The sequence below is a fragment of the Centrocercus urophasianus genome, unplaced genomic scaffold, assembly GCF_019232065.1.
Source record: "Centrocercus urophasianus isolate 14NV4802_14NV808 unplaced genomic scaffold, USGS_Curo_1.0 seq_24, whole genome shotgun sequence".
Classification (NCBI taxonomy): Eukaryota; Metazoa; Chordata; class Aves; order Galliformes; family Phasianidae; genus Centrocercus; species Centrocercus urophasianus.
Genome location: NW_024884800.1, coordinates 5145078 through 5216687, shown reverse-complemented (window position 1 = coordinate 5216687; position 71610 = coordinate 5145078). Strand labels below are relative to the sequence as shown.

Genomic DNA, 71610 nt, shown 5'->3' with positions numbered 1-71610 from the left:
CTGGGCTGGTAGTGGCACAGCCCTGGGAGTGAGCTGGGGCAGTGTGGGCTGGGGATGCCATCCCCTCTGCAGGGCTTGGCATGGCTCAGAGGCAGAGTCCAGCCTCCCAAATCCAAGATGGAAAACTAGCAGCACTAGGAAAAAGAAGTACTTAAAACAACCCAGCTCCTGAGAGCCGGCCAGCAGGAGCAGCAAGGGGCTTGCTAAGGCACAAGCTACGGTAAGTTCTGATGCTAAAAGGAAAAAGAATTAAAGGTATAATTTTACACAGCACTTAAAAAAAAATCTATTTTCATTTTCAAAGATTGGATTTGCTCCTTGTCCTTCTCCCAGGTCGTTTTCTCTTACCCTGGTGATTTCTCATTGCACTTCCAGCAAGTGTGAATGGTGTGCTGCTTTGCAAACTCTGTTCCCCCTAGACTTAGATTATTATTCGCTATTGATTCATTGCATCCAACCACAGAGATGCATGTTGCAAAATATCCAGGAGCAGTACAAGAAAAACAATACAAAATACCATTAAAAATGTAAAGAGCCAGTCATCCAGACAGGAGACAAGAGATGAGCAATGGCAGGCTCACCAGGCTGAGGCCCCAGCTCCCTTCGACAAACCCTACGGAGTTGGAGGCAAAAGAAGACAAAAACAAGCTGTCTAATCCTGGCATTATTCACCAGTTTCGCACAGCAGCAGCCCTGGTAGGAAGGAGGAGGCAGAGGCAGAGCAATCAGAAGGGGACACGGTGGCATACTGCTGCCATTTCATTCACTGTGGGCATTCATCCCATGCAACCCACACTCCATGGCTGCCCACAGCAGCAGACGATGTAAGTTCCTCCCAAGTGATTGCATTTCCCACCTCCTTCCCCATGCTGCTCCCTGCACTGCTGCTCCTCCTCTTAGCCTAGGCACACACAGAACGAAGGAGAACGGAAGGGGAAAAATATATTGCTCGCTGTATTCTCCAAGCAGAGAAAGCTATGTACACAGAGCACACAAATCATCTAATTCAGGGCTTTGTTTGCAAGAATTTAATATTCATAATGCACCTATTTTTATTTAATGCTACCCATGAATATAACTGAATAATTGCAGCTGATTAAAGACAAAAAAAGAGAAGAAATGTTAACACTGAGACAAACAAACACTGGCTGTGTGGTAAATAGAAACACTCAAGGATTTAATTCCCCAAATAAAGGAAGGGAGGGGGGCAGTGCAAGTCGGGAGCTCCTGCCATTGCATGCTTCAGAATTGTCAGAAGCTAGTGTTTCTGGTTGTAGTTTCCTGCAAATAATTTACAGTGCTAATGTAGTTTCTGCTGTACAAACGGTTGTAGTGCCAGTGTAATACTGGAAGCTTTTCTTTTCCTATCAAATGCAAGACTGAATTCATGCCTTCCCTCCCACATGGGCATCACTGCCTCATGCTCATGCTCAGCTGTTCCCAGCAGGATGGGAGCTCTGCAATGGGGCAAGGGCAAAGCCCTGCAGGGGAAAACAGCACCAGGGAAGATCCCTCTCCCCACCTTCCATGCCTTTGTCTCCACCCTTGTGCCATTGGCACTTTGGTTCCCAGCACCAGGAGGTGCGCGGTGCTGCGCTGCACCCCTCATCCTGCACCAGGAGCATCCTTGGGTCCTGCTTCACTGTGCCACTGAAATAAAGGCGTCCTCATCAGGCACAAATCTTAAAAAAAAAATAATAATAAAGCAATTGATTTTCAGAAGAGCTATTCACCTGGTAACTTCCTCGAGACACTCCTGGTCAGATTTTCCACCAAATTTAACACCCTTTATGTCATACTGGAAATACAGGCTCTAAGAGCGTCAGGCATTTATTGTTAAGGTTTATTTTATTATACAATATTACAGCCATTCGAGATAGATTGTATCCCCTGGCAGTTTCAGGGAAGTTTTTTCCTTGTACTCATTAGAAGGAAAATAAAGTGCTTGCAAAAACTGGGAAATCCCCAATTTCAGTTAAATTGAGAGCATTTCAGGGACTTCACCTTCAAGAAGGCAGCAAGATAATTTACATTCTGACCTAGATTTCTAACCCAAATGTATTTGCCTGAATGTGAAATGACATTTCATTTGCTCAGGGGTTCTATTTATTTATTTAATAATCGGGGGAAAGGAGGGGAAAGATCCTACCAAAAGAATCAGGAAGAAAAGAGTAATTCTCTGCTCACGCATAAGTAAGGGATGAGCAGTCCCTGGGAGGTCACTGTGCCTCTGAAAATCTGCTCCGTGTGCTTTGCACGTACAAAAGTATAACTTCAAGAGGTTCATTTGCCCTGTGGGACCTCAGGCCATGGTCACCTCTGTGCCAGTACCAGTTCATGTGGCATCAGGAGCTAAGCTAACAGTGGAAGAGCCCATAGATATTTGGGATCATACAAGACACTTCCTAATGTTTCTGGAAAGCTGGTGTCCCAAACAACACGAAATTAAGATTTACACATGGAGGAAAAATACTATCTCCATCTATGGGAGAGTCCATGAAATAACTCTTGCACCAAGGAACAGTCTGGAACATCAAACTCTGGAAGCTTCCAAGTTTCCTCCCCAGCAAATTCCACCCTGCTAGCTCAGCAGTCCGGCTCTGAAGGGGACCAACAGCTGCTGTTTTGCAGGACAGAAAGCACAGGCAGCAGATCGGCAGAGAGGAGATTCCTGTTGGCCTCATGGGCACCTCCACTTCTCCTTCTGAACTCAAAACTCCTCTAAATAAGGGCAGTGCATCACCCATAGAAATATCTCACCAAGGACAGCATTTCACATTATGTTTGTATCCCAGTTTCGTGCAATCCTTCCCTGCACCCCTTCTCTCCATAAATTTCTGATGGTTTCTCAGTGTACTGGATGGCTCTGGAAGAATAAGGACAACTGCAGATCTGTGCCAGGCAGTGGCAGGACCCTCCAGAAAGCCCTTCGCATCTCAGCACCTAACAGATTCTATGAAAGACGCATAAGGAGGAAGAAAGAGCCTTAATGGTGCACCGCAGAGCTAATCATCATAGCGAGAAGCCTTTGTGCATTGTGAAGTGCAGGTCAAAGCAGCTCAGCTCGAGTGCAGTCAACAACCCCTTGTTCTGACACAAACAGATGCTCATCACAGAGAGAAAGATGAAAGGAAAAAGCTGGAGAAAATGACATAATCACAGAGTAGCACCTTTGAATATGAGTGTGCTAAGATAAAACTTGCCCCTGCCCTCCATCCACTTACCAGCAGGTCTCTGGAATAGTTATGCCTAGTACATGACAAGAATTTAGTCATTAGCTCCATATTTGCTGGCAGCCAATGCCTGACCTGCTGAATTCATCTGGCTAAGAGGTTTATTTTCCTCTACTTTAGTCCTGACAGTCTCATCTTTCAAAAGGCACACACTTCTCTGTCCTAGAAGAAGCTTAACATGGTCTGTCTGAGGATGTGAGGAGCTCAGAAAGATTTCTAAGGCAAATGCCTGAAGTGCACCTCGACTCCTCCAGTTGGGACCCACACGTGGCTGCCAACACCAACCATTTCAGACCCATCACACTCTTCAGTGCTATGGGGTGGGCTGTACAGGTGGGCTGTAGCGAACATGGGACTATTCCCGTCCTTGCAGCCTTTCTTATAGCTTTCGTGGAGGTATCTCCAGTGCTCACTTGGCTGCTGTCACCAAAGCTGTGCTGTGTCCCTGCACAAATGCTTGGAGCCTGGCCAGGAGGGCCTTGTCCCTCTCACCAGCTGAATATCACCCCCAGTTTTCATGCTTCAGGTGCCAGGCAGACCTCACTACCTCGCTCTATAGCCCCAGTAATTAAGACTGTTTTGACTCTGGATATCCACAGCTCAATCCCCACATATGATTCATCTGAACTCTGGGTGGATAATGAGGAGCTCCCATTGTTCCCTGGCCCTTTGTGTCCCTGCCTGATGCTCCCAACCACCTGCCTCCCTCCCGGCTTCTGAAGAGCGATTCTCTGCTCCCTTTGTTGCTCTCCCTGTCCCAAGCTGCTCACACAACAGTGAGGCACATTTGGACCTCCAAAATCAGCCAACAAAGAGGCAGGAAAGGATGGGCAATATCAGCCGGTGGGCACGCAGCTACGGTGGGCACTGAGCTAAGTTCAGGATGGAAGACAAGTCTCTCCAAAACAGTGCACTGAAATAACAAGCCATCCATTCAAGTCTGCAGACTGTGAATATTGCTAAGGGAATAAATTGCCCCCAGCTACCTTACACCCTCCTGGTCCCAGCCCATTTACTTGTTCATGCCTGCAGGTCACAGGCTCATTCATTGTGTCTCACCTGATGCATCCAGAAATACCAACCCCCCCCCTGCAGGCTAAGATCTCAAGCCAAATTAACTATGTTAATCAGCAGCACACAGTTCTCCCACCAAGCTGGGCACAGGGCTGCTGCTCGCTGCTGTGCTCCTGCCCAGGTGCAGCTGCCTTCACAACATATCCCCTCCCCACTGCAGAATGCCTGTGTAGATGTAGCACTGCTGGAGGAGATAACTGCTGCTGGGAAGCTTTGCACTACAAGGAGCACTTGCATATACAAAAAGGCTTATAAAAAGCTGTGGTATGAGGAAGCTACTTATTGCTGTAGCTTCAACCAAGAACGACATGTACGGGTTTCACAGTGCAGATCTGGTAAGACCTGACAGTATAAGGTTATTTTTCAACTAGGTTATTTTTTTAGCTCCCTCTGGTGCTTCCTTTACACCGCATGGGAAGTTCACTGCACTATGAGGAGCCCTGGAGCCTGCAGAATGCTTTGAAGAGGAGTGCAAGAGAAGGGCAGGATGCTCAGCAAAGATGAGCACCCACCCAGACACCAGGAGTGGCTATTTCGAGGGCTGCATGCAACTTGTATGGAATGCAGGAAGGGCTGCGGGAGAGACCTGCAATGGGTTGCAGCTCATCCCTGGCCACGGTCAGGGCAGGCACTGATGGCCTTGGTTCCAGGAAAATGGGACCAGAGCTTTTGCAGACACTTCCCACGTGACACATCTGCAGTGGTGGGAATCTGCCTGCGGAAATTCCCCCGTGTCAGCAAGGCTGCACGCAGAGCAGGGCTTCCCCTCAGCCAAGCCCTCCACTGATCATATCCTTATTCTTCCCATTCCCACACTGCGCTCACATCGTTATCCCAGTGCCTCGTTAAGCAGCCGGCATTCGCCAGCACGCTAACCCCATTCAAACCAGCAAGCTGCTGCACAAAGAAACAAGAGCAGCATCCAACCCCCCCTTTCAGCATCCACCCAGACGCTTGGCTCTGCCTGATCAAAGCCTCCCAAGGAGCTGCTCACAGCACGGACGGGTGCAGACAGCTTATCTGGGAGGCCCGATGCAACAACCAACACACACGGCTTTAGCCCAGTTTCCTCAGGAAATGAGGCTGGTTGAGTCACAACTATTAGTCACAGTGCCTAATAGATGCAGAGCCCTTTGGCTGATTTCAGAGAAAACTGACAAAAGGGGAGTCCCTGAGGCACCGAGTTCTGGGTGATTTTGCAGCCAGCAGCACCCAGCTGTGGGTGTGGGAACCAGACAGTGCCCACTGACATGAGCTAAACTTTGAACCTCTGAGATTCACCTCAAATAGGTGACATTGGGATGGGACACGTCCCATGGAGGGGTGGCCAGCAGGAGCAGCCAGATGTCAGCTCGCTCTGCTGCAGCCCACAGTTTGCTGATTTATGTTTAAAACACAGACAATTAAATTACATGGGAGCTGATGCCACTTAATGCATAAAGGCACTGAAATGCCAGGCCTCATCGGGTTGCCATGTAAATCACCATGGTTAACAGGGGAAGTGGGCGCACAAAATAGCATGGGCTGAGCATGCATCGCCCAAAGCACTGCTGCTGCAGAGCTGGTGTGTTTCATAGGGATGAGCAGGGCTGCGGGGACAGCCATGTGTTTGAGGATTATGCCCCAACTCAAGCGGGCAAAACAGAGGGCAGAGCTGGAGTCCAGCAAACATCCTGCCAGGATGAGGCCTGCTGAGCTCCAGCTGAGGTAGGCATGGAGCAGAGGGTGCCATCCCACATCGCCCTGCCTATCCTCAGCTTGCTCCATGGGTGCTGGGGCAGGCAGCTAACAGACTAATTAACCCTTTCTCTCAACTAGTCTTTCCTGTCACGTGTCCCTGAGTGTGGGATGACATGGGGACCAGGGCAGTGACTGTTCTCACAAGGTTCTGGATGCGTGGACCTGGGGGATTTCACAGGAAACATTAGCGCTGTCAGAGGTCACCCGTTCCTGTGAGAGCTGTGCAGCTCCAACGAGCAGCCCTCACAAGCCAATTAGCAACAAATGTGACAGATCTGGATGCTATTTATTTAGCATTTAGCAAACAAAACCAGATTTCAGCTGTCTACACAAGACACAAAGGCTGGCAAGGTCCTCCTAGTCTGCCTGCACCAAGCTCACAGGGTGTCCCTGCAGAGGTGCAGATGGTGATGGGCAGGGGTGAAGGACACACCCCACAGCTACCACCATCACATTACCAGCCCATTCTCAGGGATACAAGATTATGGAACAGTAAATTGAAGCTAAAGAAAAGGAAACCCTTTTTCCCTCAGAATGCACTGTACAGCTTATTACCACCCGGTGTGGTAGCCAAGGGCATGAGGTGTTTCAAAAGAGGACAGACATATAAACAGGGAGCAGATCTGGCTATCAAGCATCCCCATGCTTCCTGCTGCTGGATAGTGGAAGCTTTGCCTTGGGACAGCTCACGGGGCACGTGTCTTATTTTTCAGAGTTGTCCTTAGCATTTGCTTCTGGCTGGTGTTGAAAGAAGAGCAGAGCGCAGAGGGCTGAGCCTTGAGCTGTGCTGACCCGGCACGGCCATGATTGCATTCTCCTCACACATGGGAAGAGTGCTAAGAAGCAAGCTGAGACTCAACAGTGCCCTGGGAGGAGCCTGCAAGCAAGCTGGCTGCATGCTGCAAGACAGGTGTGCCAATAAGCAGGGATTTAGATGCAGGTATCAGCCTCCACTGGGCACAGGGTTTTTTCTCTAATTAGTAACATGTGCAACAAGTCAGCCGATCCCTTGAAGAGCCCTTGCTCAGCTTTGGCACTGCAGCAGAGCCTGGGGGTGAATTTCCCAGCATGTGTCAGTGCTGGTACTGCTGGGCATTGAGGGCTTAAAGCTGAAACCTGTCTTGGCAAACAGCACGAGCCCCTCGCTGACAGCCCAGGTGGGCACCTCTCCTTGTAGCAGTGGGAAAAGCCTGCTGGAAGCGTGGGTCAGACCGTTCTCCTGCATGTCTAAGGGACAGGAAAATGTGAAATCCCCTTCGCCACCAAAATAAACCCAACGTGCTGCTGCTTTGTCCATATGGCAACACGTGGTGCAGCTGGATTAATCACTGCCACTCACTGGTGTGGTTCACACACACATCAGCCCAGCAGGAGTAGTACCAAGCTTTGTCATCGCAGAAGTACTTTTCAAATATACATAGAGCAAACCTAACTTCAAAGATCCTGAAAGAGAAACTTCTTTCACATGATATCCCAGGCTCAGCCTCTACAGAGCACAAACAGAAGGGATGAATGATGCTGGAAACAACAAAGAGAAGTAAATTGTCTCCTCTGGATGAACTCAAGCTTAAAATCTAAAAAAAGAACTTGTCTTGCTTTTGTCTCCACTGAAAATCCACCTCCTGCCTGGACAATACACCACTGTTCGGGAGGCCAGAGGCAGAGAGGGAGTTGGGCTGCAGCTCTATTGACAGCCCCAATCGCCAGGGAAACAACGCAAACCGAGCATTTGCTTTGATCGGCTCATTCAGATCTCCATCATATTAATGTGATATGTTAATTAATAGTAATAGCTTGCATCTCTGAGGTGCTCATTATTTATCCATCCCAAGACAGCTCTGCCAGCACTCACTCACAGCCCTGAGAAGTGAGGTGAGCAGGGGGCTTGTCTCTCCTTCCCAGGGGATGAAGCAGGGATGTGAGCCCCAGAGACAACAGGAAGTTCACGGGGCTGGGACAGGCTTGGCGTGCCCCGCTCAAACCCCACGAGATGCCCACCTCCTCTGGCTCACACAGACGTGAACACAAATGCTGAGCAGACAAAGCAGGCGGGGTTTGAAACACTCACTGCAAGCCTCTTGTCACAGCGTGGTGAGGGTGACACAGCCTCACCCAGAGGGGTCACATTCCCTCCATTCAGCACACTGGGGCAGGGGACATGGGCAGCAACTTCAGAAAGCAGTGGTGAGCTGCAGGAAGGTGGCACAGCACCCAGCAGCCGTGTGTCACTTAAGGAGAGGCATCCCCAGCCATTATATAAATTGCTGGTTCTCCATTTAACAAGTTAACATTAATATTTATTGCAGCATGTTCACAATTGTAAAGATCTTCATTTAAAATGTTTTGTGCCTCACACCCTGTCAGCAGGGAAAGCACTATAAGGCAGAAAGCAGGCTTGCAGGCTCTAATGCAAAGTGATGGCTCCAACTTCAGAAGGGAAGCCTATTTCCAGCAGGAACATCTGCTCTCGGCATGGTAACCCGGTACCTCATCGCAAAGGCTGGGAGCAGATGGAACAAGAAAGTTTCTTCTGCTCTTGCTGCAGAGCTGTGGCAAGAGAGGTTCACCACCTCAGCAGATTGCTTGCTGGGCGGTGCAGGCATCCCAGCCTAGATCTCTGCAGTGTCTTATGCTCTCGTTGCAAAGCAAGCAGGGAGGAAAATGTGCTTTAATTGTTTCGTGCAGCAAGAGCAAACCCAATTTAGCTCCTGTGCCAGAAGACATGCTGCTGGTGGTGACGCAGGTTTCCATCTCTCAGAATCGCAGCTCGTCTGCTGCAAAGAGCTTTGCTTGGTCTGAGTCACAGACATTAGGCAGCAGGGAAGTGAGAAGTGCCTGCAAGTCGGGGAAGGCAGGAGAGGAGCCCGGGTGAGCAGAACCGGGCAAGGGGAAGGTGAGAGCGCTGTGAAGCGAAATAAAAATGAAGGTGGAAAAGTGAGAAGAACTTAATGCTAAGATCTGTTAAACCTCCCTCTTGCAAAGCCTTCTGCAGGTACTTAACTTTGCAGACTGTGAGTAATCCAATTAAAGTTGTTAAATCCCGCAGAGGCTTAAATTCAGGGGAATTAATGATATCTCAAGAAATAATCTTTCTCTGGCTTGGAAGAAGCGTTTGATGTGACCTAAAAGTCTCCTCCATCTCTGACTTCTATTAGTCCATGACAAGACTTAAAAGGTCATCTAGTCCACCCCTTTGCTAATGCAGGATTATTCCCAACAGCACACTGCCTGTTACTTTGTCCAGTCCAGTTTTAAATGAAAAGCCTTGCAAAATTTCCTCCTACCAAAGGACCATTATCCCTCCAATTCTAATGTGTTTCTTTTTGTCAATAGTTCTGTCAGTATAATGAAATCCTTACTGTGCTAAATTGCTAAAAAAGATCTAAAAGTCGAATCTTCTTCTAATATGACATGAAAGTGCTAGTATAAAAATAGGATTGTATTAGCGATTCTCCACTGTATTGTATTAACATCCTATTTCACTTAAGAGAGGCAGGACTGAATTATCTGCGGATTCTTCCAGCCACTACTTTTACAAAGCTGTGTATTTGGGGTTCAGAGCTGCATGACTTCCCATTACAGCGATACAATAAAACTTGATGAGGCATGCAAAACACTGAGGGAGGAGTTGAGGGCATGTGCCAAGCTGGGAGCCGGACCCCTTCTGCCTTGCACTCAGGCAGACACAACCTGGTCCTGGAGGCTCCCAGGATGCTTGGCCTGGGATGCATGGGGAAATGCAATATGGGTGATCTGTGCCCCCGGGTGATGGGCAGCCCATGGCTCTGGGGTGCTCCGTGCCTGGGTAATGGGCAGCCTACGGCATTTAGACTCTCTGTGCCCCTGGGTGGTGGATACTCTGCGGTTAAGCCATTGTATGGGAAGGTAGTGCTTCTGTCACAAGCGTCTGCGATCTTGTCCTGGCTATTTCTCCGTTTTATCCCTCTTGTTTTCCATCAGAAAAGGGACTAATCGTCCTTTGTTTGTCACAGGGTGTGTCCCTCCTGTCTGTCAAAGCCCTGATTTAGGGCAGACGCGGCACCTGTGCACAAAGGGCAGCACAGCTGGCTCCTTGCAGGCGTCAGGGCCCCAACTGAAAGCGCAAAGCCCACCCCGTGCCTTTCATCCTCCCTTTGTACCGCTGCATTCCTCCCCCCGCCGCCCCGCTCCTCTTCCCCCGGGGGGACAGAAGGATGGGGGCCACCGAGCAGGTAGAGGCCCCGGGGTACCAAACAGGATGGACCAGTCTGAGAAAAAAGAGATTTAAAAGCTCCTTTGTGGAAGAGCTGTGTGGAGGCTGAATGGGAAGAGGGGCTCCGTTTTTGCCGTTCCCAGCCAGGTGAGAAGCGTTTAAACGAGGGGCTGCACCACCACAATTCACACGAGTTTAATGCAACTTGCATTATATCGTAGTAGAACCCAGCACTAACGCAGTACCTTTTCTATTTTTTTTTTTTTTTTTAATCCTTTCAAAAACCAAGTCGGGATTCTTTGAAGATCCCCGAGCTCCACGGAAGCCATAGCATCACTTTTACCAGGAATCCAGAATAAAAACCAAGCAGTTTCATCTTGTTTCAGCCCTGTTCTCGTCGCCATTCCCAGCATATTCTGCCGCCGTACCCTCCCTGGGATTTACAGGGGCTTATTTTCCCAACACATGCTCCCTCGTTGCCATTCTTTTTCTTTCCCTTTTTTCTTTTTCTTTTTTTTCTTTTTTTTCTTTTTTTTTTTTTTTTTTTCCCCTGCATAGCAGAAAGCTATTGAGCAGAAAGCCAGTGGGAAGCCACAGCTATTGTATCTCAGGTTTAGTTCCTTATCTGCTGAGGGGTCCTTTTGTGATTGTGTGAGGAAGGACATGCAGACAGAGCCTTTTATCACCAGCACGGCATCTCCAGCATGAAAGGAGAGGCAGCGGGAATGCAGATGTGACGTTGGAGTATAAAAATCCACCATATGGTAAAGATTACTTCAGCTACGGTCTGGTCAAGATGTTGACACTTTGGTTATGAAAAGCAATATGTATCTCTCTCTTGGTGGTTTCTGTTCAAATTAAATGTTTTGTATCAGGCAGAGAACTAATAACGAGCCAGGTTTTCCCTTGACAGAGGAGTAGTAACAAATACGGAGTAATGTGAAAGCTGACTTGAAAATTACTATTCCCAAAGATGCAATAAATGTAGAGATAAGATTTGCTTAGAGGCCTTGAATGAGATAAATGCTAAAGGTGCTGCTGGTGGGAAGAGAATCCAAGGGGAACAGGCAAAAGCAGAAAAGTAGCACTTTGAAGACACAGGTTGACCTGCCAACATTGCTGCTAACAGAACGCCAGCGGGCACCGCTTTGTCCCCAGCAAACATCCCACCATGCCGATCTATTGCTGCCACATGGCCCAAGCGTTTGCCTCGCAAAAACCAGCCTCCAACCAATTACATTCCAGAGGCACAGCCTAAAATAAACTTTGTGCATGAAATATTTAAAGCCCCCAAGCCTCTCCCGGAGGCTGAGCCCTGCAGCAGGCTCCCCACCGCCCCGCTCCCGCATGGCACCGGGCTGCACGCACCCCGTGCTGCTTAATGCAAGTTAACAGCAGTCGCAATGACTTATTTAAGAGCAGATCAAGAAACATCTCGGATCTCTTTGGAGACTTCAAAAGCAGCTCAATGCTACCGGTAGCCTCCGATAAAGACACAGTTTTGCTGTGCTGCCTACCTCCAGGGACCAGGTGGAGGGATGGTGAGGATGGATGGAGCCCGCTGCCCCCCGACCCATCAGCAGCCACAAACACAACAGAGATGAGCAAGATGAGCCTTGGGGAGGTCGCCCATAGCTGTACCAAAGACCTTCAGCTGGGATTGCGAGCAGATGTCTGCCCTGCCTCAGTGCCAAACACAGCCAGGGCCGAGGCTGGGATGTCCTCCATCAACAGGTGACATACCCACTGGGAGCCAAAGGTCCATGGCCAAAATCTCCACCCCGGGCTGTTGTTGATAGGAGATTTGATATTGATTCACTGAGGCCCAGATTTCATCCTGTGATTTAAATCTAACTCCTCCAAAGAGAATAAGATCAATTTTACAGAGAATCAAATAGATAAAGAACAGCCTTTGAGCCTCTGCAGAACAGGCAGAGAGGAGACTTAAAAAAAAAAAAAAAAAAAAAAAAAAAAAAAAATTTTTTTCCTTTTTTGGAAAGTGAAAAAAAAAAAAAGAAAAAGGAGAGAAAGAAACCTGGAGAATGTTGTTTGCTCATTTTTTCCTTTTCCAGTCAAAACAACTCCGCCTCTGTCTGCTCTCTGCATGGGCACCAAGGGAGCAGAGCAGCAGAGGGCTTCTCTGCATTGCTCAGAGCATTGCCAAGGGATCCCTCTGCCACCTTTTGCCCCAGCCCCCACACGGGGCAGTCTCCATGCAGACAGGTAGCCCTCAGCGCTGCACTCATAGAGCAATGTTACTGTGCTTGCACAGCCTGGCACAGGTGGAAGCTGGAGTAATGCACTGGCATTACAGCACCAGTGGGTGTGGTGGGAGAGCAGCCGTGGCAGGGAAAGGCAGGGGTTTGGGATGGAAAGGGGGAATCATGGCACTGTGCTTCTCTTGCTGCCCCAGGCACCTTCACTCACCCTGTTGACCCCTGCTCGCATTCAGAAGAAGTCTAGAGACTATGAGGACTGCTCTGAAAGTAACGCCTCCTATTTTATTACGTTGGCATACAACATCAGAGGTGGTTGTTCGTGGTATGGCTATAGAGGTTGAACCTTCCCAACAATACCTCATTCCATTCCGTTGCCATGTGACAGATGGCAGCAGAGGGACAGTCTGACAAAGCAGGGTCAGACATGGAAGTGTGGATGAAGAAAAGGTGTGAAACTGAATTCTTCCATGCAAAAGAAATGGTGCCCATTGACATTCAGTGCTTGCTTCATGTTTATGGAGACCAAACAGTGGGATGTCAGCAAGTGAAATTTGGACTTCCTGGGCAGCATCTTCCTAGCAACAAAACCATCATAGCAGCTGTGAAAGAAACAATCACCTCTGCTGGTGCAGATTTTTATGAGTGTAGCATTCAGGCTCTCGTTCATTGCTGATGAAAACATATAGCTCATGATGGTGACTATGTTGAAAAGCAACGTTTTGTAACTGAGAATTTGCTCTATCAAATAGTGTCGTTGTGCCCTTCGGATCTGTTGTAGCTTCCATGACAATAGATAGGAGGTATTACTTTTGGAGCAACCTACTTATTTTTCTTGGGAAAAAACTCTAAGTTCAGTTCATGATGGGGTGAATATTGTTCACCACTCATCTCCATTTACTTTTTTATTCAGGATTGTCCACAACACTGCAGCACAGCCACGTGCACACAGCTTCCCAGTGATGCTGCCCACAGCCTGCCAGCTCTGTGATGTGTGCCCTAACGCACAGCACTCTTTGTTTCCAAAGAGCCTCCTTTCCTGCTCCAGCTCTTCCCCACCACCTGTGAGAGGGCAGGGAGCTGCTGACAGGTGAGCTCCATAATTGTGCACCTGCTGATGTTTGTTCTCCAGCGGCTCTTAAGGGACCAACAGGTTGCATCATCTTCAAAGGACAAGAAAACAGAACAAAACAAAAAAGAAACAGATGCAAGTTAAACAAGTGGATGGGTCCTTGGGACTGACAGCAAAAGTTATACTCCAGTTTCAGCCCAGGGTGAGCAGCAGCATCACCCTGCCTGCACAGGGCTGGGATCCAGCCCATGGAGCAGCAGGGACAGGGGGTGACCAAGGAGGGACAGCCAGCTCCCCATCCACATCCTGCTGCAGTGGGCACAGCTGCCCGCACTTCCTTTCCTGCAATGCCCTGTGTTTGTAGAGCCACGCTTCAAACAAATACATATATTCTTGCTCTGTGCTTTCAGAGCTTTGATTCCTCCAATTTATTTGTTCTTGTCTTTGTGGGCTTAATAGTCAAAGTGTATGATAATTCATTGCTTGTTAATCCAATTTGGCTCTCTTTAGATATTCCAGTTGAACATCAAATATAAAATAATGTCTAGAAGAAACAGAAATGAGATCTGTGTCTGTGAACCGGCTCTGAACCTGAGCCACGAGGGCCGCCAGCCCTGCACACTGATTTATTCCCTCTCCCATCTCACAGTCCCTGTGACCAAATCCCTGCAGCTCCGCTCCTCCACTGCAGGGTGCACAGCACCCATAGGGGACACATTCCTCCAGACCAGCACCACTGTTAAGAAAAATCTCTTTGTTTCCTCCTCTGCAGAGGGCTCTAAATCACCCCTTCCCTCCCACTGTCTACCTCAGCCCTTTCCTGGCACTGTTATTTATACAAACTCGGGCACAGGCGCTGTCGGCTGCTGTATCAGCAGAAGAGATGCTGCAGGTCTCAGAGGTGTGCCAGTGGGGACAGAGGAGAGGGACAGCTGGCCGGGGAGGACGGTGGGGACACGTCGCTGTGCTGACATCTCAGAGTCCCCAGCACGCCGCAAGCAGCAGCATGGCAGCTGGTACAGCGAGCTGCCCTCCATCAGGGGCTGATTAAATCACAGCCGCACCCGGTGCCCCCAGGGCCCTGCAGGTTGTGCCAGCGAGCAGGGAGTGCTCTAAGGGAACATCCCCAGCCTTTGTCTCTGCTCGAGGGCAGCTCCCCAGCGCTGTGCACTGGGAGCGTCAGCTCCTGTATCCAAAGTAAGCCCAGCCGCAGGGATACTACGGTGCCACATCCCATTGCAGGAGCCTTCCTCCACCTCATGGAATAGCCTGGAGAGAGCAGGGTTTGAAGCCACAGACACCCCCTGCGCAGCCTGCTTTTGTCAGCTTACCACCTCCTCTCACCCACCTGCCAGGCGGCTCGTTGACGAGGTGCAGCCAGCGCCAGGTGCTGTGGGCAGGCTTTGGTGGCTGCAGCTGTGCGAGCTGTAAGCTCCCTATGTCTTCCAAAACAAAACTGGGCAGACGCATCCGCCCTTAACCTATTTGTTATGGTGTGGTTGAACACGTTCCAGGTTCCCACCTGTGCACGGAGCAGCCCCACTGACAAACAGGGCTCTTCCTCCCATCCCACTGCAACCTCTGTGTCTCCTTGGCAGAGCCTTTAAGTGAGCAGAAGAGGACACTCACCCCAGTTACCCGCAGAGCGCTGCGATGCTCCTGGAAGAGCTCTATTAATAGGCCATTAATTCAGAGCAAGCGGATGCTCCTCACCATCTCCCCAGGGCCTCCAAAGTGCCCTCCTGAAAATCCAGGGAAATAAGCTCTTCCTCTCTTTGGTGTCTCAATGGAAAAAAAAAGTGTGGGCTGTCGGTGGTTTTCCTATCAATTCATGCCCCTGAGTGCTCTGCCATAACTGGAGCTGCGTGGGGCTCAGGGCCTGCCTGCCTCAGGGGACAACACCTCTTGGGGGCCAGGACAGCCCATGGACACCAAAGGCAAACAACTGGGAGAGGTGCGTGGGGATGGGGCTGTGGTGGCACCACTGAGACCTTATGGGTGTCTGAGCTCCTTCTGGCTTCTGCAAACCCAGCACCTTCAGCCCATCAAAGCAAACCCACTTAGGCATGTTTGTAACCAAACACTTACTTTCCATTTTATTCAATAATTGCTTTAATACTAAAATGCATTAGATGCTCAAAGCAGAGAAAAGAAAGTCACATTTAGGTGGAAAACAAAGTTCTCATCGGATGAAAAAAACCCATGTGGCAGGTACACCATTTTGAAACAGAATCGTAATAATTTAATAAAGCTGCTTTATCATCTTCATAAAATAGACAGAATGGTGAATTTTTTTTTTCTTTTCCATTTTGTTCTTTACAATGATTCAATCACTGTGAAAATGTACATAACATACATATCAGCATATACAACAAATTATTCTTCGTATCATCAGCAACGGAGACACCACGACGAGACGCACCGCACTGAGTCCCACCGCCGCGCGGTGCCGTGCTGCTCCTCCTGCTGCGGGACGCGCCGCCTGCAGCTCATACCTGTCACCTTGGAATAGTGCAAGGAGGCGATGCTTGCTGAAAAGCAGTCTGCATTAGGTCAGCTCTTTGTGTTTAAAGATTATATCCCAGCGTAGATCAGCTGAACATCAGCTGATGGCGATTGAGGATCCATCCCAGCAGTGCTTGCAGTGGAGGCGGCTGGGCTTCTCCCCAAGGTAACCACAGCTCCCGGATGGGGTAAAGGATCACCAGAGCTGCAAAAGCAGCAGTAGCAACAGGATCATCCATGCTCCCCAACGACAGACAAATGTGTTTCCGTTCATAATTATTTTTTTTTTCCCATGAATAATTTCAACATGTTCATCAGACAGTGTGTTCTTTACAAAAGGAACTTGTTTCCTATTTGGAAAAAAAGAAAAAACAAAAAAAACAAAACCAACATACAAAAACAAAACAAAAAAAAAGCAGAAGGGAATTCACTTTTGCGTGAGGTGTGATCCACAGGCCACCTCCAGCTTCACAACAGTGCACCAAGCACTCAGCGATGGTTTTCTCAGCCACCAAAGGTCCCCGTCCCCGCTGCCCATCCCTTGTGATGAAGGGACATTCAAGCTGGCAGAGGGTGGCACACAGGGACATCGCACGGGCTGCTCCAGACCAGGTCCTCGTCATGCTCGGTACAGAATCAGGCACAGCAGCTGCTGCCCTGTTTCTCCAGGGGAGCAGAGCAAGGCTGCCTGAAGGAAACCAACAGATCCAAGTTTGCTTTCCTAAACCAAATCTGAGGACAGGTTTAAGTTACTAAAGAAGCATTCATTGGGTCTGGAGCCTCTCTCCCCCCCCCAAAAAAAAATCACCCACCCTGCAGCCTTTATGTTTTTGCATGACCAGTTTTGATGCAGCTATTACAAAACTAAGATATGCTGTGATTTGCCCAGGAGCCCTGAACTCATCTCAAATGACAGGGAAGGATGGTGACAGAAGTGCCCAAATCCAATGAAGGGAGGGGAGGTGGAGTGGAGGCCCTCATCCCACACAGCAAGGACATGGCAGGGAAGGGCCCCTCGCTCAGCATCCTCAGCTGTGGCATGGGTCAGCCCAGGCAAAACTGTTGTTTAAACGATTTTCTTGGAGGCATAAGGGCTTACTGACCTCTTGAATGCCCCCTTTTAATACAGAATTATTTCGCATCCCTTCTCGGCTGTGCTTTTATTCAGAGTGGCAAGGAATGTTTCCTCTGGGTAAATTAGAGAAATGTTTCTGGGTTGGTTTTTTTTCCCTTTCTTCCTTTTCAGTTAGCATCTATTTTTCATCCAAAATCACCAGGCTGGTGGTGGCAGCTCCGCAGGCAGAGGGCAAGGCTCAGCACAAATTAACAGCCAGCACTTTTCAGGTGCTGGAGGCGGGTGGTGGGGGTTATGGATGCCTGGGGCAAAGGGGGCCATGCTCTCATCCCTGTGGCTGTGATGGGGCCGAGGGCACCGGTCCCATCCTGCTCCCAGATGGAGGTTGCGAGGTCTGTCTGTGATGGGGGGATGATGTTCAAAGGCATGGGATGGTTTCTGCAGAGGGGACAGATGTGTATCGAGCAGGCGCTTTCGCTCAGCAAAATAATACATGGATTTTCCTCAAAGAAAGCCCAGCAGAGCTGACAAAAACAGGTAATGTCAGAATAAACCCAGCTTAACGTTTACAGAAAACCCAGTTGCTTTAACAGCCCCAAGCCAGCCCGTTTCTTCTGTTGCTTGTTTTATAAAGATACACACATTTGGAAAGAAACAAAAACAAAACCAAAAACAAATGACAGCAGTACAGTACGCAGGCAGGAAACAACGCAGGAACAGAAATAACATATCCCTTAACCACAGGCTCAAACTCCAGAAGAGAGAGAAAAATCCCTGGTTCACGTTTAGGAGGGGTACATGACATTACATTAATGCACAGGATTTGATCTGAATGAGGTAGTAATAACACCAGAGGGAAGCATCACAAATTTTGTTAGAGGACCTTTGTTGGTTGGTTCCTTCCCAACACCTGGCCCTAGCAAGTGGCATGGGGAATACACTGACTGCCAACCTGTCTCAGAATGGCTACAACTTCAGGCAGTGTCAGTTCACCCTGAAGAAACAAATTACTCGAGCTTATTTTATGTTGAGGACAATAATGACTGGAGCTTGTTTTCCTGTTGACGTTTTTAATTTAAATAAATCAAAGTAACAAATATTTTATCATGAAATGTATGCCTAGAAAGACTATTTCTCTAGAAACTGCTAATTTCAACTTGCTGGTACAGCAAACATTGGCAAGAGCTATATATTTTCCCTCCCAAAATCAATTTTAAATTCTATGAAACATTATTTAAGGTAGGAAAATCTGACAAGTGAAGGGTTAATAAAAATGCTACACTAACTGAAATCCTCCTACCGTACTCATACCTCACTGAGGAATTATCACTGAAAGAGAGCAGAGAGCTGTGAAACTCTTCCCGTCTCTCCCCCCTACAAAATGGCTATTAAAGTAGCTCAATCTTTAAATCAATTTTATATGAGTAAATTTGTACCCACACAAAAAAAAGTCCCTAATTATGAGAAAAAATAATGAATCGCTTTAATTTTTTCTCCATTAAGAAGGCACATTAATTGAATTAGTAGTGTTGTTACATATCACCTGTCTGCCCCTAAATTAACATCGCTGTTGCTCACTCCATGCTTATTCATGATGCAGGGATAAAAAGAAATCGGAACAGTCTAAAATCCATGCCATGATGACATACATACACACACACACTTAGCATAATCATGGCTGGGAAACGCTGACTGGGAAGTGTGTGTCTAATTGAGAAGGTAATTTAGATCTCCTAAATAATTCCGTCACTTTGACTTTGAAATGACTCGAGACAGGGCATGTCTAAATCCAGGAGCTGAAAACAAGAAAGAAACTTCTGGAAAAAAAAAACACCTTTCCATGCATTGCCTTGAAGTTACACTAAGGAAGTGGATAAAGGGAAAAACTTCGGCACAGTGCATATGGCGGTTGCAATTCAGGCAGAATTTTCCCCAAGATGCCTTCTTATAACATCCTGCCCTGAGAGCAGGTGGAGGCTGCAGATGGTGGGGACTGGAAATAGCACTTGTCCCACTCGGTCTGGAACTCCCCAAGGGTTCGGTGAGATGGTGGTGATTGTTTGTTTTAAACTTGAAAGCCTTTTGCCATCACTAGACGGACAGTAATTTGCGATATCAAATACAATAGTAGTACAGATAAGCATGTGACAGCAAAAGGATTCATAAACGCAGGGGTGTCCACAGCAAAATAGCAACATCTTCAGACAGAAACAACCTTGCGTGGGGCGAATATTAAAACTCACTCAGATGTAATTTGAAAGTCGTGCGCAAGAAATGGCCATTGCTTTGCCTGCAAAAAAGGGTCTGTAGAGGGAATTTGGAATTCGATTCTTGAGCATTACAGAGATTTACGTTGGCGTTGAGGTACAAAAATATATAAATCCAAGAGACGCGACGCTTGGCTCTGCCGCTGCCTCTTGGCAAAAGGAAAACGCGCTATTTGCCCACAGAACACCCCTGCCGCCTGCTGAAACAAGTGGGATTGTCACATTAACAACAGCTTCATTTATAAACAATACATTTAGGGAAAGCTTTTAAATACAGCGATCTGTGAACCATTGGTAAGCGATAAAAACGACCCGCTGGGCCCCTTGGGCGGCCGGGCGCTGCTCAGAGGACGATGTCCCTCAGTCTCCTGCCTGCCGGCGAGTCCTTCTCCCTGCGGTCCTGCAGCAGCGGGTTGCCCTCCTGCAGGCTGCCCTCGCTGTCCGCCCCCCTGGGCTCGGCCTCCGCGGGCCGCGCAGGGCCAGTGTTCGCCGGGGGCCGGCCGGCGGGGCAGGGCAGGCCGCCGTAGGCCGCGGGGCCCTTCAGGTGCAGGGGCGAGGTGACGGGGCTGGCGGCCTCGCAGCCATTGCCCGCCTCGCGCACGGTGCCGCTCACCTTGGGGCTGCCGGCGGCCGGCTCCACCGTTCTTTTGCCTTTGGGGTTGGCGGGCCGTTCTTCGGCCGGCGGCTCGCCGCCCTCCTTGCCGAAAGTGGCGAAGGTCCTTTTGGCACTACAGTCTGCGTAAGGCTCTGCGTCCACCGCCGTCGCTTCTATGGAGAGGGCGATGACGTTCCTGCCGTGCTCGGGGGACTTGGCGCGGCTGGGGACGGCGCTGCGGGGCATCCAGCACCGGTCCGAGTGGCCCAGGATGCGGCATTCTTCCCTGCAATGAAATCCTTCGCTCTGATCTGCATGGAGAAAATACAAGGCCGTGTGAAAAGGGCGAGTGCTGCCCAAACCCCCCTGCCCCAACGCTGCAGCAAACGGCCGTCAGCTTTACAGCAGCGCAGGGAAGGGGGATTTTTACAGCCATTTCTCCACTGCTCTAAAGACCAGAGTTCAATTTCCAACAGGTTGTGTGTCATCTTTAGTGGCTGGCGAGTCTGCTCATGGCAGGGGGGTTGGAACAAGATGATCTCTAAGGTCCCCTCCAACCTGAGCCGTCCTATGATCTGCTGCTGCTGCCAGACCTGAGACGTGGGGGAAACGAGTTACAGCAGCAGACAAATGAGGACGGGGTTGTGCCACATGTCGGGCTGCATGCCGTCAGCAGGTCCTGCTTTCAGCAGCCCGTGCTAAGGGCCACCATGCTCTGAGCACTGTCTGTCGTGACACTTAAGGTTGGCCTGGAGGGGGAAGCGAGCAGAGGGAACAGAGTGCTTTCTTTCTTCTGTGTTTGTATGTGTCAACTTTTTGCTCAACTCCGCTGGCCTCCCACACAACACAGCCTTTATAAATCTCCAAGGCTGTCCACTCCACTGAAGATTAAATATGTCATTCCGGCACTGGGTCTTTATTCATATGAGAGTAATAAAGATCTGTTCTCTCAACTTAGGGCTGTCCCAAACCTACTTTACAGGGCTGAAATATGGAACAGTATTTCATACTTTCCAAGGACCTCTCCTGTCCCACTCTGAGCGCAGCCACATGTGGCTCTTGGCAGCAGGAGGTGCCCCACTGCTGTCCCCAAAGCACTGTCCCATCCCCGCCGCCCTGGGAGGTGCTGTCCCCACTGCAGGTGGATAAATCGAGACCTAGAGAAGCAGACGGGCTCAACCAAGTGCAACACTGGAAATCAAATCCAGGAGTCTCGACTTCCCGAGCCTTTGCTGAGCACCAGACCGTGGCTGCCACCAAACATCGTGGACTCCTGGCTGCTTTTCAATCTCGGCTTACGACTCCAGCTTCCTTTCATTCGATAAGAACTTGTAATTGCAGATAGCCCTCATTTCACAGGCAAAGATGCAGCTCCTTCCTGCTATAATCTATATACCCGTAAAGCAGCAAAGCAGTGTTGAAGAATTAATGCTATTAACAACACGAGAATGCACCCAATCGGTGTCGGTGTGATAGATCAAGCCCTCCGAAGGTGCAGACTCAGCCTTGGTCTGCTTCCTGTCTGTCTGAAACAGTTCATTTTGATGCTTTGTACATCTGTGTGCATAACCTCAGCTCCTCAGACACATTGGTATTTCCACCACATTCTAGCACTAGGGCAGCTGATAAAAATTCTCAGCACATAACACAATGCACCAAAATATGAGCAGCTTAACACTTACAGAGAATAAACGAGTAAAAGGCAGACTTCAAAAAAAGGGATTTTTTTTTTTTAAAGGAGAAGAAGCCAATTAACTGGAAAGCTGTGAGTAAAACATTAGCTCTTTCTCACCATCAGAGCAGCTACCCGGTGGTGCGAGGCACAGCGCGAGGTGGCTGTGTAGGAGGTCTGGGTTTCGGCAGCCTCCTTTACAGCAGCTTTAGAGAAAGGTGCTCTGAGCCTTACATGCAGAACAACCTGCACTAAGATCTGAAAGCCGATGCTCTTACAGTTTGATTCTGTTGCTTTCAAGTACTTGAGCAAAATAAAAAAGGAGAAAAATTGCCCAGAAAATGTTGCTGTCTGCCTATTTATCCACAGCTTAACTTCAAAAGGGTGCTAGAGGCACACAAAGTTGTGTAGTCTGGCTGAAGACTTGGTAGTGGCTGGAGGGGGTACAGAAATATCTTGGGTTCTCATCCCAGGGAGATGTGATTTACTGTGCTGTGTGACCTTGGGTGCAATGTTGCAGCACACACCGTGTCAGCCCCTCTGCTACTATAAAGCATCAGACTGGGGTGCACTGGGGTTGTCTGCTCCAGCACAGGACCACATGGGGGTGAGCCCCCTACATCACCACATCAAAGGCAAAGCTCACCCCAGGTGGGTTTGGTTTGCCCTAAGCTACTTACTGCAAGCTGCTATACAGTACAGTTAAAAACAAAGCAAGGGCTTCACCTTGTTTCCCTGGAGTGGCACAGTGGTGACGGGTTGATGGTTGGACTGGACAGTCTTAGTGGTTTATTCCAACCTTAACAATTCTATGATTACTGTAGTTCAAGTAGATTTTCCTCAAATGCAACGAAAGGACCTGAGCTTTAGGAGCGGTTTTACTAAAGCCTGCTGGTGCCTATCTGCTTGGACACCAGATGCCTGTCTGCAAGTGACAGCTCGAGTGCAGGCAGAAGGGATGAAAAGCATTGCGTTGGGTTGCACCATTTCAACCTTTAATTTCAGAGTGGGAATGCAAACAACTATGAAAGATGGCAGGCTGGCAGGTGGAGGGACACAAGTCACCATCCATCCACAGACCTGAAAACAACAAGTAGCTCCACATTCAGTCTCCCTGCTCCTGTCTCCACCATGTCTCAGCTCTCTTCTGTTGAAACCAAATCCAGGAGCCAGAAGTTGTCCTGCTCCCAGGGACAGCACAAGTGTGAGCCCTCAGCCGGCAGCAGACCCCAGGCACTAGCGCAGGGCACTGAGCAGCAGCTCCTTCTCTTTGGCAGAATGAGGATCTTCACCCAATCACCCTATTTCCTTGTTAACCACATAGATCATGTAAAATACCATTTTAATGCCATAAGCATGCCCTGTTAATACATATAAGCACCGCACGGCTCCTTTGCTATCACAGTTGAGAGGCAGCTGAACTGCAGCATCCATCTCCAGCCAAGCACCGGAGAACAAGAGCTGCTGCCCCAGGCACGGCAGGCACAAAGCCTCCAGGCATGGCTCCTCGCTGCCCTTTGCAGCCAGGTCTGACTCACCCAGCCATAACGGCACCCAGGACAGCCATTCACATTCACGGATTCTTTATTGCACTATTCTGTCTTTTTCTTCTTTAACAATCGGAAATAGGATGACAGGAAATTCTTTTACAGCTCTAGACCTGCCCTAGTCAATAGGACTGTTATTGTCGGCACTAAAAAATGTTCTTAATGCAAGGAGCAAAGCACAGGTACTAACCCCCACATCACATACCACATGATGAATGGCAGGCAGCCAGACCTGGCAGTTTCCCACATCCGCCAGACACAGGGGTGGCACAGGGCTGAGCAATATTGCCTGCAGGACCCAGCAGGAGCAAAAAAGGGGCAGCTCAGGTCTCGGACACTGTTTGCTTGAGGGTGTCCTGAGCAGGACTGGGTTTTCTAAGCAGCTGAGCACACCACAGACACGCTGGGAGGACAGTCGGATACCTGCACTGTGCACGGGCTATTGGGGGAGATGTTGAACAACATGCCCAATTGCCATCGGTGTGTTTATGGGAGCTGCAGGTCCCCCAGTGGCAGGGCAGGGCAGTGCCCACGTCTCAGCACCTCCTGCCTTCATCCAGCACAAACCCACAAGCTCAAGTCACAGCAGCTCAGGGCATGGTGCTTTTAAACTGATTCCCCAGGTGCAGGCCCAGCAGATGCCTTTCCAGAAGATGCGCAGTTATCCTTGGCAGAAGAAAATGTGTCACTGCTAAACATAAGCTCTCGCACAGCAAATATGAAATAAAATAAAACCAACAGCCACCTCTGGAATTAATACGCTCCTTGACAAGTACAGCAAAACCCACGTTGAGCTCCGGATTTCAAACCTCCTCAGCCCGTACCTCGGGGGAGCAGCAGAGATGGAACGATGTGCTGCGGGCAGCCCAGTGCTGCAGGTGGGTCAGAGCTGGGCAGGGGCTGCAGAAGGAGAAGAGGCAGTGCCGACCCCCATGGCTCATCTCTGTACAGCCCAGAGGACACGGGGACAGAGGGACAGTGCTGTGCATGGAGCGGGACAGTGCTGTGCATGGAGCGGCACAGCCTCCAACTCCTCCCAGCACGGGGCCCTCTGCAGTTCAAAGGAAGGGTTAATGGACATCCTGCACCTGCAAGTGCTTTCAGTCTCCTATTCAAAGTCTCCAGTACCTGAACTCGGTTCTGCGGCAGCGCAACATGAAACCGGTTTGAAAGGAGCCCATTCAACTCTCAGAGCAATTGAATTATCTGCAGAGGAATCTCAGTGCTGGCCAAAGAGACAAAGTTAAATCGCACCGAGGTGCAAGTGCCTGGGAATGTAATATTCCTGATAAATGGCCAGATGACATGTGCTGTTATACAATCTAAGGTGCAATTTGGGCGATGACAATAGTCCCTGGAGTTTCCATTTTCAAACAGACGCTCAGTTCAATCCAATCCATGTCAGAGCAGGTTTGCAGGGGTGAGTAAGTGGAGCTCATTTGTACTATTACATGGAGAGCAAGGAAAAGGAGTGGAGGAGACGCTTGAAAATGAAAAGTAAGAAAGAACGGATGGCAGAAGCAGCACCTGCATGCGCTCTGCTGGGCCCAAAACCCAAAATTGGGTGTTAGGAGATGGGAGCAGTGTCCCTGGGCTGCCCTGGCCGTGACCAACAGCACCCTGCCATGGATGCACAGCTTTATCTTTGTGTTGTGGTGCGTCTCCAGCAGCCGTATGGTTGTACTGTAATCACGGTGACACTGCTCCTGGGTACAGCAAACAGCACGATCATTAAAAAATTCATTTCAAAATCTTCCTGGAAGCTAATAAATTTTACAGCAGTTTCAATCTTTTCTCATTGCAACAAAGAAAAGCTTAGTTCCAGACAAATTAAAAGTAAATTGATTGCCTTGGGGGAATCTATTCAAATATCACTTTTCCATGTTAGAAATCTCTTCCTGAAACAAGACGAGAAGAGCCAAGGAGAGTGAGCATGGGAACTCTGTGGAAAAGCAAATCATTAAATCTCAGTGCACAAAACTAGGGGAGAAAAAAAAAAAAAAACAACTTAAAATAAAATGCAAATGTCTCACTGGGGTGCAGGCCTAACATTTGTGACGGAATTTATGAATAATAAATATGAATAAATAGTAAACATGAAGGGATCAAACACTGCTGCTGATGTTTACTCATGGTTAGCCATCTTTCACGGACAATGTGCAACTGCATTATTTAACACCCATCACCCAGTTACTTTGGGGTTTCTTTTCAACTCCAGCACCTTCTTTTCTCTGCCAGGCACTGTGCAAGCCCTGTGCACAGCTCGCTGCCTCTCTTGGGAAGCTGCATGCTGCAGGAAAACCCGAATTTTGCAGCTGCCCTGCCCTGCATGGCCATGTGAGGATAGTTGGCCCTGCCACTAATGAGCTCAAGCAAAATGCAAGAGATCTCCAGCCAGGGTTCATCATTTGCTTGTAAATTAAGACTATGCACCTCTCCCCTTATCTCCTGTAATAGCATAATATCTCGAAACAAGAGGTGGGGAATAGTGTATTACATTTTTGACCTGTGGGCTTTTATGAAGCCTTCTTCACCCTGCTTAATCAAAAGCCTCCAGTCTATGCACAAATATAATCCTGTTGCAGCTTCTCCTGTACAATGCTCAGAGGATACTAATAAATACAGACAGTGACAAATGCTTTTTACTGCAACAAGGAGCCCTTCTTTTTCTATCTTTTGCCATTATTTGGGATTTATGTGAGCTAAAAAATGTTGCATTTTTAATCCTGGATTGTCTATCCGAGCACTGGAGGTCAGCGGTACTTGGACAAAGCTAATGCCAAGCGGAATTATCTTAATGAAACAAGGGATAGGAATTAGTTTAATTCATTATGCAACTGATGAGGACCCGCACTGGAATGGGACTCGTGAGCAGCATCTCTGTAATGGCCAAATGGGACGCAATGGGGATCCCTCCCTCCTACTGCGGGTGGACGCACCTCCAAGAAGTGAATATTTTCTCCCCAGATGAACTCCTGGGCTGGCTGGAGCCTTCTGGATGTGTGCAATGCCATGAGGAAGTGCTACATAAGGAGCTGGGTTCTGGGCACACCGTGCAGTAAAACAGAGCCAAGCTCTCAAGGTGTGAGCCAGGATGCAACTCAGCGCTGGACATGCCCCTCTACCCAGGAAAATTAATTCCCATTCAGAGAACAGGCAAAACACACCATTTAAACTCCAATTAATCCTCTTCTGGGGACTTGAGTGATCCACAGAGCTTGTTGTGGCCCCAGAGCAGCAGGATTTTACCTCTGGAACTCTGCTACCTGCACATCAGCTGGGGCACTCACTGCAGGGCTCATTAACGTCCTCGTCGAGCCAACAGGCTGCACATGAGACTGGAGCGAGCAGGATCCTCAGAGAGGGAAGCACTCCAGCATCCGACAGACCTTTTCCATCTCTAGCCATTATGGCTCTGTAATTCATATGCACAACTCCCATTAATGCTAATGGAAGTTACTGTACTGCGTGCACTGACTGAAGAATACAACCCTTTGACTTCATTACTGGAATTCAATTTCATTAACACTGGATACAGAGGGATTGTCCTAAATACTCTCTTTCTTATATTTTTTTCATGTTAATGCAACCATTTGAGTATATTATACCCTGCAGAGATGGAAACATTTCTAGTCTGTTTAAACACATTTCCTACAATTGGGAGCAAAACTTTGTCTCCATTTATGCCTTTGACACCAGCTGCCTTCCATTTAATGGGACTTTAGTTGCTAGAGCAAATTAATCCAAAGGTTACTTTTCTGTGCTATTGTCAAATCTGAAGCAGCCAAATTCAAATAGACTGTGTTGCGGTAATGCAATACCAGCCACGCATCCAAATTCAAACGGCAACAATGAATCAAATTACTACAGCATCCCATTCAAAATTAGGTGGCGTTCAGAAAATTGCTACTTGACGATCCCGACGAAAATCCAGCCAAACAGACATTGCAGCTGGGGGTGACAGGAAGCCATGCCCAGCCACCTGTACCTGCCATGGAGCGGGCCAGCGCACATCAGCACGGCTTCACTGGCCTTGGGGACACCCGTGCCCCATCCCACAGCCCTCCTGCCTGCTCCCTCCATCCGCACGCGTCTCGCTTCCTTCAGAGGCTTCTGCTCTTTCCACGGAGCAAGCGAGAAATGAAGGAGCTGAGTTATAAACCCTGATACATAATTTACTCCCATTATCAAGATTAAACACATCTTTGCATGCTTAGCATAAAACAACTGCCTTTCCCCAGATTTCTCAAGGACACGCATAAACTTCATTATTATCTAAATAATCAAAAGAGGATTTCAATAGAATATTTAACTGTCTGCCTACTGGAAACTCACAGCCTTAATCTAACACTGATCCTCTGTTGTCCTTCATGTAAATATTGTTGGGACGTCAGCCAAAGCCTAGGGAAGTGAGCTTCATCTTGGTGGATGGGAATCTCTCGTGTCAGATACAGTCAGCCTGACTAATGAGACCTATAGCTTGCCAAAACCTACAGCCTTGCTGTCTGTTCCAGCCGTTGAATGCACTCAGAAACCCAGTGGCACCAGCCCAGCAGTCTACAGATCCCAATCAACTATCAATAGCTTAAGTGTAAGTGATTGTGTATGAAGTATGAGCCAAATGTGTTTCTTTTTGCAGTTTTAGGACCTCCAGTATTGTTACTGCACCAGTAACGCTTGCATGGAATTAATCATATACGTACCCACAAGGCAAAACATTATGAGAAGCTCTTTGTACTTTGTAAAAGTACGCAGCTCTAAGGAGTGGAGGGGAGCTGGAAGGCTTCCCAGCACGATGGGGCGTTCCCCACTGTTGAGCAAGTAAGGGAATTTATTTTTTTTTAAACCAAAAGCGTTGGTTCCTGGCCACTTCTCATCATGACTTTGACCTCTCGCTCTTCCATGCTGGAGCGCAGCATTATCCCCTCCCTGGTGTTTAACTGTTTGCTTTTTTTTTTTTCTGACCAGCAAGCAGCTTTTCCATGCTGCTGGATCCTTTGTCTGAGTACAGGGACAGCCCATGACAGGATGCTGCACAAGGTTTGCGGATGCACCAGAAAATCCCAAAGGTGACCAATGGGAACCAGGAGGGCCCCGGGGGTGGTTCTACAAAAGCAATTCTAAATTGTTCAGCATCCAGCAGCACCCACAAATATACATCTAAAACTATTGTAAGATCAACAGCCAAATCCAAAACCTCCTCAGAAGTCTAGGGAAATTACGCTGCCTGCAAGCCATGACCAAGCTCAATTTCTAGCAACGCAGGTGGGCTCCTGCTCCATCAGCCCCACATCCGTGTGGGTGATAGTGAAAACAAACCTTCTGGTTTGCCTTGAGCTGTGAACTGGGGAGGCAGTTGAACTGCAGGAATGGAAAATAATGGTATTTTCATCACCTGTGTGTGTATTCCAAGGAAAGCAGCTGGCTCCATGCTGTATTTGCTGCATGATGGGGATGGTCTCATGCAAGAGCTCTGTGCTGCACGCACATGTCCCAGCACTGCTCTGATGCTGGAAATACATATTTTAATGTTTCCTCCTTTCTTTCATGACTTAAATTTGGGAGAATAAACATCCTCCCTGTTGAGCTCCCCCTCTCCCACTGACAGGACAACTAAAGGTGATGTGGTGGACTGAGGCTGAGCTGGCTGTGCTCTGCTCTTGGAATGCTCTCCCCTCCCTCTGCCTGCACCCACATCTCTCAAGCACACCGGCGAACCTTCAGTGCTCCAGACTGAGTGGGGCTGGGCATCGCTAGGTAATCCAGAAACAGGGTGGGCTTCTGGCTCTTGTTCTGCCCATGCAGCCTCAAGGGAACTGATCTCACAACATTCCATGCTCCCAGGTGCACCCACTGCGCTGCATCCGCTCCTGGCCCCAGCCTGTAGGGCTGTCAGCAGAAGCGCACTGCAGCACCGTTACTCCCAGCGACGATGTGACACAGAGCCCAGATGAAGTTTCAAAACCAAAGTGGTTTTCAATACTGACGGGTGGAAAAAAAAACATCACAACTCTCTTAGTCTGAGCAGGTTTTATCTGGAAATACCAAAAGCTACTAAGTGTAAGGCCCCGCAAAGTCACTTCTACTGAGCCACTTCACTGACCAAACCTTTCAACTGTCACTGGGAAATAAAGAACGATAGGTACAAGCCCCAACTGTCGCTCCCTGATTAGTGAAGTCCCCACCACATCCTCCTGCAAAAGAACAAAGCAAGGCTGAAATGACGGCGGTAATTGGGAGCGTTCAGACAGAGCGAGTGAAAGGCGAGGAGTCCAGTCCTCACCTCCGAGCTCAGCACGGGGCTGCGGCCGCTCTGACAGCCCGGAGTCGGCACAGAGCTGCAGTTCGGTAGATCTGATCCCAGCGTGTCCCTCCACAGTGGGAACGGGGCTGCTCTTCCCTCCGAGCACAACAGGAGCGTGAGCTGCAGGCACGCTGTGGTCCTGCAGTCACTCTGCTGGAGCCTCCCTACCGGGACCCACCCTCGTGTTTGCTCGCTGTCTGCTGCACGCAGATGTAATGCCGCCTCGCTGCCGCTGCGTGCTCTGCTCGCTTCTAAAACACTGACACATGCAGCATGCATTAGAATTAAAAAACCATTAAACCTCGGAAAGGAAAAACTTTGACAGGATGCGTAATATACTAAGTATAATTAATTAAATTGGATGAGGCACTGGGGGACAAGAGAAGAGTGGATGGAGACTGTTCTTGGAAAAGGGATGGTAATGCTCTAATGCTCACCATGTGCCATTAAGTAAGGAGAAGCCTCGGAAGAGGCGGGGATGGGAAACGGGAGCTTCAGGAGATGGCAGCAGTCAGTTGGCACCTCAGATGTATAGCAAAGAAGTAACAGTGGCCAATTAGAGCTCTAAAGGAGATAACAAAGACAGAAAAGGCACCCAAGATAGAGAGAAGAGCAGAAGTGGCACTGAGGTCACCAAGAAGCAGCACAGCACTAGTGCTAGCTTCCCCTAAGAGCTCCTTCATGCCTGAGGGTGGGTGACAGCCCCATCCTCGCTCACTGCCATCTCACCATCAGCCTGGGCACAGGGGTAGCGACTTGGCTCCTAGGGGAGCACCTGGTTCTCCATGGGGCTTTTCTCCAATTCTTTGTACGTTCTGGCCCAGTTCCCCTCAGACAGCTTAGGATGCTGCCACATCCCCTCTGAGGTGAGGTGGAAAGGAGCAATCCAAGCTGGGGACAGGGAGTGAGCATCAAAGCGAGCCCCAGCTGACACAGCAGGCACAAGGCGTTGAGACAGCCGCAGTCTGGCTGTTCAGCAGGACAAAGTTTTAACAGGCTTAACAACAGCATCAGCACTGATCATTAGGCAATTACACCTGCTGAAAGTTGACAGTGCACCAGGTCCAAATGAATTATCTCCCCAAATCCTGCAGGCAGGAGCATGGAAAAGAGAGAAGTCGTTGTCAACAGCCTCTGATAGCTCACCAAGTGCAGAAGCAGTAACTAAAAACTAAAGGGCTGCTCATCTACTTGCTGCTTGGAGAGATAAAAGGGAAAGGCCGGGAAATGAAGTCTTAAAAAAACACTCTCATCATTTAGGGAGTGGTGGGAGGGAAGGCCCTGGAAATAGTGATACAGCCAGGATTGCTCAGCTGTCAGCATGTGTTTGGAAAGGGAAGGCAGATCTTGGCTGGGGGAACTTGCTCCTGAGTCAGCCCCGGTGCGGTTTCTTGCTCAGCCCTGAGCATTGCAGCTCTGCGAGCTGTCCTACTGGAGAACGTGCCAGGACTCCTCCATGGACCCCCACAGCTGGATCTGCATGGACCACGGGGACTGCATGCCCTGCTCTGGGAAGGCAGCTTTGTCACAGCGCCTGTCTCAAGCACAGCCCTTCACTTTGAGTGACGAGGCACGCTTTTAGGAAAAACATGCAAATGTGATTTAAAGACTCTAAGTGATACAGAATATATCACATCTCTTGGGAGCCTGTTCTGGGGGGTAATTATTCTAATTCCTAAAATCACGCGTCTCATTTGCAGCTAGAATTTTCTGAGGCAAACCTCCACCCTCCAGCAGTGGGTGTGCCATATTTGCTAAATTAGAGAGCAGCAAACACCCTGTCCCCTCTTTGGATGACGGCTGAGATGACCAATGTCTCAAGCAATGAGCAATGACTCAGAGAATCTCCCTGAGGCTGCCATCTCTCTCGGGTCCTTATTCGAGCCCACCAGCACCAGCTTAAAGCACCCCACTGGATTTAGCAGGCTTTGAGTCAGCTCCTAAAGCTCCATTTGAAATAGGAACCAAATGCATGTGTTTGGAGAGTAGAAATCTGGGCCTACTCTCCAGAAGTTTCTGTGGCCACTGCAGATGCAGAAGGGCCCCAGAAAGCAAGGGGACATTTCTACACAGACAAAGCACCTCTTCTCATGACTGCTGGAGCTCAGTGAGCTCTGCAAAGCACTTCTGTGTGGAGCTTAGAGTGAATTAATTGGGCATATCTACCAAGCAACAAAGGAGGAAGGCTGATGAGGCAGAGGTCAGGTGATTAGGGAATTGCAGGTGGAATTGTTCATTTTAATTACACGTCTTCATTAACGTGAGGTTCCTGGATCCTACTGTGATGACTGCTTCATCTAAATATTTGCATGAGTGATGCGTGCGTGAGTGAATACACTTCCACAAAAGGACACGTGGCTGAAGAGTGGAACAGACACAGAGTTTTCTTTGAATTTTACAGAGACATTTCCACCACAAAATCATTTCCTAGGAGAACAACACTGTAAATGTAAGATAAACATTTTTGTAAGGCACAAAAGTGCACAGGAAAAGAACGGCTTGAGGAGGAAATAAGTGATGAGTGAGGAAAAACACGGGTTGTACTCGAGCTGTTTGTGTCTCCCTGGCACTCGAATGAGTTTGATACAAGCATCACGATTACCTGTTCTACTGACAGCCCTGAAAGGAAACAAAAGTTTGGAACAAGCCAAACACATTCAATCTCCTTGAATAATTTAGGCTGCTGAGTTATCATGTGCTTCATGGACTGTCATCAAGAGAAGCTGTATTGCAGAGGAAAGGTCTGTAAATCAATGCATCTGAGGGACCAAAACTTGTCAGAGAGTGGATGCAAAAGCACTGCACGTCAGAACAGATGCAGAGCATGGAAATGAAGCGGCGAGTGTCACAGGGCAGCTGCAGCCCTGCGCTGCCTGGATAGCTGCAACAGAATGGCAAGGACGGGCAGACAGGGGCATCAGGAAGACATGGCTTCTGAAACATGCTGCTGAAAAGCAATGTCAGCAGCACAAATAGCTGGTAAACTCGCAGTGAAAAACAGGAAACAAATGGAAGTGCAGCATAAATATACCTAGTGGCCCACCTGGGTGTGCCACACACTCCCCAGAGCTATTTATATATTCCACTAATGTACCTACTGCTTCCAATAACATGTCTGGCTCTGACCTTTCCTGATTTACTGCTCTGCATGGTTTGGCTTCAGATTCCCAGACAAATTCCCAAACTGTCAATGCCCCTTGTAGCATCTCTCAGAGCCGTACCAAATGCGGAACCAGGCTGGCATGCCCTGGAGAGCCAGGCAGGACAAATCAGAAGAAAAGGATTTTTAAGACATTTAAGAAGACACCTCAATATACAAAGCACAGACCTTTTACGCGCCGCAGCCAACAAGTACGATTTGCAGTAGGACTCATGAATCTTTAGAGAAGTCTGTACGTCTTTAATGAAGGTGACATTTCCAAAGCAGCCAGAAGAACCAAGTGCCAGACCTATTTTGGTCTGCGATCAGTGCAGACACCTACTCCATTAGGCTTCTCACAAGAACTCCAACCAGTGCTCCTCACCCTCCTTCGTCTACCATTTTAACAGTGCAAGAACAATACCTGCTCTCTCCATCATGCAGCAGAGCAAAGCCCCCTCCCTCGGATGGGCAGGGCTGCGTGCTCTGACCCCCAGCACCCTGCCAAAGGAGTTGCCTCCATCCATCCCAGCCCTCCTGGCTGCAGGCAGCCTCCTGAGACATCCCCACACCCACACATGGGTGCCAGGGACGTTTTGTGGCTTCCAGTTCCCAGTGTGCTTCCGTAAGATGCAAGGTAGCATCTGTGGTGAAATCTCACAAAATGATCCAAGATAGTTTTCTCCAGCTGGGACTGATTGAATATAGCCTGGGCACCGGATGATGTGGGAAATCATTCGTAGCCGAGCACAAATTGCATGCATAGAGGTAATTACTGCAGCACAAGGTTGGTAGCACCACTACCCACATGACAGTATATCTCAGCAATTTTCATTTCCTATCGCTTCAATTCAGACGGGGCTTTTTTTCTTTTTTTTTTTTTTTGGTTCAATTTTCTCCTTTTCCTACAGGGACCCACTTTAACCCAGGACTCCTCCAGGATAAAGCCCTGCCTTCACTACAGCCAGCCCTTCCACACACTCCAGTTTTCTCCTATTGACAACCCCACCACTGGGGCTCAACCTGCCCTGCCCCGACTTCTCCTCCACACCCCGAGCACGACCATCTCTGCCTGAACGTGAAGTGGCACAGCAGTGGCAGTCGGTCACCCGCTGCTGTGTGCTGTCACTCGGAGCCATCCACGGGCACCGGTAATGAAACACAATGTGCAAGCAGCTAATGAAGCTGGTTACAAAGCCAGTGATTCTCCACACTTGAAAGAGGGTGAAAATAAGGAAAATGGAACAAAAATAAAGACTTCTGCCGAAAAAATAGAAACACTAACAGATCTGATGCTGGGAGCGGGGATGTTTATCATCGCTATTATGGATACTCAGCAAAAATGGGGCCACATAATGCTCACTGTGATTACATACATTGTGGCTCTTATATATCAACAATATATTTGCTACAAAGGACTTCTGTTGTAGACGCAGATACAAAAGAGAAGGCAGTGCAGCACCAGCCAGGGCCTGGCCGGGCTCCGTTCCCAGCACACTGCACATCTGCAGCAAAGAAAAGCTGCAAAACTTTTTAATAATTCTGTGACCTATTTAAAAAATATCTACTCACTTACATTCATCTATGCTGTGTAAGAAATAAAATATAGCACTGAAGAGCTTTGAGTGGCAGCACTTCCCTTAAGACGGATAAAAGCTTCAAGTTCTCTTGGCTGTTTGGTGCCAATTATTACCGAGTTTTGACTTATACATTATTACATAGATCATTTAGTAAAACAACCTGCATACAAACCCTGTGCTATGCCTCCCTTCAGTCGTAATCTGCTGGCAGCAGAGCACTTCAGACACTCACCATGTACACCTCCTGCCAAAAAACCGTGGGCCCCTTCGCTAAGGCACTCTGTACATGATGCTGTTGTAAGTAAGTGGTCCAAATGAGGAGAGGACTGTGACTTCTCTTTATGGCACATTTAAAGTTATTCGCAGTGATTCTGCCAGTAGTGGAGGAAATAGCTACCCAGCTCATCCCAAAGGGAGCCAGCATTGTGACGGCCCCAAACCTCACGCCTCAGTTCCTCATCCCCTGGCCAAGGTGTGGGGACAGCTTGAGGGCGCTGCTGGAAAAGCCAACACCCCCCTTGTAGGGGAAGGAGCAGGGACGTCCTCACCATCCCTGAGCCCAAACGGGCGGCAAGGAGCGGCGCTCTGCCCACGTCACCCCTTCATGTTGTGATACACCAGGAGTTATTTAATTTGGTAGCAAGTGCTTGCGACCTGTAACGATCCGCGCTAACGCGATGCCGTGTACCGACAGCCTGCGGAGGCCGAGGGTCAGCACACTGTTTGCAGTGATTATTCCTTTAATAAAGGGCCCTGTATTTTCCAGCGGCAGCAAAATTGATGCAGGTTGCCATGGTAAGCACACACTTTCCCATTTACTAGAATAATAGACAGCTCTGTATAATTCACTGATTTCAGATGATTTCTCACCCAAAGAGCAAGTCGCTCGAGTTACATAAGTCACCTGTTGTTTAGTCAATCTGGCAATTTTAATTAGAATAAATTTTTATGATTCCTCTTTGCAACACTTAGAGCTGCTCTGCCACCAGAATGTGGAGATGTCTGTAAATTATACAGACTCCAATCACATCTTTTCTGCTGTTTTAATTACAGTAACATTACAGCATTAATCATGTAAGCCTCTGTTAAACAAGTAACAGCCATCCTCCATCATAATTAAAAAGAAAGGCCAAGCAAACAGGAGCTTTGGATTTTACCATATTTCGTCTGAATGTCGTGTTTTAACTTTAGAGTTTCACAAACAGTAGTTCTATTTGGCTGTAATTAGTGTTGTGAGGGAAACACCAAAAGGTTAATAAGAGATGGTTAGTTTGTAATGCAAGTTTCCCGGTGCCAGCCCCAACAGTTCAGTCTGTTTTCAGAGTCATTAACAATGTAGATTGATTACAGGAGGAGATGGGGAAGTGCTCACTTGCTGCGTTAGCAGAAGGTTGGTTTTTATTCATATACCTTCCTCACTGTTAAATGTGAAGGCCATTACCTTGACCATTACTAACCTTAACTGCTGTGAGATAGAAAGAGTTAATGGTTTTCTTAGAAGTTACTGTCAAAGCAGGAAAAAAAAAAGCCTACAGGAGCTTTTTTTGGCTTGTTTATAGGGGAAAAGGAAGCTGCAAGCTTCACTGACTTGTTTATTTATCTTAAAATATTTGAATATCTAAGTATTGTGTGGTGGTTTTGGAATAGGATGCACCGGGAGAGGTTAGCACTGCCCCGTCCTTCAGCTGAACCCTTGGTCCAGACCTGAGTTTTGGAGTGCTTAACAAAACTAAGCACACTCATAGTTGAAACTATCAGAAGTATCAGTCCTTCACATCTCCTACAAATTGTTCTCCAGTCACCCAGCAAAAACATGGGTGAGCAATAACTAAATTGGACAAAATCTCATTAAAAACGACAAAAAAAAAACAAGAAACACTCCAACTCCTGGATTGATTGTTCATCCATTACAAACCTACACAACAGGGCGCAGATCCAAGTTTTAATTTTCCTCTCTAAGTTGCCAAAATGTTCACATCTGGTGAGTATTTGCTGTGCTTACACAGAAAGGACTCAAGCATCTAAAGGTTATAACTTGTGTGACCCTGGCTGAGAAACTGCAGCGATGGAGGCATTGCAAGAATCATCTTTAAAGGAACGAACCTAAAAGCTGAAGAAAGAGTGCCAGCAGCGTAGGATATAAGATAACATTTCCTGTGTGAACAAAGGAGGTTGCACATCTGTTTGCTATTTAGTTCTGTTGCTGTGCAAAGGGGATTGGCTTTCATTTGTTTCCATGGACATGACTTCAGTGTCAGCCCTGCCCCACCACCAATGTCCAGAGAGGACTCCTCTAAGCCACACTCAGACAAACTGAAAAGCTACAGAGCTGTGGGCCTAGAGAAGAAGCAATACATGGAGCCATTCGTGCCGGCCACGCATTCAATGCACAGGTGAAATCCCTTGAGTGACAGCTGCCCTGCACAACCACTGAACGGTGTGGGCTGCAAGGGACCTTACAACGTGGTGGTAGGGGCACTGGAGACCATCGATGGGCCAGTCCAAGCCAAGGCCCAGCTCCCAGGGATCAGCAACCGCCAGGCCAGCCACCCCGAATTGCCCCAGCTCCTCTGCCTTTGAAAGGCTTTTGCCAAAGCAGACTGAGATGCTCAACAGGCAATCATTGAAAAGCATAGGGCTCATAAGACAATCATCTCTTTTTGTTATCCTAAAGCCCAGCTTACCACTTTCCATAAAAATCCTTCTCAGGGGTTTCAAAGTATTTTGAAAAGCTGACTGCTCCTTCCATGCTGGCCATTGTAGGAGCACCACTGAGCTTACTTAGTCTGTTACACTAAAGATCTATGCAATAATACAGAAATCAGAAATGCTGTAATAACAGGCGTTGTCCTGTAAAGAAAGCTTACAGCGTTTATCCATCTTAAGGGATGTGCTGTCACTCACACAGGAATGGGATACTGCACGTCTTGTGCTGCATATATGAATATAAGGAAATAGGTATGTTATTAATTTTTATGAACTTCCAGAGGAAAGCAGCCCTACTCTGAACTGCCAAGGCCCTAAAATAGGTCACCTGGGTCTTCATCTTTATATAGTTCTATTGCCTTCTGCAGAATAAAAGGGAGTTGACAGTGGAATGATTGCTGGAAATTAATTTCAAAATCAGCAGTTTCTAATAACTGTGCTTGCCTACAGTTAATACCATTAGCCATGTTCTCAGTTCACAGCTGAAATGCACCAGATACTATGGAGATGAGCATGAGAACCAATTGGAATATTCTAGATAAAACCTGATCCACTAAATGACAATGTATCTGAATAATTAGGGATGAAACCAGCATGAAAAGTTTCAGTGAATATCAAGTGCCCAGCTCTCCTTTACATTCAAGCCTACTTCTATACTGTGCGATAGCATAAAGAAGACTTAACATAAGCATTTAAATATAACCCATTTCTACTCAAAAAACCCTTCATCTTGCTGGAGTTTATCAGACCCAGACACAATTAAACTACCTTTGTGAGCAAAGTTACTCAAATGTGTAAATGTATGCAGGATCAGGTCTTCACTGATGACATTTCATGCCAACCTTTACTGCTGATCTGGCACCAGAAGAACGAAAGCGATGCTTTTAGAAGCAATTCTCTGAAGAGACACATTAGCGACATAAAGCATTGCATAAAAACCCCCAAACTTTGATTTTAAAACTTTTCTCTTTTCTTATGGCTGTGGTGACTACTTCTAACACTGCCTTTTTATGATTAGTGTGTGTTTATCATTTCTGCATTTTCCTTTGGGTTCTATTTTTGTCTGAAGCAGTGAATCGCTGCTTCACTGGGTCAATGATTGTCACAATTAATGATAAAAATACTGGCCAAGAATGGGAATTAAGATAAGTTTGAAATCTGTTGCTTGTAACATTATAAACACACATTTGAAACAGTTCCTTTCTGATTTGTACGCTGGCAAGAGCTTCTGCAACTTACAGAGCACAAGCATGGTTCTGGCTCAAGGCAAGGTGAAAAAGGCAGTAGAAAAGATTTAAGCAGATCTATGTGACTGTACACTTCCACACAAAGAAAACAAGCCAAACTTGCACAAACGAAATGTTTGGAAGAGGGCAAAGGCGTTAAAAAAAAAGTCCCAGTATGAGCAAAACCAAGGGAGGAATAACTACCTGAATCACAAAACAGACTATCTAGCCTGAAAGATGCTAATTCAGGTCCTGAGGGATCTAATCAACCTCTTTGTTGAAGTAAAGATAAAACTTTTTGACAGCAAATGCTTTCTGATAAAATGGAATTTTCAATTACCCTGTGAAACATCTGGTCCGTGCTGCCACTTACGGGAAAAGCACCACCACGCTCTGCGGTGCTGGAGAACGCTGCACACTGAGATTTCCCCACGTTGCTGGCAGGAACAGGCAGCAGGAGCTTCAAACCCACTGCTGAAGCTCCCACGTCCCCCACCTTTGCCCACGGAGGCACCGTTATCACCATGCAGCAATTCCTGCACCGGGACACGCTGAGTCTTCCTGGATTGGGCTTGGAGGAAATCCAGTACGTACTGCAGTGAAATTGGCCAAGACACAAAGGGCACCCCAGAATTACTCCACACTCTCCAGCAGCCTTCTCCAGCCAACATGAAACCTCGCTGACATCCAGCAGACGCTTCCAAATCTTTTCATACAAACCCACTGCAAAGTTCAGCTGAGGGTAATGTTACAAAAAAGTGGCGTACAAACACCTCCACAAACAAACAAACAATTAACCAGCAGCCAAGCAATTGTGGAAGGTGGAGCAGCGCCCAGTGCCCGCATTCCTAAATGTCCCATTTGGTATCAATTAGCAGGGGAAGGAAAACAATCCCGCGCAATAATGAACTCCAAATTGGGTACATATTAGAGCAATCAAAGCAATCTTTTCAACTGATGAATTTATAATCAATAATTAAGATCCTGAGGTAAAGAGGGACTGGGCAGAAGTCCTGCTTCCAAACCAGGCAACATGGCTGAGCTCCAGGCGCTATTTCTGATGACCTGCTGCTGCCCACTTCAGCTCAGCACCCTTTACACGACAGACTGCCATTTTTCTGGAAATCTAGGTCATTTCCAAAAGGAAGAGAAAGGGTTCCAGCCAGAGAGACTGGCATGGAAGCAGTGAAGCCCCCTCCAGCCCAGTGGCAGTGGGAAACCAGTTGTGTCTGAACATCACTGGCATATCAATAATAATGTACGAAACCAACCTTCATTCTTTCCCTACTCAACTCCAAAAGTCTTGTAAGGCCAGGTTCCAAACCCACAGTTCTAGAGACTGCTTTTAAGAACACTTAAAGGAGTTTTCTCTCATTCCTACTGCTTTCTGCAGGAAATCCCACACCTCAGTAAATGAAAACCACCCAGACCTCCAACGCCAGCATGGAGAGACCGTCCTCATTAACAGGCTTCAGATCAAGATGTCACTGAGCTGCAAGGATTTCTGCCAGCCAGCATCCGACCTCAGCAGAACCATCATTACCCACAGAGCAGGTAAAAAGATTCCCAGATTATCTGAATGAAGCCTGAAAGTTCCCCCCCAAAGACTGACTGGTGGTGTTACAGAGGTCCAAGCCCAGGGCATCTCAGTGGGCTGCCAGGCAGGGGATGGTTAGGACCAGGCAAACCCTGACATGTCTCTTTTGGGCTATAGGACAGGCATCCCACAGTATGCTCAGGGAGGCGGGCAGTCCACATCCTGGGTGATCCTGCCTTGGATACTGAGCGCCTCCTTCCTGCCCTGCATTGCTGACCTGAAATTGGGTAAAAATTATCATGCCGAAACCATCGCTTTCATTATGTGGAACCGCTGTTATCACCGCTGTCTGAGTGCCTTGATTTTCCTGATTATTTTATACAGCCCCTGCTTGACAAATCAGCTTAGAAAATATTCTCTTTAACCTTTTCCTCAGCTGCTGTGCGAGTGACTGCTCACCTCCCTGCCTGCAAGTCCAGCCAGATGGCAATGCAGAGCTGGTGCTTTGGGGCTGTCCCTGCAGCCATGCAGCCACGAGACTGGGGAGCGGGATGGACGCCTGGTCTGCTTTTGTAAGTCTCCTTCTGGAAACCCTTCTTGTTCTTTTGTGGGTGTTTGACATGCAATAGGGATTTATCGTTGCAATAGATTGGACCAAATTTACTTCCTTTGTAACTCCTCAAATGAGCTCTGCCTCCAACTCCTTTTTAAATTCTCTGCATTGTTACCTGGTGTGCAACAGAGACAGCCCGCAGACTTATCAGAAATGTAATCTCTGTAAAACCCTATCTGCAGTCCATTGAGATTGTTTTTTTTTGCTAAAGAAATGTGACAAAAAATTAACAGATGTTGCTCAGACTATTGGGCAGGACAAGAATCAATTATGAACATTTTTTGCTTCTACAGTCATCCCTTACTGCAAACGCGTCTTAGGAAACCCTCTCCTGATCGAAATGAAAAAGCATTTCTTTGTAATAGAAGAATAATAAATGATAGCTATCAGCCTGCATTCACTGACACAGCACTGGTCCTCAGAGAATTAAACTGCCACTGTACAGTTATATAAATGTTTAATTTTTTTCATCTTTGGCCACAGTAGGGATGTCTGGAAATACATTATCACTGCGGATGCCATCCCCCTCCAATTAGCGTGGCTGGCAGTGTGGAATGGGTAGGTGACCTCTGCGTTCCCCTGCTCGCAGAGTCTTACAGGGTTAACTATGGCCATTTAACAGACTCTATCAAGAATTAATACAGCCATCAGCTTCACTCCGGAAAAAAAAAATAAAACATTCCATGGCGCAGATGGCAAGAACTCTCTCTCCCCCGTTTGACTCTTTTATGACAGCAAAACAAAGGCTTTTAATGATGTTTACCATGAATTGAATTAAACAGCTGAAGACCAGTTCATAATCACAGCATTTTGTTTTCATATCCTTAAGTCTTTTAGCAGTGGGGCTTCCATTTGAGCCTCAGCTACAGCTTATCTCAAGATATAGCCAAGCGCCCTGAGGCTTCCCTGTGCTGCAGCACCAAACCGCATTCATACTTCTTAATTGAAAAAGACAGGATGTTTGCATAGGATGTTTGCATCAGTAAGACATTAAAAGCGACATTCATGTCCAAGTACAAATGACAGCCTGGGCTCAGCTGAACTCCTCTGACTCTTTTCCTCTAGCTAACACCAGGGTTGAGATCAGGGCTTCATCTTCCAACTGCGCACGTGGGGACACAAAACAGCTGAGACCACGATGCACATTTTGGGGAAGAGATGCAAATCCCTCACCCACCAGGGCTGGTCTGTGCTGCGATGGCTGACTAGCAGCGCTGATCTCTTGGAGGAGCCATTTTGGGGAGCAGGAAGGAGCTGCCCTGCATCTGCAGGCACGAGCCCAGGCTGGAAGCTGGCAATTCCCACCCTCATCCCATCTCATGCACTGTCACGGCTTCTCGGGGTGAAATATGGGATAATCCCACCCGCTGGCTTACCTGACAGGCACAGCAGGAAGATTAATTCCTATCTACCAAAGTCACACAGCCTTATCCCTAACCCACACTAAGGCATATGGGGCCACGGCAGTGCTCACCTGGTTCGGGGCCCTGCGAACCCATGGAGGGCACGCTGGTGTTGAGCACGTCGTTGACAGCCGTGTCGCAGTAGAGGCCGCGCTGCACGTCATGCTCGCTGTCAGTCTGGTCGCTCTCCTCATGGCCGCTGTCCTTCAGGCTGTTTCCCTCCAGGTCTTTGAACGTGGAGCTGCTGGGGGAGACATGGCAGTGAGCTGCGCCGGCCACCATCAGCCCGCACCCCAAACGCAGGCTGCTCGCGTGTGTTGCGGGCCGCCGCCAGGATGCACACACATCCAATGAGCCGTTTCCACAATTAGGCTTCCTCGTATTGTGCTACTTCAAATTAAAGATAAAAGGATCTCAAGTTTAATTTTCTAGGTTATAGGCCAAGTCCTAATCGCTTAAAGATTTAAAATAAAAGCCTTCCGGGAAGCGTGAATTTCTTCTCATTCTCTTTCCTATTTTTAACAATAAGTCTGTGGATCTGGGTCCAAGTTCACAGGGACTTCAGGGGATCTGGCAGCAACTCGGCTCCCTGACATCCCCTGCGGTCACAGCTGCCAAGGTCGACATAGGAGGGACACCGGGGCTGAGCTGGTCCCAAATTCCTCATGTCCCCATCCTGACGGTTGACCCAGTGGGGCAGGAAGCTGCTATCCAAGCAAAGGAAGACCTGCATCCTGGGTTGGATGTGATGTGAGTGCATGGAGCACATCATCATGGACAGCAGAGCAGTGGTGGCTGTGGGGTGTCCGACCAGCATGTCACCAGGACAGGATGCACTGACTGCCACATCGTGTCCCCTTCCTACCAGCATAGAGCTTTGAGTGGTGAGCTGCACATAGGTGTCCTTGGCACTGTGGGAAGCCAGAAGCAAAGGCACTGGCTTGTGGAACAGCAGCACAATGAGCACGCAGCCCTGGCATGGACACACAGGCATGGTGCATGTGAACCAAGTGAGCCAGCTCCTGTGCGCCCAGCTTTCCTCCAGGAGCCTCTGGGAGCAAGAGGCTGTCAGTCTGGGCTCACAGACAGCGGATGATCCTCCTGCCACTCCCCAAGTCCTTAGACAGCTGGCTGCTGCAAGACAGGATCACCTCAAGATGCATGGGATGGAACTTTCTGGGAGCGTGGGCACGGGCTGGAGTGAACAGAAAGCAAAGGCAGATGCCAGGAGGAAAAAAGAAAGTGTTCACCAAAGGTGGGCTGCCAGCCTGAGAAGCACCTGAGAAGGGCCTGGTGCACAAAGCAAAGCCCCAATGGCTCCTTCCCCCAGGGCTACTTGTACCCATGGGAGATCTGGCTGCACTGAACTTGCAGATCTGGACTGAAATGTCGGTGTGAGGAGCGGCCTGTGCTTCAAAGCACTGAGGAGCTGCAGATTTTCATTACTTAGTGAAGCCCTTTTGCGTCTCCACGGAAACCAAGCAGACCACCTACCAACTGGTGCTTTGCGAAGCACACGAGGGGGGAGCTCTGAAATACATATAAATTGGTAAACCTTCAAACATCACCTTTTAAATAAAGATGTCCCTGTTGAAGCCATTGACTTTGATTCCAGGCAACATCAAAGAATTTTAAGTTAAGAAAGCACTACATATCTACAATTCATTTGTGTGTGCCTTATGTGAGTGAGAGAGGCAGGCAGACAACACAGGAAAAGTACAAATAGATTAATTAAAGTGCTGGATTGGAGGAGATTCACTCACCAGAGATAGAAGAGCTACAACATCTTCATAAAGGCAAGGGATGAAAATGATGCCACAGTATGCTACAGAAAATATTTTTGTTCTTAGATGTCTGCACAGCGTCCCTGGCACCCGCTGTACTTAAGATACAAGACAAAGGTAGAAAGCGAGGGGAAACGCTGTCCTACACGGCGCTGCTGTTCACAACGTGCAGCAATCTGCGTTACAACGCATTCATCTCCCTGCAGTGAAGCAGACCATAATGCAGCAGCCACACAACACGGTTCCGTGGCTGACACTTCTCCAAAAGATGTGCAGGTCTGGGGGAAGCGGCAGCAGCAGCATTTCCCAAACAATGCTGGAGGAAACCCCGCTGTGGCAGGAGGGAGCACTGCTTGCCTTTATGTTAGGTGTGAGCGGGAAAAGATTAATAGATTTGCTTTTTTTCAGGGTGTCTGTGGACTGCCTTGCGAAGAGCAGCACGGCGCAGGCAAGCCGCCTCTCACAATCGCATTAGCATCGTTAAACATCACACATAATGCAGGCAAATATCCCTGCCCCTCGCTAGCTGAACCCAAGTTGCTCATACAAAGTGCTTGCAGCTCCCATAGCCTTTATATTTTTAAGATGTAAACAAATGGGATCACAGCCAGGAAGATAATTGGATTTTTTTTTAAGCTCAGAGCTGTCCTGAAGATGATACAACCCGGGTAAAATCAGTGGGGTTAAACTGGGACAGCACAGGCGTGAGTCTGTTGGTGACACCTTTGCCACCGGTGGGCTCTCTGAGGACACCAACAAGGCAGGGTTGTATGCAAAGGGTTAAATTCACCCAAGGGAAATTGCTGGGTTGTAACTGAACTGATGATTTGCTTTTTACCCCTGGAAGGAAAATCCTAGCAAAATGCTGCTTTGCCTCGGTATTCAGACTAAAACAGTGAGCATTCTCAAACCCAATTACCTGCCCCCAAACGAGATTTCTTCCCCCCCACCTCACACTATAAGGAAAACTCACCATCCAAAACTATCATTTTGTTCTTGTGCATTCAAATAGAATAAAATCCATGAATTTTAAAGTTGTCAGGGTAACGGCACTCTACCTAACTTGCTGTAACTTCCCAGTGTGTAGGAACCAAACAGAAGAAAAAAGATTTTCCTTTGTTGCAAACCAAGAGCAATGGGACTTAATAGGCAGTAAATACTGTTTTTAAAATCAAATGATAACTCTGGAAACGTTTTGCATATTAAAAAAAGCAAGTAGCATATAACGCAGTGAGAAAGAACATTAAATAATCAGGATTTGGCTGGGCACACCAAAGAGCTTTCAAGCCAGCCTACGTACCTTTTTATTAAATGAGCTCTGCTGTTCACGTAGTTGGAGTCAAAGGAGTAATTTTCAGTCTGGAAGGAGGAAAAGAAAAGGGAGAAGTTACAGGCTGCTTTCTGCTGGAGTTGGTGTTGGGCTCGATGTCCCTTAGGATCCCTTCCAATTGGGGATATTCTGTACCTCTCTGAAGCAGGCCAGGGCATTGCCTGGCACCACAACCTCTGCCCACCTCAGTGGGACCAGCACCTCGCATGTCCCCCCCCCCCAGCCAGAGATACCCCAGTGCAACCCAAATCCCGACCCATCCAGCAGCAGATGATGACTCCGAGCCCTACACCAAGAAGCAGGCTGGCTGGTGACCATGGAACAATTTGTAGAGAAGAAACAATGTGCCTATGCTCTGTTACAAAACTAATTGCTTTTAATTCCCTGATGGACTCGGTTCTGTGTGTGTCAGTTTGACTGAAAGTTCAAAAGGTATTTTTCTTATTAGTGTATAATTAACATGTTAAAATATTTATTGCATAGATATGTAAATGCCAGCAAGGTAATCCCCTGCCAGAGAATTTAATGCAGGCACTTTCCTTTGTTTCAAATCATTTCACTCAGAGACATTGGCTGTGTTATTAATAAAAGGCAGACAATGGGTGGCATGGTTAAAAGTTGGAAGGGAGTGAAAGAGTGGGAGAAAAGTCAATGGATTTGTCACTTTCAGGCAAAGCCCACTGACAAACACCACAGCTGAAATGCTGTCTTTTAACCTGAGATTACAGAACCTGGGCTCCCAGTTTTCACAGCTGGGATGGAACAAAACATAGGTTGAAAAAAACGCCAGAACAGCAGGATGCTACCAGCAGACCCCAGAGCCACAAATATGGGACATGGTGGGACAAAGTGACAGCCACGTGATGGGACATGGTGACAAACATGGTGGAACATGGTGGAAGTAGTGGTGGGACGTGGTGGGAGTTATGGTGGGAGCCATGTGTTGGGATGCTGCTTGGCATGGTGGGATCATGGCTGAAAGGTAGCAGGAGCCTGAGGCAGCCCCGCAGCTGCTTTCCCTCCAAAGAGCCACCTGGGGATGCTATGGCCTGTTTTTATGGCAATTATGAACATGGTAAAAATAAATGCATGCATCTTTAATGTCTCAATAAATAAAGGAAAGCAGAGGCTGCTGCTAACGTAATCACAACGGCAGGATGCAGGGAGTGGAGTTGCTGCAGCAGAGCCGAAAGTGAAATCCAATCGTACCCCGGCTGAGGTTATACTGCTGTACTGAGATAATAAAGCAAAGGCAGCCTTGGTTAAGTGTGACCTTTTCTGAAATACAGCACAATATCTAATTTACCAAACAGGAGCCTCCCAGAGAGAAACATGCAAGGATCTGCGAGCCGGGGGAGTTGGCCTAGCACTCAGCACAGCTCAGTTATTACTTTCACATAGTAATTACTGCTGTAGAGTCACGCAGGAGATTTACTGCACAAACTACTGGTCCCTGCAGTTCTTGCATCCTTGTTCCTGCAGCACAACTTTGATTGTTAAAGCGCTCTGTGTCTCTGCAGGAAGCATACACATGTATTTTTAAAACACGCAGCGGCAAAGATTTAAGCACTGCAGAACATTTCTGATCCTGCGTCTGCCCATCAGTCCCAGTGCTGCCAACCTGGGGACCTCCAGCAGTGATGGAGGGTGGGAGGCAGCCATGGGAAAGCAGAGAGGAAAATGCATGCCCACATGTTGCAAGAGCTTTAATGCACTCGCGGCACATGGACCAAGCTCTGGATTCCAATGGAGCATCCAAGGCCACTTGAGGGTAATGCTCAACTTGGTACCACCAAAACACCACCCAAACATCACCAAAACCCCACCAAAACCCACCGAAACACCTCCATGTGGTTCTAACAGGCGCTTCTAACAAGCTTCTACCCCAGCCCAACTCCAGCCCTCACAGCAGATCTGACCAACAGCCCTGGGAGCTTTGTCGTTGATACCTGACAACAAAAAAAGCCAAACCCCTAAACCAAGCAAAACCACTGCCTGATGAACAGGTCCGTAAGAATTAGTTTGGTTGGCTAAAGTAACACCTTTCCTATGCAGATTCTCTGCATCACCCACTGCTCAAGATGCTCTGCACCACCGCAGTCATGAAGATGCAATGCCAGAGATGCCATGTACCCCCTCCACTTCCTAGGGGAGCTTTCATCGTACTCTGGAGCTGTCCCCAGGCTTTAAATCCAGCACATCTCTAAAAGAAGCACTACTCATGCAAATCCCTTCCAGATCCCCGGCAGGACAAGGAGCAATAAGGCAACAAGGACTGCAGCCAGGTGTGCTCCAGGTGGTTTCTGAGGTAGCTGGGTACTTATGGGATTATCTGTCAAAGTGATCTCCATGCAGGCTATGGGATCAAACCGGGAGAATAAAACGGCAATGAGATTTTTCATGGAAGAGGTCTGCTTTATAATTTGCATTATTCAATCGAAGCTCACTTCATTTAAATCTAGTTCATCCTGCAAAGTGCAATCACTTACAAACAGAGGCAAAACGACTGGGAAGGAGAACGTCTACAACATGTCAACATTTTAATTGGAAAAGGATACGCTCCCTCTCTTAACGAGGCCCCAAGAACAAAGTCAAAGCACAAAAAAGAGGGACAAGGTAAGGCTTGTTGTGCCGATGAAACAGCATGCTCTTCATAACTCACAGCATCAAGAGTCCAGCCCACATTTTCTTCATTATTTTGGTAAAAGCAAACAAGCTGACACTCTCTTAATGATCAGATCAGTAAAAATCAAAGGAGAAAGGGAGGGTCCTCAGCCTAAGTCAAGGGCCATCCCCAGTGCTGCCCACTCTCACCTCCCGCTCAGCTCAGCGTGAAGGATGCTCAGCGCTCGTCAGGATGGACCCCACACTGTGTGAATACGCCATGTACCAAGGTATGAGGGGGCACTGAGCAGCACCTACATGGTGCCTGTGCTCTCTGGTGTCAGACCACGTTACTGCTTTGCCCTTAGTGGGCAGGCTTGCTTGGAGCTGTGGGGAGCACCCGGCTCTAATTCGGAAAGTGGTTTTAACCGCTGCCTTAGCAACACAAATATAAATACGGCATCAGACACGCTGAGAATCAAGCAATCAGCAGGGACATTTTAAAATTCTTTTTTATTTGTTTCCCCTCCAGCTGTTGTTGAGGGCTCCCATTTTTGTTAAAGAAGATGCAGAGCTTCAACGCAACTCTTCCAGACCCTGGCATTGGGACCCAAAGGGGCTGCAGGAAGAAGCTTTACAACGGGGTAATCAGGGCTGCGTTACGCTGCTGTCCCTCCGCACCTCAATAATTCAGGGCCTGTTGTTCCTGGGTTTTAGCCGCGATGCGGAAAACATACAAATGAGCATCTCTAAAGGGGCGGCTGTGTGCCCTGCACCCAGCTCCAGGCTGTCACATCGCTCTCTAGGCACTAGGAATGCATGGATACCCCAAATCCTTCCTGACCCGCAGGAAGGGGCACCCGTCCCCCCACAGCCCTGACCCACTGCATCTCCGCTTCTCACTTCGGGGTGAAAACATTTCCATCTTTCTACAAATTATTGCCAACCTGCTGCAACCTCCTGCCAAAGCGCGTAGGAACCCTTCAGAAAATCGGCTTCACAAAAATGACACATTTAGCACCACTTTTTCAGAGTTGTCCCTTGAGCCTTTTTTTTTTCCCTACGTGCCTTGTTAATAAAGCTTGCATGTCACCCTTTATTAACCAGGAAACAAAGTGGACCTTTCTCCCAGGCTGCAACGTGTATCTCTTGTTTGGGGTTTGAGCAAATCCTCCCAAAATACATCACCAGGACACACGTGGCCACCAGGAACACAGGTCTGCTGACCAATCATCATGCTGCAGGCACATTCAGGACCAGAGGAATGTCAAATTGTTCACAAAAGCACACACAGTCTTCCCATGGGAAAAGCAGGGCAGGTGGTGCTGCTTCTCCTTTTGCTCTTCAGTCCTGCTCCGTGCAAGGCAATCAATATGTAATAAAACTGCTGCTCCCCACTTGAAAATCTCGCCAACGCTTAATTCTTACAGCCCACGATATATTGTGGGTAATATAGAATATGTGTAAATTGCATGAGAACACTCAAGCTGCACTTCTGAAACGTGGATAATTTTAAAGGAGGGAATGGGTCAAATGAAGTCCTGCTCAGCCATGGCTGGAAGTCATTATCAGTAAGCAAGCTGCTTATTGCCCCATGGGAAATAAGTAAGTGGGCTGAGACTCCTTCCTGCAGGGAACAGGTGCAGCACGAAACACAGCCTCACAGCCACCACCAGTAAAAGTGCTGCAAACAACCAGCCCCAACCAACCAACCAACCCCAAACAAACCACATCGACAAACCAGCCCCAAGTAATCAACTTGTCCCAAACAACCAACTCAAACAATCAGCCCCAAGTAAACCATCCCTGAACAACCAACCCCAAACAATCAGCCCCAAAGAAACAACTAACACCAAACCATTGGCCCCAAACAACCAATCAATCCCAAACAAGCTGCCTCAATCAAAAAAACAGCCTTAACCAACCAACCAACCAACCAGCCCTATCCAACCAACCAACCATCCTCAGACAACCAACCAGCTTCAAACGACCAGTCCCAAAAAACCAAACAACTGACCCCAAACAACGGACCCCAAACAACCAGCCCCAAATGAAGAACCAGGCCCAAACAATCAACCCTAATCATTCCCAAAAAAAACAGCCCAATCAGCCCCAATTAATTGACTCCAAACAACCAGCCGCAAACAAACAACCAGCCCCAAACAACTGACCCCAAATGTGAACACTTTTGGTTATTGTTAAGGGGTATTTAAGAGGAGACACTTGGTGAAGCCTGAAAAGCTGAAAAGGATCTGACCTCTGGCATCTCCCTGTGAAGGCATTTTCCTATATCCTGACTTACTGCTAAAGTAAGAGACTGCAAACTGTAAACTAGCAACACAGCGTCTCTGAAAAAGTAAGTGCATTTAGCATCTGATATTGATGTTTTATAATTAGATATAATACAGCAGATCATTTTCCTGCCCTTGATCAATGAAACCATGGTTGGTTTTTTGGGTTGGGCTTTTTTGCAGACACTCTGATTGCTGCCTAAACCAAATGGAGTGGTGCCTTGCTCAGTTCAGCAGGAACAAGCAGAGACAGGGATGTGCAAACACAGCAGCTATTTAGATTTACTATCCCTGAAATATAAACAGAATATTTATTTCTGACCTTTTAAGTACTAATTCCAAATTTAATGAGGCACAATGAACGTTCCTCAGAGCCAGACTCCATGGCTGCTTAACACCACCAACCCTCTAATTATTATTGCAGCTTAAATAAAGGGCATTTGGTTCTGATGGACGTTATTAAACGCTGAAGGAACTGAGTCCAGCCTCCATTTTCTCCAGATAAAATAAAAAGCATTGCAGAAAAATCACTGGGAGAGTTCAGCCTCTAGCATCACCCCGCTCATCAGAAATGAGCAAAAGTATCAAAACGGATTGCATGACGGCGCTGCCATCCCCACTAATCCGCTCTGAACTCCTGTCCCCTCCCCAAATAAGTACAGGCTTTCTCATTTTGGTCTGAAAATGGATCGAAGGCAGGAGGAAAGGAGCTGCAGTGATGTGATTTTGAGAAAGGGTATAGGATTAGAAACCCAGATTGAATCCTGAGGGCGGCGACACACAATGAAGCCATAATTACACTCCTGAAAGCCGCAAATAATATTACCCGTTTGAATTTGTCAACATATCAGAAATCTACAGCATCGTTATGGAGAGCAAAAAGGCAATAACAAAACCCCTTCCATTCACATCCAGCAGCAAACCTCTCCAGCGGCCGCCGCACAGCCAGGAGCTGCCATGGGCAGCCGCCTAGCACCAGCATCGCAGAACCCAAAGAAAAGCACTGAACCTACAGTGGGCATATCGGTAGGGGAGGGCAAACTAACAGCCTGCAGCAGGCTGCCAGCAGCCCCTACCTGCAGAATGCCTTTTGGGGAGGAGATCCCCCAAAAGGAAGGGTCAGTGCCCCCCACGGGCACTCTGCTGCAAGCTGGTACCCTGCAGGGGCACGGTGACCCACACACCTCCCAGCAGGCCTTTCCCATCACCTGTGCCTGCGACTTGCAGCTGTATCATGGATCTATGGATGCAGCTTCCAACGAGGGCTGCACCCCTCTTTAAGTAGTGCAGGAAACAATCTGGATCTAATCAGCAGCCCTGAGGTAATGGGGCATGACTTACAGATTTGTTAAAAAACCTTTCAGAACTGTCCTTTGCCTGCCTCCTTCTATTAGGAATGAAAACAAATATAACAGAAGAACCTTTTTTCAAATGTTCCCATTGCCAGAGCTAAATAAAACTCCTTGTCATTCACCCTCTGGAGTGGCAGGTCAGAGCGGTACCTTTCACAAGGAACAGAAGAAATCACAGATTTGTCACCGCAGAAGGGAAACCAAAAAAAAAAAAATCACTGCAGCCAAGTTAAAAATACAGCAGGCGTCAGCGCAGCGCAGCAGCACGGGGACACGGAGGCAAACCTGCTGCTCCAAGGGCTGTCTGTGACAGCACTGCCATCCCCGTGCCACTCTGTGCCCACGTCACCCATCTCCCATCCGTCCCAGCGGTGGGGGAGCCCGCCCCGTCTGAGGAACCAGCTGGTAAACACAGCCCGTGCGTTACACAAAGATGCCAAAACCTTACTACTTTGTGCTCCTTCCAGTTAATGTACCATAGCCGAGGATGAATTGCTATTACAAGGAACTAAAAATAAAAATGTTTCAGAGGCCGTAATTGGCTTGTCTTGTTGGGCTTTTTAAGGAGCCAAAGTACCAGTTCCAGGCTATTAGCCCTAAGGTTGTAGAAGAATAGTGTAAAATATTTCTTCATTAAAACTATACCTTCTCCATAGAGGTGTTTTTCTTAGGGATTTTTTTCCCTTTCCTCCTTCATTTTTTTTTTTTACTCTTTTCTTTTTAAAAGATGTGTGTTATCAAATAAGCTTTAGTTAAAAGAGGGCTTTGAAAGCCCAGGGGTGATAAAAATAGACAAGGCTCTTTGCAGCTGGAGAACCAGCCAGAGCCTTCAGCCATGGATTCAGGTCATTTTCCTACAAAGTTTATATAATGTTCCTCAGTCACATCTGTCAGCTTGGGCCATTTTTAATAACTGGCATCAAATCCTCCAGGAAAGGAGCGAGTGTGGGATGGGGACACTCACTGGCATGGGATGGGCACTGCTGGCATGGGATGGAGACTGCCACGAGCCTGGGATGAGGACTGGTGGCATGGGATGGGCACTGCTGCCATGAGATGGGCACTGCTGGAATAGGCTGGGAGAACCACCAGCACGGAATGGGAACCGCTGGTACGGGATGAGGACTTCCACTGGGACAGGATGGGAACTGTTGGCATGGGATGGGGATTGCTGGCACAGTGACTGCAAGCCCCAAGGGTGTCCAGTGAGCAGCAGCTACCTGTGCCCGGTGTCTCCCAGCACCTGTATCTGCAGCTGGTGGCACTGCTAATTGTAACCACAGCCTGAGAAGCAACAGGAATGCAGAGTGCTGCCTCCCTTCCTGGCAGCTCCCTCCCACCCCGCGGGATGTCACAGTTGCAGGATCATCCCCAAATGTGTCGTGCAGGGGATGCCCCTGGGATGGGAATGACTTTTTCCCCCTCCACCTTTTGAGCTCTTCAGTCCTATTCTATTATTAACAGCACTGGCTGCTCCGATGACTCGGTATCAGCAATGACAAATCCAAAATCATTTATTCAGCAAACACTTGTTTTGAAAGAAACAGATGCTGTGCCTGAGCGAGGAGCGGGAGATCTGGCACCAGTCAGCCATCCCGATGAGGCACGAGCAGAACAGCAATAACTCACAGACATCTCAAATGGTTTCAAACCCAGCATTCAGCCCTGTCACTTAGAGCCTGCCCCGACGGCCGCTGGGTCACAGCACACCGCGCTGCCCTCTCCACCCACAAAAGCATTCATCTGCACAGAATTAAAGCAATAACAACAACAGCAGCAGTAACGAGGCTGACCAACGTGCCGGCAGCTCAGCAGAGGGATTACCAGGAACCCTCGAGCCCCCTGGTTTTGGCACTTTCCCTTCCAAAGTGCCAGATGTTTACAGCTTTGGTCTTGCGAATTGAAGGCTGCTGCTGGAAGAAGAATACATCTGCTAGGTACAATTGCTATTTTTTGATAGTGTCTAGGCAATACCTTGTTAAAAAGGGCAAAACAACAGTTATTAATTACCCTAATTAACCCAATTCATAAGACACATTTGTGTAGCTGTCATGACAACTGCTTTGACTAACTTGCCAAGAATAGCTTAGCTGTCCATTCAAATAAATCCCTGATAATTACTAGTCTAGTTTACTGGGCTTCTGTGATAATAATAATTAGTGCTACCGTACAAAAGGTCGCACTAAACAGTTTATGAATGATGCATTTCACACGGGGCTTACACGGCTCACCCAGCACCCAGAAGCGCGGCCACGGGTCCGCGTGGCGTGGGCAGCACCGGGGGGCAAAGCCACCACCATCACAGGGAGCTGACGCAGAGGACAGCTGTCGGCACGGCGGAAATCTACGAAATCGCCCCATTTAGAATATATTCTGATTAAAAGGCACATATGGTCCTCATTGTCCACTCATCGTTACCTATCGCTACAGACATCTGCACGTCAACAGGGTCTTAATCTTTAAATATGTGCTGCTCCAGCACGCTCCTCCCACCTGAACTCGGCATTGCTCCTACTGACGGAGCGACGCTGTCACTCCAGGACGAGCATCGCATCGCCCTGCCCCACGCAGCAGGTCGTGGCTGCGGGCAGCGAGGCCGGGCAGGCGCTTCTGACATCGCCGTGGTGTGAAAAGCAAAGCGGCAGAAGTGACACCTCGGTTCGCAGCAAAGCTGTTCCCCCAGCAGCTCCAAATTCAGCGTGGGTTTCGTCGCGTTAACCCCGGAGTCGGCACACAGGGAGCCACGGTCTCCCATCTGCCTCTGGGGGAGGATGCGCTTCAGGTCCCTGAGGGGTTTGGATCCAGGCCGGCTGCATTCATCACTCACAGCAAAACAAGGGCTGGGAAACAAGGGGCTTTGTCAGGGCATCGTGGAGAAGGTGCAGAAACCTGACGCCGAGCAGCAGCTTCCCCAAGCGGAGCCTGCAGCTTGGTTCAATATGTCAGTGCCTAATGAAGGCTTCCCCTATGTTCTGCAGGGTATCATCATTCTCCTCCTAATGAGCATGTGTTAATGGCATACTAATGCTGACAACAACCAAGTACGGAGAACAAGAGAGGAACAGGTTGGAAATTAGGAAAAACTCCTCCAAAAAGTGGTCAGACTCTGGCACAGGCTGCTCTGGGTGTGCTGGGGTCACCATCCCTGGAGGTGCTCCAGGACCATGGAGATGTGGCACTGAGGGATGTGGTTATGGGCATGGTGCAGGTCGGTAGATGGTTGGATCAGATGATCTCAGAGACCTTTTCCAACCTTCACGATTCCATGATTAATAGGAAGGAAACAGGTTCCAAAACTCTTCCCATTTCAAACACAGAGCTTCACCCTAAGGCAGTCAAACTGCCTTATTTCTCCCCAAACCAGGGACACCTGCACAGCAAGCAAGGGGCAGGACCAGAGGACCGCATGCAGACTGTAGGAAGAGCCTCTCCCAGGGTATGCAGGGCTAGGCGCTGTGTCTGTGCCAGCAGCCACATGGATCTGATTACCAAATGCCACCAGCGGTGGGTCCACGGCAGAGCACCCAGCTGTAAATCTGATCCTGGAAGCTGGGCAGGAAGCCGGCATGCTGGGTTTGCACGATGGGGTTCATGCAACTTCAATGGATGGAAAACAACACACACTCCGGGTGCTCCTCCAGTTTTTGTCTCCTTCATTTGTGTTCCTTTGGAAGAGCAATGTCCGTGCTGCGGCACCAGCCTGGCTATTTTCCAGCAGACCGCCCAGCGCACCTGAGCGCACGCACAGCTCCTACATCATCCGGGCACGGGGCCCCCGGGCCCCATACATCACTGCACAGCACAGACAGCTCCCAAAATACATCCGTCTGCGCACATGGAGCGCCGCAGGAAGAGGCAGAGAACCCTGCAGTCGTTACACTCCCGTGTGCCCACACCAGTGCTACGTTCAGATTGGCAGATCGATAATCGATGCCGCGATCAATAGCAGGGAATTTAGCTACATTATAAAAACAGTAAAATCAGCCAATAGTGAGAAATGACTATTGAGCCCTCTGTTTTCTGTACTCACTTAGTCTAATAATGGTGAATGATATTTTCCAAGTGCATTATTCAGCAATAAAAACACAGAATTATTTGATCTCCTCCTAACCTTTATGATTCTAAGCACTCCTTTTGACCCAGATTGAACAAGGCAACATCTGCAGAGCCTTTCACAAAATTGTACTCTGCGTGTACTATTGTAGGTCCGCCGCCAAAGATAAATGTTATTATTTTAAAACCATCATCGTACTAATAGATGAGCGCGCACACTGCATTAGCACAGCCTGCAGATCTCTCGCGTTGGTGAGAAAATGCCAGAGGGTTTTTGCTTAATGGAATTTTACATACCTGACTTAGTATGGGTTAATGCAATCCACCAACACAGGAATTCTAAAACCTGCCCTGTGGCATACACCTGCCGTTACAAAAGATGGTGTAATCCGACAAGCTCACATCCCCGTGAGGGCGGCGCGGCGTTCACCTCCCAGTCTCCAACGGGACGCAGAGACAAGGAGCTCATCCACACGGCCCCACAGCACTGCTGGGGTCACCCGGCGTCGCCACCAAGGCACTGACCACTGCTCCAGCTGGCACAGTCATCGTTTCACTCCAGAACTGGTCAGGAAGCCACACTGGGACACCACAGCGATGATCCCACAGCCTTTTCTCCATCAAACCTCCCACTGGTGCAATGCACGTTGCCCAAACAGAAATATCCCAAAACACACTTGGAGCTACCAATGGGCTCGGTGTCACTTTGCTGCTGGGATGCTTCTGGGGATGGTGAGAGGGACCCCAGGATGAGATCTGTGCTCTGTGCCGTGCTCATGCTTGCTGCCTATGCCAAGCACAGTCTAATTTAAATTATAATTACTCTTATAGGTACACAGATTACAACTATTTATGCTACAAATAAGACCATCCTGTATTTTAATTACCAGAAAATGATTGGAACTCAACTATTGCCTCTGCTGGGAACAATATCTGATCATTTATTTAAGCGAGGCTGTGCACAGCCCCATATACAACCTGGCCGGGCAGCAGGAGCAGGCACAGCTGCTGGCACTGTTATGTATTTATATTTACATATGTATCTATGTATAAAACTCAGAGGGCAACAGCATTAACCCCAGGAAAAGGCAGGCTAGAAGAAAGGAAGGGCCAGAGGATGAAAAAGCACGTTTGTAACTGGGCTGCTCTACTGTATTCAAAACACCCCATCTCAAAGCGATGCTGACAAAGTGACAGACCAGGGACCAGGACAGGTTGTGCAATTTTTTGTGTCACAGTCAGGGGCAAAGGGAATCGTAAAACCTGCAACAGTTCAAAGCAGCATCACCTGCCCTGCAGTGAAGCAGGGGATCTCTCAACAACTTTCTACCCTTCAGCTCTTGAAGGGCAAAGCAGGGAGCACTGGAGTGAATTCCCAAACAGTGGGACATTGGTTGGCCACAGGACAAATCTGAAAGATAACAACCCTACAGCACTAGGGCAGAAAGGGACGGCAGCTCTGCAGGGTGACCCTCTGGAGACAAAGCCCATCTCTGCTCCATCCTCAACCCATCAGACTCCAAGCTCAAAGCAGGAAAAGGAGCCAGAAGGGCACCTGGCTGAGGGCTTCTGACCCAAACACCTGGGAAGTCTCCAGGAGAAAAACATGGCCCTGTGTAAGGTTACCCAAAGGGGATGTGTGCTTGATCCTAAATATTCCTTTGCATGCAGGTGCTTTATGCAAAACAAATTACAGAAGGAAGCCACAGGGTTTGTGTTGTTCGATACAACAAGAGCTAATTTAGAAATTACTCCACAAAAGGCTATAAATAGTGTGCAAGACCATCCTTTGGATGTAATTTTTAAAAAGCTTACAGTAAGTCTTTCCTAATTTAAGGGAAAAGCCTTATCTACCATGTGTAAATACACTCATGGGAGGTATATTTTGTAGACTTGACAAGTAAGAATTATGCATCAAATCCAAAATTCCTAACAGCAAAGCAAGATGGGCTGTTGTACTTTTGGTAGAAGCGAACCATAAAACCCCAACAAAGAGTATGGAAATAAATTATATACATCTCACTACAGAATCATACTATATCCCAAGTTGGAAGGGACCCGTAAGGATATTAGAGTCCAAGCCCTGGCTCCACACAGGAGCAACCAAAAATCAAACCATATGACTATGCATATAATTATTTACTGCATACAATACACGACCCTACACACTTCATGTACTTACATAAATACACATAATTTCATACACTTCTACAAATACATCGGACCGAGACCATCTTTAAAGTCCTTTCCAACTCAAGCCATTCCACGATAGACTATAGAAAGCATATGGTGCATTATATGTTACATATGATGTATAGTCCAATCATTTCCATTCCCAGCACTCTACAAGCATCAGAGAAGAGGTGGATGTCTTCCCCACACGGCTGCCAGCACCACGCCAGCCCTGACCCACATTGCCCCACGGATGCCAGCAGCAAACGCTGCCCCATGGAGCCAGCACAGGAGCTGTCCGGTGCTGAACCCCACACCGCCGAACCCAGCGCCCGGCAAAGAGCGGGAGCGATGGGCGAGAGCCACTGCACACCACCAACGAGAGCTGGAGCACTTACCCCGTCGCAAGGCATTCAAATGAACTTTTCAAATCAGACAGCTCGAGGAATCACATTACAAGATGTACAATTGGGTTCAGCTGACCTCAGAACAGAACAGACCTCAGAATAGAACAGACCTCAGAACGGAACAGACCATTGCTCACAATGTTGTTGACCAATGCTCCGTAATGTTGTCCGTCAGTGCCAGGGGAGCATCCAGTGACACAATGCTGCACAGAAACAACCCCACTACCAAGGCAGTCATTGTGCTCGCGGTCCCACAACCTCTCCCCACTGCCACCTCCAGCCTCCGAGCGCCCACAGGCACAGAGCACAAGTGCCGCCAGCCACCCAGCACCACCCACAAGGTTCTGCAGAGCCATCCTGCGGCTTCTCGGTGGAACCCATGCAGCACCTGGCCACCTCCAGCAGCAGAGATGGGCAGCAGAGCCAGCAGCCTGCGGAGCAGCCAGGCTGCCATTAACTGCCAGACAGAGATGCTCACGCGCGAGAAGACGGCAGTGCTAATTAGAGACGTGACCCGTGCCTGCACATCTCGGCGCAGCGCGGAGAGAAAAAAGTGCTGAGTTACAGTGACCTCCCAAGGAGAAAACAAGACTGGCAACGCTTTCTGCGAAGGCACTCTTCCGACTAGTTGAACATCATTGCTGATATTGCTTTAATTATTATCTCTACTTAAAATAAGCCTTATTTCAACAGTCTGGCATGTCTCAGCGCTGCAAACTTTCTCCGGCTTGGAAATTATCTCCTTTTTTTTCCTGCTCTATACACAGTATTACTGAGAAGCAAGCCAAATCCCTTCCAATTATGTATCATGATGTTTCCCCAGTGTTACAGTAAAGCAAGGCCCTTCACTCCTAAATGGCACGGTTTATAACAAATTGTCTGTTATACCAGACAGAAACTGATTTCCTCAAACCGAGCATATTAAAGTGAGTACATTCATTCTGGTTGTAACACACAAAATGTGATTATAACAGACACATTTGGGGCTTTTTAAGGCTAGCGGAGAAGAGGAGGATAAGCTGGAGGGGAAGAAAGAATTGACAAGTAGAGAAATGACAGAGAAAGAGGAACAGCCACGCTCATTTCCTTCCTTACAAAACAAAAACCTTTGTGTGTTGTAGAAATGTGCTTTCGTTAACACCGCGAGATAGCCAGAGCAGAAAGTGCCTGCGCTGCCTGAAACGAAAATTGCTCCATTGTGCTTAGAAAACCATTTCCTATGGCGAGCGGAGTGCTTTCCAGGTAGTAAAAAGCCTATCTGAAACCACCAGGGCCTTATCCCACAACTGTTGCTCGCTCCAATAATCCCTGCTGCTACGAGGAGCCCAGGTGAAATCAGTGTGAGTGAGGATTATGCTAGAGTGTGGCAAGGCAGGGACTATGGCAGGATGATCACAAATGCAGCTGTTCTCTATCCTACCCCTGGGGCTGGGGTGCTCCTGCCTGGTGCCACTGGCCATTGACCTTAAGGGGTCAATGACTGCTCTGTGGTGACTTGCTCCATTGCGGTGGCATTGGGTCAGTATGATCCAGGCCAGGGGAGATGTTCCACCCATGGGGTGGCATTTCCCAAAACCATGTCCCCCAGAACAACATGGTGTACCTGATGGCTGGAGGAACACAGGTAGGTAGCCATTGCACACAGGCAGTGTTCTTTTCAAGCCAAAATGGGCATGCAAGTGTTACCCAAGGGTGGCTGCTCTGCATGCAAATTGTGTCCCAGTGATCCCAAAACACTCTGCATTCAGACTGGTTTCCACACTGCCCCATGCATCACGCATTTTTATCAAGGGAGCTGACTAATAGTTCCAACTACTTTAGGTTCCTCATCTTGTGGTACAAAGTCCAACAGTCTACACACACCATCCAACCATGCGCCCACTGGACTCCATCTGATGTCCCCATGCTCGGCAAGCAACAAAGCCCTGGGCCCCAGCACTGACTGGCACGCTTCCCCACTCCCTTCTGCAAACTGAGTCCAGGGCAGATGGGAACACTTGGTGCCACCACCACACCATGCACAGCCCAGGGAAGGAATCCCATCAGCACCAGCACAACCGCGGCTCCACACATCCCAGTCCTGAGGCTGTTGGAGCCAATGAGCCTTGCGCTGCAGCGCAGCAGCACAGCACATTCAGTGCTCCCGCTCAGAGGCAACCGCTCACCACCAACACGAACATCATATGCTAAGTGACACTGCAGCAACATGTTTACCTCCATGCTTTATCTCTCATCAAGCAGCGCGTTGCCTTCCATCGACGCGGGAGACGAAGTGACTCCGAGGTGGAGCGTCAGCGCTATCTCCGTGACACTGACACCTATTAAAGGCTCCCGGGGGACGCGGCAGCAGCCTCGTCACTGCAGGCACCGCCAGGCGGCCCTACCACATGCTCCCAATGTGCTGAGGGGAGAGCTCATCACTCCAGGAACATCACGCTCGGGACGGGTTTGTTATTGCTCCACCAGCCTCACTTGGAGCAATCTGCACAGGGGTATAATTATAGCCCGTAGCAACCGCTGGCAAAATGACAGACAGCAGTGGGTACAGGCAGCAGCACTCTGTGTAAGGAGCAGGATTCGGGCAGTGGGATAGCAGGAAGGGGCTGGAGGAGGGCACATGATTGGGGTGCACTTGAGCAGAGCGTGGAGAAGCTGGGAAGCCTCTGCAGGGAGCACCTGGCATGGGGTGACACACAACCTGACATGGGGGTGATGCACGACAACCTGACTTGGAGGTGATGCACAACAACTTGAGATGCTGAAGATGAACAGCATGACATGGGGGCAATGTACAGTCTGACACAGGGGTGATGCATAGGCTGAGATAAGGAAGATGCACAGCGTCAACGTGGTGAAGCACAATAACCTGGCATGGAGGTGGCAACACAATGGTCACATCTCCCTTCAGTTCTGCAGACACTGTGTGTGGCAGACAGGAGGTGGCTATGGTCACTGCTGGCTCCTGACACTGCTCCAGAATCAGGCAGCCACCTCATGCTCAGGGGGCACCTGGGCTTGTAGGAGTGGGCTGCACCCAGTAACACAAGTGGAGAAGTACCCTCGTAAGAGCTGGAAACACACTGTGGGGGCTCTCTTCCAAAAAATGAAAATAGAAAACATTCCTACCCCAGAACAAACATCCAAGCAGCCTCCAGTTGGGATTTCTCTGACCCTGCCCTTCTGTACTGCAACATCCCCAGAGCCCATGGCCCCATAGGAGGCAGCTCCACACTCATCCATGGCCGGGGGAACCCCTCTGGGCATGATGGTGCCTCATGAGGGCACACAGCAGGAGGAAGCCAGGCTCTGAGCAGGGAAGGGAGCCTCCCACTGCCCGCTCACAGGGCTGCTGACACTGCAGGGCAGTGCTTCTCACCAGAGACAAATTCATTTCTGCAGGCCATGTACCAGTACTTAGCAATGTATCCTGTCTCACAAGGTCTGGGGAGAAGGAAAGGCAAAGCCCCGTGACTTGCACTCACAAGCACTGGTTCTATGCTCAGGTGCTAAGATACAGGGATAGGGGTGTGCTTCACCACCACATCGAATCATTAAGGTTGGAAAAACCACTAAGATCATCTAGTCCAACGCCAACCCACCGCCACCATACCCATAACCACATCCCTCAGTGCCACATCTCTGTGGTTCTGAACACCTCCATGGAAGGTGACTTCACCACCTCCCTGGGCAGCCTGTCCCACTGCATCGCCACTCCTTCTGATAAAAGATTGGGCCCGCCAGTACCAAGCATTTCCAGCAGTCCTGCTGTTTCGCAGCAGGCCAGGCTCTGTTCTCCACAGCAGAAGTCTGAATCTGAAGCAGCTCCACAGTCTCCAGGAGCATCACTTTGCATTTACACCAGCACCGCAAGTGCAGAACTAACCATAAATATTTTACGTGCTTTTTCAGCTTTGTTATTCCGTTCAAAGCAGGAAACATGACAAACCTTTGATTGTTTTGCTTAATACTAAACAATAATTCAAAGAGAGACAAACAAACAACATTAAATGATGCCTGTGATGTACAGGAAAGCCAATGAATTAGGAGAACCTGATGAGGACAGCGTGGAGCGCAGCAGCACCTTCACTTGGTACCACCCGTTGGCAGCACACCATCGTGTGCTGCATCCCCAGAGGGATGTGGGATAAGCAGTAGCCCCAAAAAGGCCTTAAGGACCTCGTAAAAACTCATGTCAATCCAACAAACACCTCTTCCTTTAAGTCAACGTGCTCAAATTCCAGCTGCAAAGCACACAGAGCCATGCCATGTCACGCCAGCATCCCCAAACTGGGCACTGCTGCTGGTGGGAGAAACACCCTCCTGTGAACACCTGCCACGACCACGCAAACCCACAAGAAGCGGTTCAACACTGTCCACCTCTCCCAGCAGAGAAGGAGGCGAGCGCCCGGCCAAGCACCTGCCCTCTGCCCACCACCCATCGCAAAGCAACCTCGAAGCGTCGGCTCATCCCGGCAGCACGGAGCCATCGGCGGTAGCCAGGCAGGACTCACCTCAGGCAGTGGCATCCCGTTGATGATGAGGTCGGGCTGCTGGGGGCTCTGTCCCGTGAAGGTGTGGTGGTAGATGTGGTTGGAGCCGGCGTTGCGGCTGTTCTGGCTCTCCACATTGAGGAAGGTGCTGTCGGAGCGGCGGCAGCCCAGCGGCAGAGTCTGCTGGTGGTAGTCGAAGTAGTTGAGAGACGAGGTGAGGGAGGAGCAGCTCACAACGTTCATTTTATCCGTCTCCTCCACGTCGCGCGGAACCAGGCGGATATCGTTCTTGCTGATTTTCTTCTTCTTGCTTGATTTCTTCTGATGCCCGTAGGAGTACTCAGCAATTCTGGGGGAGGGAAGAAAAAGGAAGAGCTGAGAGCATCCCGAACTCTGCCCCTAAAAGGAGCACTTGGAGAGCTGGCGGGCTCAGCCCCATCCCCGTGCAGGATTCAGTCACGCGCATTACGTCACGTTCGGGCTCTTGTGGCACAGAACAGTCTGGAACCGATTTTCCTACGTATAACATATTCGGGTCAGACACGAAAAGCAGAGGGGAAATGCCCCTGCTTTTTTTCTAGTGTTTCTTATTGCTGATATTTAGTGACTGGGAGTAAAGTCCAGCCTGCAGAAGAGAAAAATGGAGATGTTAAAATCCATGAACTGAAAAGGGTACCTGCATTCATTTCCATGCGTAATAAGGATTTTAAAAGTGATTTAATTTGGTCCCCATAATGAAAATTCAAAATGAATAGTGGATTTTTTCCCAGTTCATTTTCCATAGCAGTAAATAAAGCAGACCCAGAAGCAGCCCTGGCTGGCAAGCTCTATTTCTCGCACTCCAAAGGCCGTTTGTTTATTAGCACTCTATCCAAAGCGCTCGTATTTTGGCTATCTCCTGGCAATACCTGATCTCTGCAATCTCTCCTCCAGCCGTGCCTTATTCCTCACTCGTCCCCTGACACACACACACCCCCTCCTGCTGGGAAAGGCTTTCGTCTTCTGGAAATCAGAGAACTACAACTGTGTTTCGCAAAAAGAAATGATCCTTCCCGACCTTTTTTTTTTTTTTTTTTTTTTCTTTCAAAACTGCAAGCTTGCTTTTCTCTGCCTTTCTTCCCCTATTTTGCTTCCCACTGCCAAAAGAATCAGCTGATGAAGTGTCTTGTTGTCTTCTACATAACACCGGGGGGGGGGGGGGATAAAAAAGTTACCATAAAGCGGCGCACTAAGAACATAACACCACTGCACCTTGTGCTAACTATGCAGGCTGAGCTCGAAGGGCTGGGGCTGCTCCTTCCAACACAGCCCCACTGGGGCATGCACAGCTCAGCACTTCCCAAGGCACACCGCAGCTCGTACCGCTGCAACCTGAAAGCCAGGAGTTGCTCTTCTGTTTAACATGTATTACAAAAAAAAAACCAGCAACCACCAAATACAACAGCTGCAGCCAAAACAATAGGATGAATGAATAATACAGATTATCTAGAAAGGCAAATATTGGGAAAATACTCTTGTTCCAGAAAGCTAATTGCCTGAGCATGAAAATGCCACCAAGCCAAAGAGCTCCCTCGTATAACCTTACGTGCCCCGTAAATTCACACGTTTTACGAAGCCTCTCCGCCAGATGTTGCGAGGAACCTCAGAAATAAAGCCCTGGAAGCCCAAGTGCAGGCACAGCACGGCGTGCCCGGTGACCACAGGCAGGGCCGGGGCGATCCACTGCCCCTCTCCCTCTGCAGCTGACTCCTGCTGATCAGATGCACACGGATAGCAGCCCGCGCCTCCCCTGAGCGCGGCAATAAATCAGAGCAAGGCAGAGATTTCTGTTGTGCCAACAATCTATACGCCGCCGAGTCGCCCAACAACGCTTGATGAAGCTTTAATTGTTTTGTTTACCTCAATGTTTAAGTTTGGCAATGCGAGATCCCGATTTATTTCCCGCAGGCATTCATTTTGTTGTCCTTTCTCTATTGACCAATTATTTAATTAAACTGCACTTCATTAATCCCTAAGCCGTCACAGCAAACCCAGCGCCCATTCACACTCGTGAAGCTGCAAGGGGCACCACGACGTGATTTTTATACGTTCGGATCCCATCCGTGTTTAATGGGCCGAGCTGGCAAGAAATCTGCTATATTAGCTCCCCATAACACAGCACAAAGCCAGTTTTATTTGCAGATGATTTTTTCCCCCATCGTGCAAAAAGCCTTATAAATGCACTTCATGTTGTGAAAACGGGGTGTAAAAATCAAACTCTCGAGCATTATTTCTGCACAAATAAAACTTTAAGGACCGCACATCCCCCTTCTCCCCCCCCACCGAACGGCCACAGGCGATGCCAGGTTTCAAAGGTAGAGCAAAATTAATTTCCATTCCTCCCATCTGAAATGACTCAGTGCTGAAGGAATGGAGAAGTCATGGCTATTTCACTAGTAACAGGATTAAACCATTTATGAGGCATTGCAGCTGCTCTTTTATGGCATCTGATTGATATTCATGTGTGGTTAGCGTTTGTCTACTAACTTGTGTAACACTGAGAATAGTAAAAGAGAGACAATAATCGCGGGGCTGTTACATATTCAGGGGCTCAGTTCCACATCTTCCCCTTTCAGCAGGCGCTGACCTGCCCTCCTGCATTTCGGACCGTGCGCCCACATTCAGCCCAGGCAAAAGAATGCAGCGCTGCAAAAATAATTGCGAGAGCCCAGCTCACAGCCACCGTGTCCCCATCGCTTCCATCAGCCTGCGGGGATGGGAAGCTTTGGGCAGCACTGTCGTCCGTGGCTGAGCCGCATCCACGCCACGGGCACACAATGGCTCTTGGAGACAAGGAAAGGCCCACGGTCCCCGCTACTGTGGGCACCACCAGGATGCCACTCTGCGGTCCCATGGCACGTGGGTAGGGCGGTGGATCTGTGCCCAAGGCACTTCTGTACAGAGCAGAACCCAACACCCGCTGCAACAGATTGGCAAATGAAAAACGATGGCAGCCCGCACCTCGGCGCGGGGCTCGCTTCTTCCCCCTGAGAAGTGCTCTAAAGCTCCTAAGGACATCTCACAGACCTGCAGCTCGCGGCTGCTGCTAAAGCAAAAACCCCAGGCATAAAACAGCAAAAGGAAAAATAACTGTGCTCGCAGAAACCTAAGCAGCCCCTGGCCGGTACACAGAAATAAAGATGTTCTTTACCTGCAGTTATAGGTCCTGATTTCCTTGTTATCCCTTTTGCACTTTACGGCCACGAAGATCATGGTGACAAAAAGAATGGCTGCAATAGACCCCAGGGCAATAATGAAAATCAGGGAGAGGTTAACAGATCCTATGGACTCCTGGGCATCCAGGGCTGGGGACAAGTATATCAAAATCAAGGCAGAGGCCGACAGGGATGTTTTTCCATGGTCGTGAGCCACCACGATCAGCTCGTAGGCTGTCTTGGCATTCTCCCCAAAGGCTCTGGTGGTCCTTATCTCTCCATTGACCTGGTCTATCTCAAAAAATCCTCTGTCTCCTTCCACCATTTCATAGGAAAGCCTGCCATTTTCACCCTCATCATAGTCATCTGCTTTGACCACTGTCACCAGGTAGCCAACCCCTGCATTCCGGGGGATGTAAACCTCCGCGGTCCCATTGACCAATGGTGGGGCAGTGATCACCGGGGTGTTGTCGTTGACGTCCAGGACGATCACCCTGACAGTGGCATTGCTCTGCAGAGAGGGATTGCCCCCATCTTTCGCCAAGACTTTGAACTCAAAGGCCTTGGTCTGTTCATGATTGAAGGACCTCAAAGCATAGATATCTCCAGAGTTGGGGTTGATGGAGACATAGGTGAAGACAGGCATGTCCCTGACTTGGGAGGGCACGATCTGGTAGGAGACGCTGCCATTGAGGCCCAGGTCAGGGTCCCTTGCTGAGACCGAGAGGAGGTAGGCCCCCGGGGTGTTGTTCTCCTGCACGATGACCTGGTAGTAGGGCTTGGAAAAGTGAGGGTGGTTGTCATTCTCATCGGTGATCTTGACAGTGAAGGACTTGGTAGCCTGCAAGGAGGGGACACCATTGTCCTTGGCCTGGATGGTGAGGTTGTACTGGTCCCTTTGCTCACGGTCCAGCCGCCCATCCACCAGGATGGTGGAGAAACTCTCGTACTCCTGCAGCCGGAAGGGTACGTTGCCCAGCAGCTTGCACTGCACACGTCCGTTGGCCCCCGAGTCGCGGTCCGAGACCCGCACCAAGGCAATGACGTACCCTGGAGGGGCGTTCTCGCTCACCTCCACCAGCTCGCTGTTAACAGAGAGAAGGTTGATGAGGGGAGGGTTGTCATTGGCGTCCTGCACGCTGATGGTCACTTTGCAGTGGGCAGGGATGGAGTTAGGTCCCAAGTCCTTGGCCTGCACATCCAGCTCATATACATGTCCCTCCTCATAGTCGATGGCACCACTGACTGTGATGAGGCCGCTCTGAGGGTCAATCTGGAAGAGCTCTCGAGCCCGGTCAGAGACATAACTGTGGAAAGAGTAGAGCACCTGCCCATTGGTGCCCTCATCCGGGTCAGAGGCGTTGAGGCGGATGACTGGTGTGCCTGGTGGGGCATTTTCAGGCACGCTGACAGTATAGGCCGGCTCCTCGAAGAGAGGGTTGTTGTCATTGGAGTCGATGACGCGGATGCTCAGCTCCACTGTGCCAAAGTTGGGCGGGTCTCCGCCATCCAGCGCCGTGATCACGTAACTGTAGTGGGACTGGGTCTCACGGTCCAGGCTCTTCTCCACTACCAGCTCAGCAAAGCGAGAGCCATCTCCCCGTGTCTTGGTCTCCAGCCCAAAGAGGTCATTGGGGGTGATCTGATAGCTCTGCACTCCAAAGCTGCCCGAGTCTGGGTCATAGGCACTTTCCAGTGGGACACGGGTGCCGGGGCTGGCTGTCTCTGAGATCTCCAGCTCGATCTGGTCAGTGGGGAAGCTGGGCGCATTGTCATTGAGGTCCTTGATCTCCAGCTTGATCACGCAGATCTCCATGGAGCTGGACATCACCTCCAGCGAGATGACGCACTTGGGGCTCTGCCGGCACAGCAGGTCCCGGTCGATCTTCTGCTTGGTGACCAGCAGCCCAGATCCGGGGTTGATGTCCACCAGGTGGGGGGCCGAGTTGGAGACCACTCGGAAGGCGGTGGGCTGCCGGGGGTCTATCACGAAGCCGGCGTCCCGCGCGTCCTTGGCGACGTTGGCGATAACGGTGCCGGCCCGCTGCTCCTCCTCCACCGAGTACTTGAGGTTGACGAGGGCGCCGGCGCCGGCCCAAAGCAAGGCGGCCCCCAGCAGCGCCGGGAGAGCCCCCATCGCCGCACCCGCCCCCTCCGGCAGCCGCGTCGCGCCCCGACGGCCGCTCGCCTCAGGGGCCGCCCGCCCGCATGCGGGCAGAGCCCGGCGGAGCGCCCCGGCGGCGGCGGCGGGCGGGAGCGGGCACCGGAGCCGCTGTCCCCCCGCGCCCACGCCAACGCCGCCCGCTCAGCAGCTTGGAGCCGGCGGTGCAAAGGATGGGTCGGGCATAGCGAGCGAGAGCGGGAAGTGTAGCCGGTCCTGAGCCGCGCCGCGCCGCGCCGATCCGATCCGAGCCGAGCCGCGCCGAGCCGAGCCTAAACCCGCTCCCGCCGGCGCTCGCTGCGGCGGCCGCACGCCACTGCCCGCAGTCCGGAGCGCCGGCGGGCGGCGCGGGGGCGGGCGGCGCGGGGGCGGGCAACGGAGCGGCGCGTCCAATGGTCGTGAGGGGGCGGGGCGGGCGCGGCGCTCTTCCACCAATGGGAGAGCGCCGAACTGCGCTGCCAACCGGGGGGCGGGGCCGAGGCGGGGCCTGCGGAGCGGCGCGGTCGGGAGCGGAGCGGCGCGGGGTGCGCCGTGTCGGGAGCCGCCGCGTGCGGCCCGAGTCCGCCCGGTGCCCCTCAACTGCGAGCGCTTTGGGGCGCGACGGCACCGTGGGAAGCGGCGCTGCTGGGGTTTTCCCTGCGGCTCCCGCGCGGGCAGCGCGCCCAACTCGCTGCTAATTATCTTTAATTCCCTGGGAAAGGCGAGAGCTGCTGCTGGGTGCTGCCTTTTCGCTTAGAAAAACCAACTTTCAAACGCGATTCACTGCTCCGTACATCGGGTCGCCGAGCGGACACGGGGGTGCATGGCACCGTGATTACGTAGCGCGGGGAAGCGGCTCGAGTGCTGGGCGGTCTGTGCTCCCCAACGGCCGCGGGCAGCGGTGCGGCACCCGGCTCTGGCGGGCGCGGCTCCGGAGCTTTTAGCTGCGAACTTTCAGCCAAGCGGAATCTCGGAGGGTTTAAAATACAATGATAATAAAAATTAAAAAAGGGCCGGGCTCTGGCGCTTCTCTGCGGCAAACCGCCCCGGGAACCCGCGGGTCGATGGCGGCCGGGCGGCGCCGGGGCGGGCTGAGGGACGGGGCTGCGGGGCGGCGGGGCGGCGGGGGGAGCGGCCTCGGCCCCCGGGGCTGCGCGGATCGGGCGCGCCGTCGGGGCCCGCGCGGCTTTGCAGGCACAATGGCGCCACCTTGCGGGCGGCGCGGACACGGCAGCGTCCCCGGACACCGCGCCGTAGACAGCAGCCCGGGACAGCAAAGCGTCGTCCCCCGGGATGCCCTTCTGGGGACAACATCCATGAGGATACTCTTCGGGGGACACCATCTCTGGGGACACCATTTCTACGGGCACTCTCCCAACGACGCTCACCCTGGGGACATCATCGTGGGGACATCCCACTTCGGATGGCCATGGACGCGGGTGACATTCGCGCTCCCGGCCCGTGTCCTACGGGACTCCCGCACCTGAATCCGCTCCTCGCCCCGCCCGGGAGGAGGGGACGCGGCAGGTGGGGACGGGGAGGGTGGGGGCACATCTGCTGCCGAGCTCCTGTCGTCTCTTCCTCGGAAAAATTGATTCTGATGACTTGAACTGTGCCACGCGGATTGGAAAGCCGGCTGAAGGCTCATAAACAAAGGGTAATTAGAAACAGGGGGAGGTGTTGATGGGGTACTGCAGAGATCTAGGTTAGGTCTGCTCTCATTTAATACCCTCATTAATGACCTGGAAAGAGGGAGTAAACTGCGCATTAATGAATTTGGCAGATGATGCTATGCTGGGAGGTGCTGCGAGCTCCAGCAAGCGTGGAAAATTAACACGAAAGGGCCCAGCGAGATTGGAAACGTGGGCAGGAAACAACAAAATGAGGTGAGTGCTGAGCACTCGGTGATGCCCAGGGGCGGAGGGGCACAAGCTGGGGGGGATGAGGAGGCTGAGACCCCCCAGGTGAGGTGGGTGTGGAGCTGTGTCTGCCAACAGGTTGTAGGGAATGATCAAAGGCACAGACTGACCGAGTTCAGAAGGAAGATTCAAAGGTTCAAATATATATTGCTTGTGTAGAGCTGTATGTCAGGAGGCAAACAGAGCCTTACAGATGTGGTTGGTGTAAACAGAGAGGGAGAGAAGGAATTATTTAACACGGAACAAGGGGCATCACCAGGAGGGACGATGGGAAATGAGGAAATGGAGCATTTAGGTGGAATGTCACAGGGGAAAAAATCCCCTCTGCTGACAGTGGGAATTATGAGGCTGCGATATTCCCCGGAAGGAGAAAGTTGTGCAGTGGAGATAAGTAAAGCAGAGGGAATCAGGTGAGCACAAGGGGATGTGAGGAGGAGCAGGGGCTGGGCAGGGACCCACCTCCTTTTCCAGCTCTTTTTCTGCTGAAATATTTCCTTCTTAAGTCTGAGAGTTTTATTTATTGCGTGTGTGTCTTTCTGCTGCTGCGATAAAGGAAATTGCTGATGTGATGGAGGCACCAGGCAGGCAGGCAGGCAGGCAGGCAAAGGCTCTGAGATCTGAAAAAATTCCCCTCCTTTTGGCAATGAAGAAGGGCAGGGTGTGGGCGCAGCGATGGGCTCATGTCTGGGCTACTGCCTGACCCCACTCCACATCCCCTGCCCTGCAGGAGGGCCGGGTGCTGTCACCAACATGGATTAATGGCCGTGGTATCAGCACAGATGGATGGCCGGGGTGAGGAGAAAACATCGCGTCCCAGGGAACTCAAGCAGGCACATTAATAAAGATGCCACACGTTGGCTCGGAAATCTGAACGCTTCACTCCGCTCCTTGCAACTCAATGAGCAACACCCAAAGCCCAGCACTCACCACGCTGTGACCACGGAGGGGACAGCTGACACAGAGCTGCCTGCCCCATCCACTCCCACTGCCCTCCCCTTGGCCAGACCCCATGCAAAAAGCCCCCCATGCACAGGCTGAGGCCGAGCCCCTGGCTGCCAGTGTGGAGCTGCAGCCATCCTTGCAGGCACCTTGCACGAAGGTGGTGCTGCTGCTCCTGCCCACACTGTGCAATAAGGAAAGCTGTAATTAAAGCACACAGCGCAGCTTGCAGCCCTTTGTTTGAGAGCTAATGCAAACAACACCTTCCCAGCCCAGCACCCATTGCTGTCTCTCTTAAACCCATCAGAAGTAAATCTTGGGGTTTGAGCCATGGGTATTTGAAGCCATGGTGTCAGCTGCCAGCTGGGGGTGTTTAAAACTTACATGGGTGATAGCATGAGACCACGTGTGGGGAGAGGCTGCGGGGAGACCCTGCACACAAAACGCTCCACGACGTCAAAATTCATTTGAAACATCAAAGAGAAACTTTATCTGTTTAATTTTTTTTCAGAGCTGTCCTTTTAATTCCACAGGTAACGTTTGTGAAGTGTTGTTTTTCTCCTTTCTGGCACTTTTCCTTTCAGATGCTCGGAGAAGGAAAATAAATGATGTAGGTTTATTTTTTCCTTTGCTTATCCAGTGCTGCAAAACTTGAAAGCTTTTCAACGCATCCGGGTGTCAGCGTTACGGTGTAGGTCTGTGCTTTTTTTCCCCTAGCAATGTTTCTAATATCACAGCCGACGAGAAAAACTGCAGCAGAGAGAGATGAAATGGAGAAATGGGAAAACTCAGAGCAAAGCTGCTCGGCCATTGAGCCACCAGAGCTGCGGGGAGAGGTGACAGTGCCAAAGGGCCCTGGCACTGCTCTGGGGGATTCGATCCGCTCCCATCGCTCGATAGTTTAATTCGCTTCCACCGATGCAGCATCTTTTATCAAAGATTACATAATGCTGAATAATCACGAAGCGCATCATGCAGAGCCAGACAGGCAGCTCTAATCTGATTTAGAGCCTATATTAAAAAAGTGGCAGGTGCAGGGTTGAGATCTGCATTGGGGTCGGCCCAGGGGAAGAGCACCGGGTCCCTCCCAGGTGCACAGCCTGCAGCTTGGTGTAGTGCTGGGGGTGCAGAGAGGGTCTGGGGGGGACACAGAACAGCTGGGTGCCCTGGGGCAGTGTGGTGCTCAGGCAAAAGGCCACCGTGGCCCAGAGCCTCTTCCGTTTGGGAAGGTGAAGGCAG

General features: G+C 49.5%; 1 protein-coding gene across 2 annotated transcripts; it reads right to left on the bottom strand.

Annotated features, from left to right (window-relative positions):
- Nucleotides 1–15628: 15628 nt before the first annotated feature.
- PCDH19 (protocadherin 19) lies at nucleotides 15629–67510 on the bottom strand. Of its 2 annotated transcripts, none has more exons than XM_042825422.1 (5): nucleotides 65370–67510; nucleotides 62201–62528; nucleotides 44781–44839; nucleotides 41768–41940; nucleotides 15629–20280 (listed from the first exon to the last, which is right to left on the bottom strand). In XM_042825422.1, the coding sequence occupies exons 1-5, from the start codon at nucleotides 67508–67510 to the stop codon at nucleotides 19718–19720; spliced, it is 3264 nt and encodes a 1087-aa protein (XP_042681356.1). In that variant the 3' UTR covers nucleotides 15629–19717. The 2 variants fall into 2 exon arrangements, with proteins under 2 accessions (XP_042681356.1, XP_042681357.1); XM_042825423.1 differs by having other exon boundaries at nucleotides 41768–41937.
- Between the last annotated feature and the right edge of the window lie 4100 nt (nucleotides 67511–71610).

What these genes read in the sequence shown, in the direction of transcription:
- PCDH19 (XM_042825422.1), bottom strand. Translation starts at nt 67,510, where the DNA reads ATGGGGGCTCTCCCGGCGCTGCTGGGGGCCGCCTTGCTTTGGGCCGGC. An exon ending in ATCAGGACCTATAACTGCAG is followed by an intron (nt 62,529 to 65,369) that starts GTAAAGAACATC and finishes TCCCTCCCCCAG; the next exon opens with AATTGCTGAGTACTCCTACG. An exon ending in AGAGCTCATTTAATAAAAAG is followed by an intron (nt 41,941 to 44,780) that starts GTACGTAGGCTG and finishes TGTCTCCCCCAG; the next exon opens with CAGCTCCACGTTCAAAGACC.